At 41.2% G+C, this 72089-nt stretch overlaps 2 protein-coding genes across 2 annotated transcripts; one reads left to right on the forward strand and one right to left on the reverse strand.

The window, feature by feature from the left end:
* Window positions 1–25983: 25983 nt before the first annotated feature.
* Window positions 25984–35101, reverse strand: LOC147432786 (ubiquitin-ribosomal protein eL40 fusion protein). Its single transcript, XM_086492598.1, has 5 exons — window positions 34941–35101; window positions 26722–26808; window positions 26536–26638; window positions 26395–26461; window positions 25984–26319 (listed from the first exon to the last, which is right to left on the reverse strand). Exons 1-5 carry the CDS (start codon window positions 35041–35043, stop codon window positions 26293–26295), a joined length of 387 nt encoding a protein of 128 aa, XP_086348724.1. The 5' UTR covers window positions 35044–35101; the 3' UTR covers window positions 25984–26292.
* On the forward strand, window positions 30444–31544 carry LOC147432787 (uncharacterized). Its single transcript, XM_086492597.1, has one exon. It carries the CDS (start codon window positions 30444–30446, stop codon window positions 31542–31544), a length of 1101 nt encoding a protein of 366 aa, XP_086348723.1.
* Window positions 35102–72089: the final 36988 nt, after the last annotated feature.

The following is a 72089-nucleotide window of genomic DNA, read 5'->3' on the forward strand; positions in this document are numbered from 1 at the left end:
CCATTCAAGGTTTTTTATATAAGTGGTTCACTCCATGCATGAGATTAGGTCTCCGAGTTGGCCCGCCATGTACGTTAGATTCACTCAAGGGGAATCATGAAGTGTAGGAAATTTAAGAGAGGTTTTAAATTGTGTGAGAGTCCATCCCTCAACAACTTTTATAAAGGGGGAGAGACTATGAGATTGTATGTTTTGTGGGGAATGTTGGGATGTGGGGTAATTAATTAAGAACAAGGTTTTTGAAATTAGTTTCCTTTTTTCGAGATTACCCTACTGGCAAAAATGTAGAGCATGGAAATTGAGGAGATGGAAGAGACAAATGATGATAGATTGATGGGACTACTTTATCAAGTGATATCTATATCAAAGATATCTTCAATGTTCCCTTTCACTTAGCGAGCTTTCTTATAGCGTTCATTTTGGACCTTCAAAAGCTACAAAAGCTACATAGATAGTTGTAGAGGTTGAAGGGATAGCTTAGGAGTTTATTGAGGAAATGTAGAAAATGCAAAGCAAAGAAATTTTGGATGTGGTAGAGTTTAAAGCAAAGCATATCACAAAGATCAAGGAGTCCATTGATATCCCAAAGAATGAGCTTTCTCCTCTCCTATGCATAACAACTTCTCCTAAAGAATACATAATTTCTACAATTGAGTGATATAAAAAATCTCTTAGACATTTTGAAAGGGAAGCTTAATTGAAGATGATGAAAATCTTAAGGTAAACGTTTGGAATTATAGTGACATTATTGTATTGATAAGTTTTTGGCAACAAGAGAAAAGGGCTCAAGACCTTTGGGTCTCAAGAGGGACCAAAGTCTTAGACATCACATTTGGAAACTAAATAAGGAGACAATTTTCATGAAGCTCTCCTCATCACCTAATCTTTTATGCTTACGATAATGGCTCTATCAAGGGTGGTTGGCCCACATCCACTAAACCTAGGACTTGACAAAATAGTACTTGTTGAAAATTGGGAGTCCAATAGAGTATTTGAACTTGGTTTAAGATTAATGGGATCCTAAATTGCATACTATGGCACTATGGAAGGCTAAGTGCTTGCCTATGATGGTTGCTTGGTTATAGAAAGCAAGAGTATTTAGAGTGGAGGGGAAGAGTTGAATCAAGGGAAGCTAAGAGTAAAATGCAAGATGTTGGCTCAAGTAGTCAAAGTTGATTCTTGTAATGTTCCCCACTTTCTTCTTGCTTTGCATGACTTTACCATCTCCACACTGATCTCTTGATACATAGGCATCGTACCCACTTCTCCAAGTGCCACGGCATGCAAAAAGGTAGGTTCATTTTTTCCAAAACTTGGTAGACGAGGATCTCATGTTTTATGGTGGCAGAGATAGCACTCTAAGGAAAGTGTTATACAAAGAAGAAATAGGTTTTATTTTGAAGCATTTCCATGAATAAATAGGTCATCAAGATTTTGGTGTAAGCCATGCTATGAATGCCAAGTATTTGCAAATTGAAAACTTTTGAGGCTGAGCGTCAAAACACAATAATATCTTTTGATGCATTTGCAAAGTGGGGAGTGAATGTTGTAGTTGGATGCCAAGGACCAATAATGGCAAAAAGTGTATCCTTGTGGCTATGGACTATTTGACAAAAAGGGTGGAAACTAGAGCTATAAAAGATGTAACAACAAGAAGAGTGGCCTCTTTTTTGTATGAACAAGTGCGTTGTAGGTTTGGAGCTCCTATGATTATCATTTTTTATCGTGATCCATGTTTTAGAGAAAAAGTTTTCGGTGCTCTCATGGAGAAATTGAAAATTCAGCAGAGGCATTCTTCTCCTTACTATGCACAATGCAATGAAATGCCTGAAAACTGCAATGGTCAAAGTGTGAGGATGTTGTCAAAGTATACCAGAAAGAATCTCAAAGATAGAGACCTAGACTTGGAAAAGAGTTTGTGGGCTCATAGAACTTCATATAGACTGTCTACATAGTTCACACCACATGAGCTTGTTTATGGAAAAGAAGATCTCATGCCAATATAAGTGCAACTAGATGCATTGAAGTTGTTGTGGAATTCAAGGTGAACATAAAGACAAGCTCACTTTTCAAAAGAAGTTGAGGGACAAATGGTTGGGGCCCTATAGAGTGAAACATGTTTTTTCAAATGGCACATATGAGTTAGGAAAACTCTCTCGTGAATTTTTGTGCTACATAATCAATGGTTATAGATTGAAGAAAAATTTTACAAGGGATGTGGTTTCAGCTGCAATTAGTCTCTTGGTTGAGCGTAAATTCTCAACCTAAAGGGTGGGCAATGATGATAAGCTACTTTTGGCATGTACATAGTAGTGGATATTTGCATGGACATATGTACAAGTAAATGTAAACACATGCATTTGGAATCTTCTCCAATGTGATATTTGGTTTCAAATATGATGGACCATGTACACATTGTAAATAGTCAGGTTTGCGTCTAGTGTTTCTACCTCAAAATTAACTTACATATTACAAAGTTAAAGCTTGATGTTGATGGGATCTTATCCAACAGGGTAGAAATGAAGATGTACAAGCTTATATTGATCATTTTTGGAATGGTCTTTTTATTTTTAAGCCATCGAGCATTGCCATGTTCGGTCTTAACACTAGTAGGTTGTACATGAGATGCTCAAACACTGACAAAATCTATGCAAATTTGGATATCCTAGCCTCCCCTATTCTATTTGCATGCACTGCATCATTGGAACTACCCATCACGTATGGATGTGTCATCACCGACACTGGGATGGCAACATCCCTCTCGCCCATAGGTGGAACCATGTGTCATGGCATCAACTCATCAGCCTCCAACATGAGCAAATCAAAGAAATCCATGTCTATCATATTTGCCTGTGTTTCTAGGGAGAAGATCCACTCTACCTCTATCTACACATACTCTGACAACGCCTGATGTACCTTACTAGAGCACTACCACTCTACCTCTATCTCTACAAGGTCTATTGGCACGTCCCTCATAACCAAATGCTATGTCTTGTGAGCATGGTGGAGCTCACTCGTAAAGGAGAAACATCTCATCAATGTATGCCAGCAACAAAAATGAGACTATGTCATCTCGAATGTTGAATACATACATTAGGATATACCAAGCCATTGCGGGCTCCCTTGGCGAATCCACTCTCCTACTTAGCCCTAATCTTCTCTCCGCTATGAGCTAGCTAAAAGGGGGAGGGGGGTTTGATGTCCCCATGATCATCGCCACTGCTCTGTTACTAGTTGAAAGAGTGTGTGCACAGATGCGTGTGTGCATGGTGCGATGCAGGAGAGGGAAGAGGAGAGAAGAGTGAACAATTGTGTGGGTGGAGCAAACCTCCAAGGTACTGAGGAGCTCCTTATTTTTTTGGTATATGAAGAATAAGGAAAGAATGTACAGTGGGCGGGTGGCCAATCACCTGTTAGGAAATAAGACGTAGCTAAATAGATAATTGAGTAGATTACTTAATGGAGAGAGACGGATTTATATACACGAATTTATAGAGTAGAGAGAGAGAGAGAGAGTACACACGATATACGTGGTTCACCCAATGTGGGCTACGTCCACGGGAAAGCAGCCACTCAATGGCTTTAGTACTTCAAAACAAGAAGTAGTTTACAAAGGGATTATACCCTTAATGGAGCTCCCGCCTTGCTTCACTCTCACCACCTCACACTCACCTTGTTGCATCAACTTCACACTATGAAATGTGTGTAGAAATGGCCTCCTTTTATAGGCCAAAAGGGCTGCCCTCTCTTATGAGAGACAGCCATGTGTAGCCGCCCTTGTGCGAATAAGTCCAAATCGGACCCTCCAATCCGCCCATGTGTGGCCGCCCTTGAGAAGACAAGTCCGCTTTTGAATTCGGCCACCGGCTAGCGGCCATTGACTTCCGACCACCGGCCACCGGCCATTGACTTCCGACCACCAACCATTGGCCATTGACTACCGGCCACCGGCCAACCAACCAGTTGTTTTCCGACCACTTTCCGACCGCCATCCGGCCATAATATTCTGGCGAAAAAGAATATTCCGGCCAAAAAAAAGTCTCGGGGGCCTCCGCCCCCGAGGCCTTTAAAGTTGCCCCTGATTCTTGTCCGTGAAAATTTTGGTTTCCGGTGAGTGATTTTCCTTCACGCACGATGGCTTCTCCTCATAATGGGGGCCTTACAAATGTGCGCTTTTACCACAGAAAATTACAAGGGTAAATCAGGCTCCATACTTAACATCACTGGCCACGAGTAGAGGCATAACACCTTTACCTCAACAAGCATGTTAGCGGTAAAAAAATTAAAACGTGAATGCATATCAAGGTTAGCACGTCAAATTGGCACTAAAGTAACCATGTTTGAGCTTGATTCTCTATCCAAATCTATTAGTGTGGCTCTTAATGCCCATAAAAATAATGTGGACAACATCAACATACTAAATAGGGTACTACCATTAATCATAACAAAAAAATTGCTTCCTCTAACTTTGGTCCCCAAGTCAAACCTTTTCCAAGAGATGTAAGTTTGATAATTTTACGACAAGACCCTAGTCCTATGGCAACAATGACAACAACATACAACAACATTGTTGGAATTAGGGTTGCAGACAAACACTCACAGCTTGGAGAAGACGAAGGAAGCTCAAGGCACATAATAGAGAGTGTATTACTTAGTGTGCAATGGAAAGATAGATAGCCCTAGAGTGATGGGCGTATATACAATGCACGGGGGAAAAAAACCTCCTAAAGAGGGAAAAAATGCCCCGGCGGTCCTAGTGTGTTCACACACAGCACTACCACATGTATATGGTAACAAATCCCCCCATGGAGTGATGCGGTGAATGAGAGTTGGCACATGAGTAAAGGGAAGTGCCATGCCCTGAGGACAGGATCAGTCCACAAAGGGGAGTAAGCCCAAAGCTTTGCAGAAAGCTTCAAGCTTCTCACGAGACAATGCCTTTGTGAAAAGATCTGCAAGGTTGTCCTGTGTTGGCACATAAGCCAAGCTGATCTCTCCTGCTGAGAGCCTCTCCCTGACATAGTGGTAATGCACCTCAATGTGCTTTGTGCGAGCATGAAAAACTGGGTTCCTCGCAACTGCCAATGCGCTCTGACTGTCAATGTAGATAGTGTTGGCAGTGTCCTGTCCAACACCCAAATCAGCTGTGAAGACTGCCCTGTACTCAGCCTCACAACTCGAAGTGGCCACAATAGGTTGCTTCTTGCTCAACCATGATATACATGAACTGCCAAGCATGAAACAAAAAACACTTGTGGACACTCTCGTGTCAAAACAACCAGCCCAATCTGAGTCCGAAAAAGCATGTAAGTCTTGCGACAATGATCCCCCCTTAGGATAAAACAAGCCAAGATGTAAAGTGCCACTAAGGTAGCGGAAAATCCTCTTGACAGCCTGCTAATGCTTAGACCCTGGGCTATGCATAAATTAGCTGACCTATGAGACTACAAACTGAATATCCGGCCTCGTGTTGCATACATAAATGAGGCAGCCAACAGCAGTTTGGTAAAGAGTGACATCAGCAGGATCCCCAACATCATGTAGACTCAACTTCAAACCTGTTTCCATGGGAGTGGCAATAGGTTTGCAATCCTCAAGTCCAAACTTACATAGCAATGTCTCTATGTAACTTTTCTGACACAAGGCAATACCACCATCACACTGCTTAAACTGTATACCCAAGTAATGATGCAACAGCCCCAAATCTTTCATCTTGAAAGTAGCATTCAAATCAGCCTTAAATTCAGTAATATGTCTCTCATTTGGTCCAGTGATCAGCAAATCATCGACATAAAGAACCACAATGAGAAGTACATCACCCTCACGCTTTACATACAATGTGCTTTCTGTTGGACTGTTACGAAAGCCTTGTTTCACCAAATGAGTGTCAGCTTTCTCATACCAAGCACGAGGAGATTGCTTCAACCCATACAAAGCCTTGTTACATTTGCACACTTTGTCCTCTTGTCCTTTTATGACAAAACCGCGAGGCTGCGTTACATAAACTTCCTCAAATATGTCACCATTCAAGAAAGCAGTAACAATGTCTTATTGATGTACATCCCAACCAAAATGACCTCCCAATGCACATAGAAAACGCACAGTAGTCATATGCAAGTGGGAGAAAAAGTCTCTTCATAATCTATGCCTTTTTGATGTGCATAACCCTTTGCAACAAGTTGAGCCTTATGGCGATCGATCTCACCATCCGGCTTGCGTTTCAACTTGTAAACCCACTTCGTACCAATGGCCTTTTTGCCAAGAGGCAAATCACATAAATTCCATGTGTCATTTTCTATAAGTGCATCATATTCTGATTGCATGGTAGCCATCCAATTTTCTAAATTCTGTGCTTCATCAAAAGACAAAGGCTCCTCAACATCATGTAAACTAGACACAGCCAAAACATAACAATCTGATGCATAAGATGCATGGCGAGAGCCTGAACGAGTACGACTAGACAAAGGTGCATCCAATTTACTGTCACGCAAAGTGTGCACCAGCCATTTTGGCATACCTCTAGCTTGCTCATTTTCAGCCCTTTCCTCATCAAGTACATCATGTACATCTGCATCAGTAATAGGCTGATCTAAAGCATTTTCAGAAACCCCCATAGGCTGTACATTTGCCTCATTGGAACTTATATTTGTATTTCCACCACTGAAAAGAGGCAACAAAGTGTCATAAATGTCCTGTGAGCTTACATTACTGTCTCTAGTACATGACAGCAAGGGCTGAACAGAATCTTCCACAAGCACTACATCCCGAGAAACAAGAATACGTTTTGTTTGCGGATGATACAACCTGTAACCTTTGCTTTCAGCACTATAACCAACAAAAGTACATTTGACAGCCTTATCATCCAATTTTCTGCGTTGCACTTGTGGCACCAAAGCATATGCCAAACAGCCAAAAACATGCATGTGCTCAATAGAAGGTTTTCTATCATGCCATGCTTCATATGGAGTAATAGACTGCAAAGCTTTCGTAGGACACCTGTTAAGTACATAAGTGGCACACATGATGGCCTCAAGCCAAAAAGAATGCGGCAAAGCTTGACTTTTGACCATACATCGTGCCATTTCCGTAAGGGACCTATTTTTCCTCTCAGCAACACCATTTTGCTGAGGTGTATAAGGCACTGTACATTGGTGTTTTATCCCACGACTAGCGAGAAATGCATTAAATTCATGAGACATATACTCCCCCCCTCGATCGGAACGGAGGGTGCCCATAGTACATTTCGAGACATTTTCAGCCATAGCCAGAAATTGTTTGAAGCACATAAAAACTTCGGACTTCGCTTTAAGCGGAAATACCCATGCATGCCTGGAGTAATCATCAATGAAAGTCACGAAGTATAGGTAATTTCCCAAGGACGGAGTTTGCATGGGCCCACAAACATCAATATGCACAAGCTGCAACCTGCATGTGGCCCGAACTGAACCATCCTTTGGAAATTTAGAATGCTGCATCTTACCCAAAATACACCCTTCACAAACATGTTTGACAGGTGCTTCAAGAGGTGCCAAAGAAGCAACCATACCAGATTTCTGCAAACGCAGCAAACTGGCAAAATTCAGATGACCAAAACGTGCATGCCAAAGTTTTGCATCTGAAATAGCCCTTGAATCTGCAACAGCATTTGCAAAATTTTGTCCACACTTGTCATACAAAGTGAGCTTATACAGCCCACGGCACAAAAGCCCAGATGCAACAATTTCATCACCAAAACTGAGATCACGAATTGTACATCTGTCATCCACAAATTTGACTACAAGTCCAAGTCTAGCAAGTGCGGATACAGACAAGAGATTCTTCTTGATCCCAGGTACATAAAATGCATCAACAAGTGTGAAGGAACTGCTATTATAAGCAGTGAGCACAATCTTTCCAACTCCCATAACTGGATAAGAGGCGTTGTTGGCACAAGTGACTGAATTCCCATGAGGGACAGACTCGAGAGAGGTAAACAATTCACGATGTGAGGTAATGTGCTTTGTAGCACCCCTGTCGAAATGCCACACATGTGAATCTGCAACAACTGACAAGCATACATCATGGACAGCAGGATTGTAAGTGCACTCTGCGCTAAAAGCCCATTCTGCATCAACATCAACAACACAGTCTCCTTTCACAGAAGACTCAACAATGGCTGCATTTGTAGTGGAACCAGCATTTGCAGTGGAACCACCCTCTTTCTTCTTAGCCTCTTTGGCCTTCAACTTAGGACACGACTTGATCAAGTGATCATTGGCTTTACAATAATGGCAACGCATCTTCTTTTTGCCCTTATCACCAGAATTGCCAGACGAAGTGCTGCCAGCAGAAGCATTAGGAACATAATTTTTGCCACTCGCAGCAGAACCATAAGAAGTGGCTGCATTGCTGTTACCACCCTTTCTTTGAGAAGCAATAAAAGCCTGTTCAATTGCACGCTGTCTAGTCCTGTTTTTTCTGGAAAGGGACTCTTGCAACAGCAAGGTGCATAATGCATGAAACTTGACAACTTCAGGATTTCCTTCGGTCATAAGTCTCCAAGTACTAGCAAAAGTCTGGTAGGAATCTGGTAAGGCATCAAGAACAGTCTGCACAAGGGAACTGTCTGAAATGACTTCACCTGCAGAAATAAGCTGCTCATTAATATCCTTGACACTAGCAAGGAAAGTGTCCATATCATCTTCCTCATGCATAATCTTTGACTCCAGCTCTTTACGCAGCAAAGCAATTTTAGCCTCATTGCGACTTGCATAAAGACTTGCTAAAATATCCCAAGCCTGTTTTGCAGATTTTGCTGAACGGATGTGAGGAACAATGGTGCGCTTCACAGACAACGCAATCAATGCATGAGCCTGCGCATCCTTAACATCCCAACGAGCTTGTTCTGCCGTAGGCAAAACAACTCTAACAGCTGCAATCCTTGCAGCAAGACCTGCAACATCCTCAACATCGCCTACATCCTCAAAACCAGGACGTACATCAATGCCCTGCACAATGTTCCAGACACCTTTTGACACAAGAACATGTTGCATCATATAAGCCCACATAGGGTAGTTGTCCCCATCCAACCTGTCCTCAGCAGCAAACATGTTGAACACATATGTGTTGTTGTTGTGAGCCATGGTAAATGCTGCACCTGATGTGAAAACTGTCTGAAAATAGAAGAAATGGAGCGGGAACAACCTGTGCTATATAGAACAAACCGTAGAAGACTATAAGGCACCTGTTATGCAGAAAACGACACTGACAGAAATTCTGCACAAAATGACGAAATAGCCTGTGCAGTACTGCTTGTAGTGGAAACGGAGGCCAAAATGAGCCCAAATCAAAATTCTGAGCAGACCAAGCTCTTTGAGCTTACCCAAAATATTTGTCGACCTGCGAACGCTTGCCAAAGCTCACTGAAATCGGAGAAAGTGAGCAGGCGTGTGCTGGAGCAGCTGGCGACTAACCCCGGGAGGACGTGACCTGCTCTGATACCAATTGTTGGAATTAGGGTTGTAGAGAAACACACACAGCTTGGAGAAGACGAAGGAAGCTCAAGGCACACAATAGAGAGTGTATTACTTAGTGTGCAATGGAAAGATAGATAGCCCTAGAGTGATGGGCGTATATACAATGCACGGGGAAAAAAACCTCCTAAAGAGGGAAAAAATGCCCCGGCGGTCCTAGTGTGTTCACACACATCACTACCACATGTATATGGTAACAAACATGGCAACCTGAATCATAATGCAAATTAATAGTCTACTCAAGTTTCCATGGTTAAAAAAAGGTGAAGCATTTTGAATGCTTTCAATTTGTTCATTATGTAGAAAAGTGTTCACATAATGGTGGTAAAAGCAATGGCCAATCCAATGGAGCAAATTGCAACCACAACAAAAAACCCTTCAACAACAACTGCATAAATGATACAACAATCAATCTGATAGAAGATGTTCCTCCCAATGACAATGAGGTTGATGCAAACTACATTGAGGGCGGTGATCTTGAATATGATGCTAATGATAATCATTCTCTAGGTACCTCTATATCTCCTCACTGTTTTCTTTGAGTATACATCAAGACATTAAAATTCTAGTGGATGATGCAATTAGTAATCATCTCATTTTTTCACAATAAAGATAGTAGATCTCTCTTCTTGAACTATCTTCAATTCATAAAGTTAAGAATGTCTTATTAATCATCAATGCTTTAATTTGTAAAAAATCTGCATATTTTTAGTAGCACCATTGCACGGTATTGGCGTGATTTTGGGTATGCCTTTTAGTCATGATTTTAATCCACTGATTGATTACAAAGCATACACATTGACTCTCACACGTATTAAGGAATTTTTTTCTATTCAAGTAATACTTGAACATCAAAAACTTCTACTCCTTTCTCATAGAGAAGCAAAATGATATATAAGGAAATATGGCAAAACCTATCATGAAGTGTATGTAAAGTTTAATAGTCTAACTAACACTTTGTGGCACTCTCACATGATGCATTTCTCTTTCAATTAAAGGACTTTTTTATGCATGATTTTCCTATTAGAATTACACATTGTAGAGCACCTTATCAAGTAAACCCTAATACACACAAAGAAATACAAAACCCAATCAAAGACTTATTTAAATGAAGACTCATAAGACCTAATAATTCCCCATATGGAGCTCCAATACTTCTTGTGAAGAAGAAAAATGAAACCTTACTTATGTGTATATACTACATGGCTTTAAACAAGATCATTATTAAGAATAGTTTTCCTATTTCCAAAGTAGATGATCTATAGACAAGTTAAAAGGAGAAAATATTTCAAGTAAAATTAACCTTAAGTCTGGGTATTATCAACTTAAAATGTTTGAAGAAGATATCTACAAAATTGTATTGAAGACACAAATTGGGCACTATGAGTTTCTTGTTATGCCATTTGATCAATCTTACATGCATGACAAACATGATTGTTGACTTTTTTAGATGTGTATTTGACTTCCTTAAACAAATTTTGACATAATCTCGCTCTTTCAATCTGAAATTGAATATTTAGAATATATTGTTTTGGGAAAGTGAAATCATGTTGATCCAAATAAAATTGACACTAATCAATCATGGCATAGAACTAAAAAAAATTCATGAGCTACATTCATTTTAGGGGAAATTACCAAAATACCCCTCTAATTTGAGGAAATTCCCAAAATACCCCTCAAATTTCAAAGATTCCCAGAATGCCCCCGATATTTTGTCATAAATTCCCAAAATGTCCTTCAAATTTTCCAAGACTAAATTTCTCGAAAAATAAATTTTTCTGTAGGTCTTCACAAGAAGAGTGATTGTCTATCGTACAAGATGCTAAAACTACAATTTGAGTTGGTTACGTAGGCTTTGGAGATGAATTGCTTCATTATTTTTAGACATAATTGCCTTTTTTGCAATGGTAACTGGTGACAAATTACATGCTGAGCACTCAAAAACGGATCTCAATTGTCAAAAATGAATGAAGATTAGAAAATCTTGAGCATTCCAACCAAAATAGATACAAGGGTATTTTGGGAATTTTTGAAATTTGAGGGGTATTTTGGGAATTTCCTCAAATTAGAGGGGTATTTTGGTAATTTTCCCTTCATTTTATTGGTCTTTGTAGTTATCATAAAACTTTTGTTCATAATTTACTTAGAAATTTCATTCTTTGACTCTATTGTTGAAAAAAATCACTCGTTAAATATGGATTGATTTGCAAGAAAGGCCATTCGATACACTAAAAGAGGCTTCAATTAATGCCTATTTCAAATGTCGTTATCAATGCTGATGGAGCAAAAGACACTGTGTATACACTCACACGCCCTCACGCCTTAACACAACATATGAAACTCTCTTACTCCCTTCACCTTACTCAAAACCACTCAAGAGTTTAATGAAAAACCTCCCCTCACTCAACTTGAGCTCCAAAATTCTCGAACTACAAGTTCTTGCCTACCCACAGACTCTACAAATTGAGTCAAGTTGATCAAAGCTTGGCATCACAATCGATGGCCACCAAAAGACACAAAAAGGTCCATCAAAAACACAAAATCTTCAGCCACAAAAGGCCTCTCTCAAACCATTACAAAAGCTTCACCAAACTCCACTCTCTTGGATCCTTTGATGTAGCCTCAACTCTAATGGCATTGATACAGGGTCAGATAGTCTTACAAAAATCCGAACCTTCTTCCCTCAATTCCTCGCATACATACATCATGGAAACCTTAGAACTTCCAACTCTCCCAAGTGCAAAATTGAAGAGAAGAAATCCTCATTCACTCCTCCATGCAGCTGAAAATAGGATGTGAACAAGTCAAGATTACATAGGACCACCTATAAAACCTTGGGAGGATCACTTACATGAAATCATCTATATCACGTACATTCAAAGGGTACTTAAAAACCCCTTATACTTACATTCTTTGAAGTAATAAACTAACATATTTTCTTAAGAAAATTGTGGATTTTTTCCTCAAGATGCAATAAAAACCCCCCTCTATAAATCTAATCCTCTTAATTTTTACAATTTTTACCCAATATAAAACCCCTTATTTTGAACTCACATACTAAACCTACAATTTCAAAGTGCCTCCCAAGGTAGAAACCGTGCTTCCTCTTATCCACAGAGAGGTGAAAGTGTTGGTATTTGATCAAGTAAGCACACCCCTAGCTTGGACACTCATGACACCATGAGTGGTGGCAAAATAAACCTTTTCAAAACATTTTGATCCATTTTTTGACCTTTTTAGGATGTTTTGACCCTCAACGTGCATATTTTGTGGGGAAAATGACATATGAACTATGAATTTGTCCAAATTTTGTAGGCTTGATCCTTGATATTCAAAATTCATGGCCACATACCAAAATTCTAATTTTGACCACTTCTAAGATGATACGCTTATCACTGCATATTGGGCGTTGCACATAGACAATTATTACGTGTGTCAAACTTCTGGGGTGAGATGAGCATACCCACACTTCTAGCTTGTATTAGTTACATTTTTAAAAACTCAAAAACATACCCTAGAGTCAAAATAGCCACTTGGCCCACATCCGAGGCTTTGACACCATATCCAGGTATATGCATGTGTGCGAATGCATGCCAAGTGTATGGATGTCTATCATGGTGTTTGGTGGCATTCCACCATAATGCAACGCTACTATTGGTCAGATGATTGGATGTACACTTAACCATTTTGTGCTCAAGGAAGTCTTCATCATGAAAATAATGTTTAGTTGATTGGCTCATGCTAAAACTAGTTAGCATGGTGTTTGGTGGCATTCCACCATAGTGCAACGCTACTATTGGTGAGATGATTGGATGCACACTTAATCATTTTGTTCTCAAGAAATTCTTCATCATGAAAATAATGTTTAGTTGACTGACCCATGCTAAAATTATGCTAGCATCTTAAATTTTCATCAAAATCTTTAAAGATGAAAGCTTTTGTGATAATTTTGTTTTTCTTTGGAATGGACACACAATCCATGATGTAGTATGCAATTATTTATGCTCTAATTGTTGATGTCTCATGTGTTCATATTCAAATGATTGTTGCAAATTGTGAGAGGTTGAGGTAAATAAGCCATAAGTATATGCTTTTTTTGAATAAAATAATGAGAGTATGCAAGCACTCAAAATATTTAAAATAAAAATTTACTTAGCTATGCACATCATTGTCTGTCCACCAATGTGGTACCAAATCAAGGACGAGTTTGACCATTGACAAAACAGGAAATTCGTGTGTAAAATGCTTTGAATTCTTTTCCAAACTCCCTTGTTTCAATTCCAAATGATGAGGGTCTGCAATGTTAGAGAATCAATAATTAGGACGATCAAAAATGTTTTTTCAAATCGGTGTTGGAGTAGGTTTGGCATTAATTATTCTTATTTCCATTGAGCTTTTAATAAAAAGAAATTATATTTTTTAACGCTTGCATAAAACTTGTATTTTTTTATATATATAATGTCTTAAATTTTATAGATAATCGATTGAGAATGCGTGTGAAATATGTTTGAGTTTTGTATAGGGCCATGGCAAAGCTTTAAAGACTCCACACTCAAATGGGTTAAGTGTGGGAATAGAAGTTTAGAGCTTTTCCTTTCATTTCTGCACAAGACCCTAGTAAAGGGGTGCATTGGAAAAAGGCTTGTTGATTAGTGACACATGGCAAGAAGCTTTCTTTTTTATTGTTTTTCTAAGACCTTTTAAATAGATGGAATCTATGCAGATCCCATTTCAATCCTTTCACTATTCCTAGACAACCCCCCTCGAGGGGTCCTCTGTCTGTAGCCCCAACGCCTGAAAGTTTGTGCGGAGTACGTAGATCATGGTTTGGTTCCAGGTGACCATGATTTATCTCTCGCTCTCTCCCCCTCTTTCTATTGTTCTTCGTATGAGGGAGGCCTCGCGAATGCATGTTGTTTTGATGTGCACAATGAAAGAGAGGCATTGCCAAGAGAGAGAGAGAGAGAGAGAGAGAGAGAGAGAGAGAGAGAGAGAGAGAGAGATGCGATGCCCTTCTGCAGCCCGTCTCCCCTCCCCCTATGGGCCACTCCATGCCCATGCCTCTACCCTCCCTTATGCTTCACTTCTTGTGCATTGCGTCATTTGTTTTGCTGCCACCAAAGACACGTTACATAACTTGCTGGCAGAGCAGCAGGGCAAGAGAGAGAGAGAGAGAGAGAGAGAGAGAGAGAGAGAGATCTGAAGGGAAGAGGAAGAGACAAAGGCACAGAGAGAGAGAGAGAGAGAGAGAGAGAGAGAGAGAGAGAGAGAGAGAGAGATTTGCCTTTTCCCCATGGCATCCCTGCAAAAATTTTTAACTCAAAGAGAGCATTTTGTCATAGGCCATGACACACTTGTGTATGCGCGTTGTCAATTCAACTCTAGAGCATTTTTTTAAAAAGGCTATTCTCCTATCGTCCCTCGTGCGAGTGGATCTACCATCTAGCAACCCTATGTCACCCTTGCTCCTCTATAGCTCCTACTACAAGCCCACTTGCCGCCACTTCCTCTTGCCCTTTGCCATGTCGCCTCACACCCTCACATGTGCTTGCTATTTTTACCTCCTTGCCTTTGCTTTCCCATAAAGCTAAGATAGAATCACGCTAGATTCCTCTTAATGAGACCTTTTGGCACATCTAATGGTCACACCACAATCTTCTTCACCTTTTTTTTGCCTCAAATTGTTACAATGCTTCCATTTGTTTTTTCCATAATTATTTTTCATGCTTTTGATCTGTATTGTAATTTCATGCTTCCAATTATTTTTCCCTCATTATCTAAATAGTTCGGTGTTAAACTTGTCCTTGAGAAACATTCAAGAAACATAATATTTTATTGTGATAATAAATGTTATTAAATATTAGTGTGGCTTTCTCGTTTTCTCCCTCATGAAATTCCTCTCAATAGCCCATTATTTTAAGGCTTAAGAGATTTGACTATTGAAGCCCATTAGGTTTTAGGACTTTTCGAATGAAGGCAGGTGGACACATGTGAGCCATGCAAAGGATTAACAGCCATGCAAAGATGTGAAAGGTGAGGCTTACTTTGTTAATACAATGTGAAAAGCAATAGCAATGGTATTGAGCTCATCAACAGGAGCAAGAAAGTGATGCACAAGAAGTTTTGGAAAGTGATGCACCTTCAACGTAGGTTCTTGCGTTTGAGACTTGTTTCTTATTTGAAATATTTGGGACATAGTGGTGACTTTCGGATTTTATTATGGAGAATCTTCTCGGATTTCCACATCAATCACCTCAAACCAACTAGTAAAAGTTAAAGGAGGAAACATGTTTCGAACTCTAGCAGCCTGAGCAGGAGAGCACAATCGTACGAGGTAACCATCAAACCAGGGTGTCATCGGTGAAGCAATGCACCAATTTTAATATAGAAAAAGAAACCACCCCCAACCCTCGGCCAAGCTGCTCTCAGGTCATCATTTTCCTCAGCCTGCTCGCGCGTCCCCTCCTTCAACTGCGACGACACCAGATGCGTGGTGGCGATGCCCAGCACTTCATGGCCACGGTCCACGATCCTTGCCTTTCGAGTTTGCTTTCCCTTCAAAATCAAAGGGCATCATTTATGATTCCTGTCTAAAGCGATTTTCTGAAAATCGTAGGCACATACTCATCAAATTGGCTCTTCGAAATCTCTTGGAGGGTCGAAGCTCGACCATTAAACCTTCAAGAGCTCTAGAATTTTCTCCGACGAGCTTCAAAATTTCTCTCGTTTCTTCTTTCTTGAGCCGCTTCAAATCTCCCAAGCTCATTGATTTTCTTTGTCAAAGCTTCAGTTCTTACACTTCCCTTCTTAAGCAATAACCAACTTCCTCCGAAAACATTTTACAACTTGCCAATCTCGAATTTGCTCAATATTCTTCCATTTTCTCAAATTTGATTCTCTTCCCCTTTACAAATTCATCAAAATTTAGCAATTTTCACTTGAAACGTTGCCATGGTCGATAAGTGTAGTTTGAAGGAAAATTTATCAATTAGTGCCAATTGAAGCTCGAATTTCTTGAATCCTATCTTCACCAAATTAATCGTCGTTTTCAAGAATTGAAAACTCATTGTCGATTGCCTCAAGCCAAGGGTTTGATGTTACTAATGGGAAGCTGGAGAGTACGATTTCTAAAATCCTCAAGCTTTGCGCACGCGCACACACACACACACACACCCCAATCACATCTCTCCCTTTTCAAGCATATACACATAGGTAGACAAGGATAACATCATCTACATGTAAGAGCAAGATGTAGACAAGGTTGCAATATACACAGCATAGCATAAGAGAGGGAGAGAGAGACTCTGGTGAATCACTTAAAGTCCTAGCCCCCAAACTCCATGGCACACCTTTTGGGGCTAGGTATATGATTTATTTATTAGAATTAAATTGGTGCCAAAATTTACACTTGAGTTTATTTTTCGTGCTCACCACTTATTGCATGACCCATAATGAGGGTGGGTCTCATTATGGGTCATGCATGGCACACCTTTTGGAGGTGGGTATATGATTTATCTATTATAATTAAACTGGTACCAAAAATTAGAGGCTTCTCTTTACACTTAAGCTTATTTTTTGTTCTCGCCACTCATTGCATGACCCATAATGAGAGTGGGTCTCATTACCTATACACAAATGAGCGGTGTAGGCTTACTGGAAAATATCTAAAAATACTTATGCTTAAGAAAATGGAAGAGAAGGTTTATTGGTTTTATTGCTTGACTCCTCTCTTAGCTTGTAGTGTTTCAATCTACACAATACCAACTCACCATTACATCAAAAATTAAAAAAAGGCAGCAACCATTACACACCCATCTATCCCAATGTAATGCTAACCACATACAACAGAAGGGTACCCAAGATCAAAACACATCTAGTATAGGCCTAGACGATGGCATGGATTATACTTTAGGTTGTGTTGCAGTTAGGGTTGCAAGGATGCACACACAGCTTAGAGATGGAGAGGAAGCTCAAGGCACACAATAGGAGTGTATTACTTGGTGTGCAAACACAAGATAAGATAGCCCTAGAGTGATGGGTGCATATATAAAGCACAGGGAAAAAAACCTCCTAGTGAGGAAAAAAGTTGCCCTAACGATCCTATGTGTCACACACATCACTACCATGTACATGGTAACAAATCCCCCTTGAGAGTGGAGAGCTGGCACATACAGTATAGGGAAGTGCCATGTCCTATGGACATGATAAGTCCACAAAGGGAGCAAGCCCAAAGATTTGCAAAAATCTTCAAGCTTATCACAAGCCAATGCCTTTGTGAATAGATTTGCTAGGTTGTGTTGTGTTGGCACATAAGCTAAGTTAATCTCTCTAGATGAGAGTCTCTCCCAGACATAGTGATAATGCACCTCAATGTGCTTCATGCGAGCATGAAAGAGTAGGTTTTTCATATTCATCAATGTACTTTGATTGTCAGTGTAGATGAGAGTGCTAGAATCCAATCCAACTCCCAAATTAGCCATACACATTCAAACATAGTTGTGAAAGTTGCCTTGTACTCTGCCTCACAACTCAAGGTGGCCACAATAGGTTGCTTCTTGCTCAATCACGATATGCATGAATTGTTGGCATGAAACAAAAAACACTCGTGTGTCACAATAACCAATTCAAGTCTAGAAAAAGCATGTAAATCTAGCGGCAATGATTCCCCTTGGGATAAAACAACCTAAGATATATATTGCCACTTAAGTAGTGAAAGACCCTCTTAACTACCTACCAATGCTTAGACCTTAGGCTATGCATAAATCTACTCACTTGTGATACCTACAAATTGAATATTTGGCTTGGTAATGCATACATAAATGAGGCAGCCAATAGTTGTGTGGTAGAGGGTAACATATGCAGGATCTCAAGCATAATGTAGGCTTGACTTCAAACCTATCTCCATAGGAGTGGCAATTGGCTTGCAATCATCAAGTCCAAATATGCTTAGCAAAGTTTGCACATACTTTGTCTAAGATAACGCAATACCTTCATCACAATGCTTAAATTGAATGTCCAAATAATGATGCAAAAGCCCTAAATCTTATGTCTCAAATGTGGCATATTCAAATCAGCCTTAAATACAACATTATGTGTCTCATTCGGACTAGTGAGTAGTAAATTGTCCACATGTACACAACACTGATAAGACATTCAAATTAGCCTTAGATTCAACATTATGTGTCTCATTCAGACTAGTGACTAGTGAGTAGTAATACAGAACAATGATAAGAAATATATCATTCACACATTTTATATACAAAGTTCTCTCAATTGGACTCTTTTAAAAGCCACGTGCAGTCAAATGGTGAACCATTTTCTCATACCAGAAGAAGATTTCTTTAAACCATATAATGATTTACTACATATATACACTTTCTTTTCTTGTCCTTTCTTGATAAAATTATGAGACTGCATTACATACACTTTCTCATACAAGTCACTATTCAAGAGAGTTGATTTGATGTCCGCGACGAATGACGTACATCCACTCCAAAATAAGATGCCAATGCACAAATTCATCAAATAATAGTCATAAGGCAAGTGGGAGCAACAATTTCTCCACAACCAATGCCCTTTTGTTGAGCATGTCCTCTTGCAACAAGCCTTACCTTGTGTAGTGATCAAACTATCATTTGGATTATGTTTCATCTTGTAAATCCACTTTGTACCAATGACCTTCTTGCCAAAAGGCAAGTCACATAAAGACCAAGTAATGTTTCGCTTCATATTCATCTTATATAGCAGCCATCCAATGTTCTAAATTTTGTGCTTCATCAAATGTAAGAGGCTCCTCCTCATCACACATACTTGACATCACCAAAGCATAATAATCGGATGCACAAGAAGCCTGATGAGAACCCAAACAACAACAGCCAAACAAAAGTGCATCCAATTTATTGTCACGTAAAGTATACATCAGTCATTTTGGGATACCTCTAGCTTCCTCATTTTCAGCCGTGTTCTCATCAAGTGCATCATTTACATATGCATTAGAAATAGACCAATTTGTCACGTCACTTGAAACCTCAATATTTGCCTCATTTGGGCTTAGACTTGTATTCCTACCATTGAAAAGAGGTATCAAAATGTCATGTGAGCTTACAACTATTTCTTTAGTAACGACAACAAGGGCTAAATTGCACCATCCACAAATATAACATCTTCAAAATTCAAGATGCTTTTTTATTATGGATTATATAACCTATAAATCTTACTCTCAACACTATAACCAACAAATTTACCATCCAATTTCTTGTGTTGTTCTTGTGGCACTAGAGCATAAGCCAAGGAACCAAAAATACCCAAGTTACCAATAAATGGCTTCTTATCATGACATGCATTATATGGGATCATAGACTACAAAGCTTTAGTGGGACACTTGTTAAGTATGTATGCATTGTGCATGACAGACTCTATCCCGAAAGTATGTGGCAAAACATGGCTTTAAGCCACACACCATGTCATCCCCATAAGTAACTTGTTTTTCCTCTCATCAGCGCCATTTTGTTGAGGTGTATAAGGCACTATACATTGATGTTTTATCCCATGAATAGTAGAAATACATCAAAATCCCCCCTTGATCAGAATAGAGGGTGCCCACGGTACAATTGTATACATTTTTACTCAACAGTAAAAGATAATTGAAGCATACAAACACTTTAGACTTAGGCTCACTAGTTCCGTGACCTAAGAGGATATAAAAGTCTCCTTTTTAGGGTCTTAGGAAAAAAATTGATACTCTTGCTCAACAAGTCATTTTTTCTCATGTTGACTTGAGCTTGAAGGTGAAGGACAAATCTATGAGGAAAAAATAAGTAATGGGTTAAATTCCTTACCATTTGTGCATGGAGATCCTCAAAAGTGGATGTATTGGTGCATTCAACAAAAAGAGAAAAATGAAAAGGTCAATCCAGTCATCCTAATGACTATAGAAAATTTCCCAAATCATCAAAGATTTTTTCCTAGTAGCTTCAATGGGTTGTTTATCATAGTCTATAGTTTTGAAGGCACCACAATGTTTGTTTTGGAAATACAAGTAGCTAGAAACTACCAAATATTCTTTAATCTACCGACCTGTCATTGATGTTTTTGCACCTATCTTATAATTAGTGCTAAGAAGATTTTTTCATGATATGCACATTCTCTTTGGATTGTACAAACTTTTGTATATTCAAACTAGCCTTAGAATGAAGCATCGTAACTTTTACACCAAGTAATGCACCAAAGTCTAGGGTTCAATGCTCACTATGTGAATTCATGCATGGTTCTAGGACCAAGCACCATAGAATTGTATTTGTTCATGAAAAATTTAGGAATTCATTGTTGTATAATCAAGCATCCTACTCTGTTCTTTGAGCCAACCGTCATTGCTCAACTTTATGGCCCAAACATAATGAACAAATTCAAGCACGGTCTTGAAACCAAGAATCCTTGACATCTACTACTCTAGCATGATATTTGGACCATGCTCTCTATTTCAATAGTCCTTTGCCTCGTGTTTTCTTTATGCATTCAAGTATGGTTCTGCAACCAAGCATCCATGCTTAGTGTTGTGGGACCAAGCATCCAATCATGGTTTGAGGAGCAACGACACTGTTTTCATTCAATGATGGATGTGGGAGACAACGAGAAAGTATTTGCACAAAAAAAAATGTATTCAAAGTATTTTTATCCAATTTATTCAGAACTCATATTCTTTCCAATTATCCTATACATCATGACAAGAAGTAAATGTATAGAAGAGTCTTCATCTTCAAGATCAAAATGCGGCAAACCTAAACATCATTAAACAAGGATAAGACTCTTACCTACAAACAAGAAGACATATTTTTTTAGCTTTGAAAATGTATCACAAGTTAAGAGAGCATATGAGTTGTTATCCATGTCAAAACTTAAACATTACATTTAGCAATATAACTAGACAAAAAGTGATCTGAATCAGTAACAAATTTGAGCCAATAAACTTGAGTAAGAGGTCAAAGAAACCTAAACATAGCTTTGGAGTTCCAAGCCTTGCGTAGAAGCATATCTCACTCATAGTTAGTGCAAATTTTTAGATTTTCACCCAATCACAACAATCAAAAAAATATCATAAACCCTTTTTGGTTTTTAGGCTTGAAATCTCAAGGTAAGTACACAACGAGAATAGGCAAAGTATTTAGGCATGCCACCTAGGAAGTGTCAAAAACCCTTAGGTCATATTTTTAGTATTAAACAGGGCCCTCTTTTAGGGTCCAAAAATCTCCTAATACTGCCTTAGCAAGAGTTAAAAAGAAACACCATTATGAGGCAACAAAAATTTGTTAAAATTGAGAAATCTAAAAGCTTCAAAGACCAGTAGCATACCAAAACCTAGGGCTCAAAGTTGAATCAATAGTGTGTAAGAAAACTCATCCAGTCAAGGTCGTGAGATTTCTTAAGCATCATCAATTAACAAGTATTACAAGTAGAACCTTCAAACTACGGTAATATCAGCAAGTGAGTATTAGCAATGAAAGACCACCATATCTAGAGGTTGTAGGGCTCAATAAAACCATACAATGTTAAGCATACCAAATTGCATTAATCATTTCAGGTTCCGACTTTTAAAGTAAAATCTATGTATCTTTAAAAGCATAAGTAGAATGAGCAAATAAGAAACCTGTGAAGAGGAAGCACTCCCAACTAGATCCATTGCAGCAAGAGAGCCTCATAAGTGGTAGTTTGTAGAGTAATGTGTCAATTCTCTCTCTCTCTCTCTCTCTCTCTCTCTCTCTCTCTCTCTCTCTCTCTCTCTCTCTCTCTCTCTCTCTCTCTCTCTCTCTCTCTCTCTCTCTCTCTCTCTCTCTCTCACACACACACACACACACACACACATGCAGAACATATACACAACTAGTAAACCAAGACTAAGAGAGGGCAATAGAGACCCTCGCCTTTATATACATGCAAGGCTTGGGTCTAAGCTGGCAACCACATTCTCATCCATCATGGCCTTGATCAAGTCCAACCCTCTCCACAAAAAGAGGTAAGGAACAAAATTGGCATCCACCATCTCCCATGCAAGTCGTCTAGCATCCCTAGCAAAAGGGCCCAGCTATCAAAGGGCAGAAATAAAATAGAGCAACAAGAGAAGATCCGTGCCAAGGTGAAAAATAAACATGAGAAAGTAGGGCCATCATACCTTTCATGGTGGGCGAGAAAGATCATGCACAATACAATTAGAGCTTCAAGCAATGTGGGATGTAAGTAATGGTAAGCCATGTTTACATCCAGAGCTATATACACCATACACTAACAAGGGCAAGAGACATGATGCACATCCATGTCATGGTGAATCAAATACAAGCCAAATGGATGCAATAGGCCAATGGCTTTAAGCCATAAAACTTGAAGTTAAAACAAGGAAGCCAATAGACACCTTCAAGCAGAAGGTGGGAGGATGTATGTATCCTCGTTCCCAGTCCAAGAGTAATACGATGAGATTGGTGCAGTAAACCAAGGTAATGAAAGCACTATAGAGAGAAATTTCATTAGTGCATCAGAGGCAGGTAACATCTCGGTACAAGATTGAGCGAGAGAAGGCCAGTCGGTGCATCAGAAGGGCGAAAACCATGGTCAATAGCAGGACAAATGTGGACTCCTAAAGGATGGGCTGCAGATAGTGAGGTGCAGCATGATGTCACTGAAAAGGAACGGGGAGAGAAGAGAGATAAGGTAGAGTAGTGCCCCATTACAAGAGAGCAACCTTAACACGATTTTGTGGCAATTTTTTGGCCACATAGGACTAGTGTTTATGTGCCAAATCAATTTCATTCTTTGGCCACAAACAATGGAAAATTTTCTAATTTTAGATGCAACTATCAAGTTGAAGAATGAAAAAGATTGATTTGGTGGTATGAATTTCTCTTAGCTATATTCTTCAATAATTCATTCTTCAAATTTCTCTAAGACAATTGGCTCTTTTTTTTTGCTTCAATTTGTGTGAAGCAGAGGTTTCCTTATGTGCAAGCCTGACACCATAATTGGCAACCAAGGGTACGCATGGTTGTATCATGTGACCTTATAGCTTAAATTCCCATGTATGAAGGCAAATAAAAAAGCAAAGGGACCTCACATTGTTGTTTTTGGAAGCTCACAGGAATTTGCATTTCACTTGAAGTCTATGAAATTCATATCCCTTGAAAGATGATGTCGTTTGCTTACCTTTTCGATGGGAAGGTGAAGAAGTGGGTTAACTCTAATGAGGCCCGTCATAGTCTATCACACCGCTAGCAAGCTACTTTTGATTCATTATAGATTGAGGGATAGTGTGAAAGTCAACCACAACCAGAAGGTGGCAGTTGCTTGAGGGGCAACTCGGGAAAGTTGATTGGGGATGTTAAGATTAGGGCAACCCATGAAGGAGGTTTCTTCGGAAACCCAAAAGGTGAGTGGAGTTATTTTAAAGTAGATAAGGGGACTAATCAAATTGTACCAATTAGGGTTCAAAGCACAAGATCCAAGCTACCAAGGTGGGGTAAGAGTTAGGAAACTCCGGGTTAGGGCAGTATCAAGCTAAACTTCTAGCAAAAAAATCAAGGCAAATCACTTATGATCAGGTCTATCCGTAGTTAGTAAACCATAAAGGTGTTTAAAACCAGAATTCAACCTTACCTCATCTATGTGAACATAGTGTAGTCATTCAACAGCTTAAATTATTAAAAATGGTTCTTGAATCTATAGAGCTTCAAGGTAGTCCACTTTCCAAGGGTTACCTCTTTTTTAGTGTCAAAGATATGTAAAGCCAAGATTAGGAGCTAGGATGCGAATGTATGAGAAACCATATGAAGAAGAATTCTACTAAATCTTCCAAAGATTGTGAGATCCACAGTCATCATACATTGCAAAAAATAAGAAGAACAAAACAAAACATTCCCCCTATTTTTGCGGGCGCGGGGGGGGGGGGGGGGGGGGGGGGGGGGGGGGGGGGGGGTCTTTTCTCTTTAAAATTCGTTCCAAAAATAGGTTCAACAAAAAGCACCGTTGTTTGTGTGTGTGTGTGTGTGTGTGTGTGTGTGTGTGTGTGTGTGTGTGTGTGTGTGTGTAAAGAGAGAGAGAGAGAGAGAGAGAGAGAGAGAGAGCCCACACACTTGTTAGGAAGCCATGGATATACACATTGGTATGAAAGAAGAATCAAAAGCAAAGTTTAAACACACATTTCTAATTCCAACTATGACATTAACATAGTCATTGCCCAATCGACAATGCCTCTATGACGCATTGTATAGCAAACTACTTCCAATGTGGAGTCACATGGAATCATGCACTTGAACCTACGATCGAATTTCAAAATGTACAATCAGTTAAATGTACAATCAGTTGTGGCAACCAAGAGACCACTTTCAAAGCTAGAGGTAAATAGACCATGTCCATCTATAGATGTAGTAGTAATATATCAATTTCTTCCATCTTTGGGCCTAGTTTTTTCTCTAGACTGTTCTCTTTTCTCTCTCCCCTTTATTTCAGGCCATAACGAACAGCATCATGGGATATGCTCATGGATCCATGTCATATAATGTGAATCAAGATATCAATATTCGATGATGTGTTGTGCCCATATCTAAAGAACCGTCACTAAGTCAGAAACCCAAAGGTACAAGGTTGATATGATCTTTTGAACATTCTTGTTATGATGGAATAATTCTAAAGCAACATTTTTACCTCAATATTTGTAGTTATCACGAGTTGCAGAAGAGGAGGTGCCAAAGCCAAATATGTACATTTGTAGGTGGGTTGAGAGGTCATTATTAAGGAAAATATGATCTCGCTCCAAGCCACTAAGGATAACACTCTTCCTGATGAATGTAGTGCATCAGAGAAACCTGTAGGGCTCTACCACTGAAAGAGAAGAAGAATGTAAACTTTATGAGCATTGTAAGCACTTGGCTGATGCTCAATATATTCTCTTCTTGCACTAATTTCGCATGTTACATCAAGAGACCTTTAATTCTTGAAGGCATCGCCATAGATTGTCTTAATCGTGAGCACAACAAATTGTATTTTGTAATAAGATTCACCTAAGAGAATGCATAATTTGAGCAATAACTTCTCCAAATTTTGCCCATCATCCTCATCCGCACAGGGGATCAAAATCAAAAGACATCACAGGCCTGCTTAAAACCATAGAAGCTTCTACTAAGGTCACGCTTGTCATAGTAAAACCCTTTTGGTTGCGTGGTGTAAATATCCTTATGAAGAGAACACCATGTCAAAACATTCTTTTAGACATCTATTCATATAAGCAACATGTTCACTCTGGCAATGAGAGTAAGAAGTCATCTGGACCACAAGACAAAAGAAAGCAGACCCAGACCTTTGCTGCCAAATCCACATCCATTGCAAATGAGCAGATGTCAGATAATCAAAACAATTTTTAGTCAAACTTGAAAACCTGCATAAAGAAAGTGCAACTAGGATGGTTTTGAAACACATCAAATGAATCCAAAGAGGCAAGTAAGAAAATGCATAATAGTCATGTCAAAAGAGGTCTGATGCCCAGCAATCGAAAGCAGCAACAGGAGAAGAAGCAAGTATTACACAAAATAAAGTTGATATAAAACTTCTTGTTTCATTCTGCCAAACTCCTAGCTTACAAAACCTTGCCACCAATGAGGGGTAGAAAGAGTACAGTGATTGACACTGTTTCTGCATTCGGTGATCAGGCCACCTGGGACACGCTTTCACCCACTACAAGCTAAAAAAATCTCATTGAAAACAATATTCCAGAGCTCCCAACCAGCACACGCTAAATTTGAATCTATTTGATCTTCTTCTTGGGTCGAAGCTGAATAAAGAATGCACAATAACATCAGTACACCTAAATTTCTTACTTTCAAAGACAGCAGAAACAAACACTCACCTGGTTGCTGTGCCCACATTTTTTCTTTCTGCAGTTAACAGCTCGAGGATGAAGACGCGCATAGCACCTATATCAAAAGAGAATGGTTAAAATCCTGCATAGCTACAAGACTGGCAAAAAAATCCATTTTGGAGAACATACTTGCGGCAGATCATTTTCTCTTGATTGTATTTTCTTGCCAGTGCCATCAGGGATGGCTCAATAATCCCACCTCGTAACCTCAGAACCAAATGCAATGTGGACTCTGAAAGCACAAAAAATCACTCAGATATAAGCAAGCATGCTAAGTAAGAGAAGACAAATTGGACAGCAGACACTATATCAGACCTTTCTGGATGTTATAGTCTGCAAGGGTTCGCCCATCCTCCAGCTGCTTGCCAGCAAAAATCAATCTCTGCTGATCAGGAGGAATTCCTGTAACCATAAAACAGAACAGCATCATCTTGCACTCAAAATAATAGTATATGTACCTACATGAAGACCATATCATAAAACAGAACAGCATCATCTTGCACTCAAAATAATAGTATATGTACCTACATGAAGACCATACCGCAAGATACGGATCATAAAACGAAACAGCATCACCTTGAACTCAAAAGTAACATATATATTATATATATCTAGATGAATCGGTATAATCCCAAATTCACCTCTAAAGGAAAGCCCATGGTATAGACTCGTGGTTTTCACCGACAAGACATTATAACCATCAGCTCCATCATGCATAGAATTGACCAAATACTACGACATCCCCACCAACGTCGTCAATGCCCATTAGTGGGTGTAGAGCTAGGCACTACAACATGCTTCCACACACCTCTTACACAAAAGCATACATGAATACAAAGATCTGCGTACCGAGTTTCTGTCATAACGCAAAGCAACAGTGTCTCATTAGAATGTCATCAGGCAAACAACACGTTTCTTCCTGGAATGGAGAAGCTAGTGTATAGATGAACAAGAATTTTACAGAAGAATAAACAGGAACTATAACTATAAACAGTCCTTGATAATGGACTGCTCGACGAAAGTTCAAACAATAGCAGCAGTACAAGGGAATTCGCATCAGAGTAGCAAACCTTTAAATGATCATTACAAAATCAACCTTTAAATCAGGAGCAGGGACAATAGCAAGGCAACATCGGTGCACTATCCACACATCATGGTCTCTGCTACAGAGAGTAGCCTATGTAGACATAACATATAGGTAGATGCAACTAATAATATATGCTAATAAACCTAGCCTATATCGACAAAACATACATTGAAATGCAATTCATAAGCTAATAGGTCCAGTCCTTTTAAAACGACCAGCATATCAAAAGGAATCAGACTTCCTCAGGGCAAACATGAATACGCATCAACCTTAATTTTTCAGAATGCACAAAGCAGCAACACGAATCAAATCATCTACTGCAAAGGACAAATTTGGGTCAGAATATTGACGGAATACAAAACACCCGAGCACCAAAGAGCCCCCACACTGGCAGACAATAAGACAATCCAGTGGGGTCAATGGTTCCATGCGAACACGAGACTCGAGCGCATACTCTGTACAAAGGTTGTAATACATGTTGGCTGACGATAAATTTCGAGCGCTCAGCTGAGCTGGAGCTCGAACTCCTCCTACTACGCTCACTGGGAATCCATGCTAGCAAGTCGTCGTGGCCAACCAAGCTGTTCTTCCTCAGTGCCTAGAGGCTAGAGCCTATCTTCAGAAGCTTACAATTGTGCGAAAGCTTTCTTTCTACAATCTACTAAATGACTGCAGCCTGTCAACCTGCAGCCGTTCACACACTTTGCTAGTACCAAAAACTCTGTTTCTAACTATAGAGTATTAGAAAAGAAGGATGGGAAGAGTTATAAAGGTTTTTGGTTAAGATTCACAATGCTTGGAGATGGGAACGGGGAGGAGGAGGGGGAGGCGGAACGGGAACGGGGCCGGAATGGTCGACTATAGTAAGGCGTGAATTACCTCCATTCAGCTTAGTCCCAAATCAACTCTTAAACAACCCTAAATCTACCCCCAAACCTGCCCTCATATTGCCCCAAATATGTCCCCCAAATAGCCCCAATTTTGCCCCCTAATGCCGACTTTTTTGCCCTCAAATGCCGACTTTTGCCCGTTCCGTCGTTCACCTCACGTTCCGCCCCATTCCGGAACACCGTTCAAGTTATACCCCGTTTCGGAACGGTGTTTCGTTCTCGACTCCGTTTCGGGACGGGACTGGTCTGGAATGCAGTTTCGGAACGTTTGGGCTGCGTTCCGCCCGTTCCTTGTTACACTGACAAATTTACCTTTAAATTTAAAATTTGAAGGTGAGAAAACCTACATAATTTAAAGTTCAAATTTACTCAATTTACCTCTAAAATTTCTCATATGTAGGTTTGCTAAGTTTTTGGAAAAATGCTTGTTTTCGAGCACAAGAACCCACCCCAATCAACTTTCACCAAATGATAAAGGAAGAAACATAAGTCTGCAAAATGAGCATGAGCTCGAGTGGACCATGAGGCTAAATTTAAAACAGAGGCACAACACAAGAGCGATGGTGATGGTATATTTCAATTTTCCAGTGGAAGCTACCTTATGCCACACGAGCGATTACTACATCATCACTGCCCAACTGCGCACTATGGGCCGCAAAGGCTGAGGATAATTTTCAAGCACTACCTCCACCATGGTGGATGTAGTGCATTGCCAACGTGGCATCAGGGCCACCATGGCCATCCTCAAGCGGCAGTGGCACGAGAAGTTCGAGCGTCAACTCAACTCAATGCTCGAAAGTTATCATCAGTTGGGGTGTCTCCTACTCGGCGTGCTTAGTGGGTGGCGGGTCCCATACCTCCTATAAGGGCCATCCAGCACAAGACCGGCTGAAGTCCCGTCAACTTCTCAGTTGCGGGCTCCGCTTGAGTCGCGTTCCATCCCACCAACATTGCTCGTTTTGGATTTTCTCCCTCCCCCCATTTGCCGAATATCACCTTCCATGTTCCTTATACACATATACAAACCTTCCCGGCAAGCCCCCTTGTAGAGAGGATCCTCAAAAGCCACTTTATACCAAAACCAGTGTCTATACCGATCCCTCTTGTTTAAATCTCATTCCTTGTTGAAACAACTCCCCATTTAACACCTACCATGCGAAAGACTTCATTGAACTTGGCCACTTTGCCTCCATATGTTGTTTGTACAATTTCACCAATTCTCTTTTGACCTATTCACAATCCACAATTTGATTAGCAACACAAACTTGAAACCATTCTACCTTATACAATAGCTTGTTATGCGGGAGTGCAAATATCCCGTCTTTTGAACAATGCCAAGCTTTCCAATCAAGGCCTGCACGGGGAAACTATTCTTCCTTGTACAATAGCTTGTTATGCGGGAGTGCAAATATCCCGTCTTTTGACCAATGCCAAGCTTTCAAATCAAGGCTTGCCCCGCCTGCAAGCCTTGGAGATTTGTTGAAGACTTCTAACACTCTACTGACTAAAAAGCCTTTTGATGAGAGTCACACTATGCTACTCCACCAATTGGTTAACTTCAAGCAAAAGTTGTTTTATGTCCCAGAGGTGTGCCAACTTACTAACCACTTGGTTATCTGCCTTTCTAGCAACTTCTCTCCATTAGGAGTTTAAGGTTCCTCCTCCGGACTTGGAGAGCCATTGTGACCAACGCACAATGGAGCACTTGAAATACTCGACAATCTCTCCCCATTCGAGTGAATGCCGCTTTGTTGCACCTTGGTATCACGCTCCTAGGTTCAAAAACCTCCACCAGCTTGGAGTTGAGAGCTCTCATATTACGCTTCCCCTCGTTGGAAGAGAAGAAGGAATTCTTGAAGAAGAGGCCTACTCTCAAAAAGACAGGTATTTTCCTCCGGGATGACCTGACTCTCTCATAGCTCGCACATATGAGAGAGGTAATGCCAGAGATTACAGCGGCAAGGGAGAAGGGAAAGATGGCCTTCTATAGAGATGGACGGGTGGTGATTTTAGAGCGGCGCACTGCATGACGATGCGAGACTTATGGGACCACACTGAAGATGGCTACCTTGAATTGTAATGGGTCTATGAGGTTGGACGTGGGTGCATTTGAGGACAGTTTCAAGGACAAGGATATTGTATTCTTCTCAAAGACTCATCAAGCCCCTGGACAGGTGATGCCACATGTGGTGAGATACAGATGGGAGACAGCTCACAGGACAAAGGCGAGATCTGAGCATGGGAGTAGAGGTTCAGGAGGAGTAGCAGTGCTATTCAGAGAGGAACTACAACCATTACTGCATATTGTACAAAGAGATGATCATGCAAGATATATGTGGGGGAGACTGAGAGCTGACACAGGTCGATTCCTATATATTGCCATATGTTACTTTCCACCCAGTACATCAGTGTATGCTGCATCCAGAGGGCAGTCACCTTTCTCTATACTAGATGATGACATATGGGAGTTTTCTAGGGATGGTGATATCATTCTCCTAGGGGACTTTAATGCCCGAACGGGCAACTCGCAGACAGTCTTCTACGACACTTCGGATGAGATGCTTAGAGAGCTAGATGTGGGTGAGTTAGGACTTGACACATGCTCAGATGACAAAGAGCAGACGGAGTATGGAAGATACCTCATGGAAATGACGACTACACATGGATTAGCCATACTTAATGGCTTACAGCGATTTCCTGGAGCAGCCGGTTTCACATGCTTTCCACACATACATGGGGCTAGTACAGTGGATTATGTTATGACACAACCGAGCTTTGTCCCCTGCATTCAAGATTTCACAGTGGGAGCCAGGCCAGTGGGCATAGCAGTAGATCATACTCTCTTGACACTGTCCGTTAAATTTCAGTATAGTATAACCCAGACATCAGGAGGCAGATCACACACCCGCTATACATTTACACCAGAGACTGATTTCGTTTATACAGAGGAGATCTGGGACCGTCTATTGGAAGGCACAGCTGGCACAAATGGTAGAGGCCTCTCAGTGAAGGAGTGCACCACTCTACTGACTGAGACACTACATGGGGCTGCATTAGTGGCATACCCACACACTCAGCCGGGCAAGAGACGACATTCTGGGAGCATGCCCCAGAATAGTTGGTATGATGAGGAGTGCAGAGAGATGAGAGCCTGGATTTAGAGGGATCTTCTTTTAGGAGTCATCACTTACAGACAGTCTCGGAATGCTTTCCGACGCCTTGTGCGACGGAAGAAGCGAGCTTACCTAGCTCAGATGGAGCGAGACTTATATCAGATATTCTTGAGTAGGGACTCAGGAGAGGCATGGCGACTCTTCCATGAGCACTCCCCTCCCCCAGTGATTACTTCACCTGATGTGTGGGGCCAATATGCGACATCATTATATACGGTTCTTGGACAGGAACCCCTTCCAGACCCTACCAAGCCTTGCCCAGCTACAAGCACTTTCTTTACATCGGAGATGGTACAAAGGGCCATCGACAGGATGAGGATCGGGAAGGCATATGATCATGACGGTCTAGTAGCGGAGCACTTTATACATGCCAGGGATATGCTGATGGAGGTTCTTGCAGTGTTGTTCAATCGTGCCATGTGTGAGGGATTACCTGAGACTTGGAGGTTGTCTAATATTGTGCACATCTTCAAGGCTGGTGACCCTACAGAGCCTGGGAACTACCGCACTATTATGGTTGGACACACATTGGCACGGTTGTATGCATCTATTCTCGAGCAACACTTGAGTAATTGGGCAAAGGGCGAGGGTGTACGAGCAAAGGGCCAGGCCAGCTTCAGGAGGGGTTTCTCAACTCTTGATCATATTCTGACACTCAGGGCCATGATTGAGGAGGGCAGAGCATATGGGAGACGGATCTATTGTAGCTTTGTGGATTTTCGCAAAGCATTTGACATGGTACCAAGAGCTCGATTGATGCGCAGACTGCAGGAGATGGGGGTGCCCATAGAGGTGATTTGGGGGATTATGGCTTTGTACAGATCAATGATGGGACATGTACGCACTCGAGAAGGGGTGTCTGATTTAGTTCACTTTACTATTGGAGCGAAGCAAGGCTGCCCATTGTCTCCTACTCTATTTGGTATGTATGTTGATGAGGTGTCTGATTACATGGACAGAGAGGATGACAGGGGTGCCCAGCTGGCAGGGACGTGGATCCCATTGTTGCTATATGCTGATGGTATTGTGCTGATATCTGACTCACCAGAAGGTATGCGACGACATTTGGATGCACTACGTAGTTTTGCAGAGGATAGTGGATTGTGTGTAAACCTAGGTAAAACAAAGGTTATGGTGTTTAACACCACACCGCAATGGGTCAGGAGATCAGTACCTACTTTCAAATATGGTCAGGAGATTGTGGAGTATACAGATGCATACACTTACCTGGGGGTAGTCTTTACTGGGCCGAGATTTTCTATGAAGAGCAGCAGAGACTACACTAACTAGAGCTGGTGCGGCTCTGGGAGGAATGGAGAGGATGTGTTCGCAGGTTCAATTCCAGGAACCTAGGACAAAGTTATGGCTCTTTGATACTTTGGTTGCCTCTACTATGTTATATGGGGTGCAGGTTTGGGGACCTGCTATAGGCCAGGATGGTTGGAGGCGTATGGAGAAGCCCCTGGTATCTATGATCTCTCGACTGATTAGAGCCAAGGCTTCCGTACCGCATGATATCATTCGAGCGGAATTAGCTGCCCCCCTATGGAGATTGAGGCGCTTACCAGATCAGTCTCCTTTGTACACAGTCTGTGGGATACTACCAAAGACAGATATGCCAGGGTGGCTCTAGAGTCCTCCAGACAATTAGCTCTTAATGAGGATACATCATGCCGGTATCGACAGATGGCATCATGGTTTCAGACACATGGTTTCACCATGGACAGGTTGCCTCCTTTTCAATACTCTCTACAGGCACCCTTTAGGTCTCTGACGTGGGTAGAGATTAATAGACTCGTTCGTCAAGATCTGCTCCAGCTGAACACGAGGAGGACATGGATAGAGCCGATACAGGAGTTGGGCACAAAGATGGCTTTCTATAGAGAGCATCTTCTCCACCTCACAGGGGATGGGTTTGTGATTCGACCTAGCTATATGGACACGCATCTTTCTCATGGTTTGCATTGTGCCATTGGCCAGATACGTACGTCCTCACATCAGCTCGAGATTGAGATTGGCAAATTCAGAGGGACACCAACAGATAGCAGGATATGCCGCTTGTGCCATCTAGAGCCAGAGACAGAGGTACATTACATATGTCATTGCACAGTGTACTATGAGATACGAGGGCGTTTTCATTGTCTATTCAGAGAAGGTTTTGGACCTCTATCTAGGGTCATGAGTTATGAGGATCAGAGAAGTCTTGGGCTATATCTACTTGAGTTACACAGGCATAGAGAAACTTTACTGAGGAGAGCTGAAGAGAGACAGATCACAAATTTCTTTACACTAGATAATGTACACCCAGAAGAACAGACAGAGGAGCAACCAACAGTGGAGAGGTCTGCCCGCACTTCTGGCATTCTCATAGACCGAGCATTGGAGCTAGGGAGATCTAGACGACCCCGAGGAGAAGAAGAGCTACACAGTTTCGAAGGAGGCTACAGCAAAGGATTCGAGCCATACTTTTTCGTCATCCAGAGTGCAAATGAAGATGGATCTCTACTTCACTCCCATTTTGTCTACACATTGTACTGCTTAGTTCACACATTTCACGCCTTTCACCTTTCACACCTATCAACTTAGCTTAGGACTCCGCACTATTTTGTTATCCTAGTTCAATTTATTTGGTTAATTTGACTTTGTATCAAATACACCGCAATGTAACTTTCTAGTCTCATAGGTCACTTTGGCCTTTTGAAGACATTAATATAACATTTCATTTCATTTCTAAACTCTAATTGAAGAGGCAAGTAAACCTACAAAAATTGTAACCTACAATAATTGTCAATTTACCGTAACCTACAATAGCTGTCAATTTACCTGCAATATTTTGTGAATGGAGGATTTTCAAGTTTTTTTTGAGGCTTGAGCCTTGCGATCGTAGACTCTCTCTCTCTCTCTCTCTCTCTCTCTCTCTCTCTCTCTCTGTGTGTGTGTGTGTATATATATATATATACACACACACACACACGAACTTGCTTGTTTTAGAGGACAATTGTGGTAGTTACTTAATGGACGACTCACGCTCGACTCCCCGTCGCCAGCGTGGAAAAGATGCCAGTATGGCATGGGGACTTCGAGTGCCAGCTCAGCTGATCGCTCAAAATTTATCATCAGCCATACATGTTGCTAAGCTTCAGACTCCAGCTGTGCACACGGCACTTCAAATGCACCATCTAATCCATTCTAGGGTTCGTACACAAGGAGCTACGTCACCACTAGTGCAATTAAACCCTAAATGTTCCAAAGAATGATGGTTGAGTCCGATATCATGTCACTTCAGCATACCAGCAGCAGCATCATACCCATCTCTAAAGCCCGGCTCTCTCTCTCTCTCTCTCTCTCTCTCTCTCTCTCTCTCTCTCCACACACTAAACACACCTTCTTTGTCCTGGATCTTGGTCTTGACATTGTCGATGGTATCGCTGCTCTCGACTTCGAGCGTGATGGTCTTGCCCGTCAGTGTCTTCACGAAAATCTGCATCTTCGTACGCTCTTCAGTCACTCTACGATAAACGAGAGCTACAGCCCTAGCCCTTAAAGTGAACCTTTCTATTTATTTTTATTTTATTTTATTTTAAAGAGTACAAGAGCTTTGAAACACACGCACACATCCTGTGTACATCGACTTCACAGGTAGGGAGAGAGGCATCCCATCTCACACACACACACACACACACCCGCATATAAGAACAGTCCCTAAGGACTTAGATCATGTCTTCAGGTCGACAGTTCACATAAAACCGATCGTCAAAATGCAGACATGTCGCCTTGGAAAAAACTGGCAAATTTGGGAGGGTAAGCGTCCCAACTATTCGATAAATAAAATATCGCTAAATTCCAATCTAACCCCGTTTCCCATTGGTTTGGCAAAATGTTTTCGGTTAGCAATGTGAGTTGGTTAGCCTACCACAGTATTAGGCAAAGCCTGGAAAGAGAGTGTGAGGGGCTTCGTCCCTGCACATCCTCAAACGACCTCCCCCTTGTCTCAATTTCTATGAGCTCTTGTGGTTGCTCGATAGTTTTCATAAAAAAGGCAAGCGAGACTCCCGCCGCCTATGGCATCAAGAGGAGAAAATTTCGTCCAAGTCTAGAGATGTCTATTCACGTCTTAAGTCACCTTCTCAATTCCTTTTTGTGTTGCAACCCTTTTGTCAATGATTCATATGTACTAATTCTTAAAGGTACCACGTTATTAGAGTGAGTTTATCTCTCTTTTAGTTTTATGAAGAGTGATCTAGAGCTTCTCTCTCTCTCTCTCTCTCTCTCTCTCTCTCTCTCTCTCTCTCTCTCTCTCTCTCTCAGAAGAGGAAACTAAAATAGTGTTTCTATCACCGAAGTATGGTAAATTGGTTACCCATATTGCCTCTTGATTAACGACCTCATAATAAAGTCATTTGCTCATGCCAACTTCTTACATTAGACCATGTGCCTTCGAGGTGCAAGCATCAGTGATTCCATTTGAAGAGAAGCTCTTGCTTGGCCTTCTTTTGCCCATATCTTTCTGAGCACATCTTAAAAGATGATATCCTAAGCACAAAGATTATAAAGAACTCGTCCTGCTTTCCTGAGTACACTGTGAAGAGTGTGTACACGGATGCGTGCGTGCTTGACATGTTGTGAAAGGAAGGAAAACGCACAGAGTCTTGGGTGGAGCTCTCACTGAGGATTTGAATACCTCACTACTCCTTATTGATCTATATTACCAATGAATATTTCAAAAGTTTAAGCATTTGTGTGTGGTACCTTTATATCTTAAGATGTGCTTCACTGCTTCCCATTGTTTTTTATCAAGATTTCCATAAATTTGCTAACCAATCCCACTACAAATGCAACATCTGGTCTGATGGCTACCATGGTGTACATGAGACTGCCAACTACTAAAGAATATGGCACCTTGGCCATTTCCACTTTCTCAACATCAAACTTAGGCACATCATTCTTGCTAAGTTTTTCATATGCTTGCATTGGGGTACTCAATGTAGCCTAGCATCCCTACATATTAAAACATTGCAAGACTTTGTGGTTATACGTTTCATGAGACAACTCCAGTACTCCACGTTTTCTATCCCTCTTGATACGCAAACCAAGAAAATATGTTGCATCATCCAAATCCTTCATAGCAAATTGTGTGCTAATTGACTTTTCAAGATGGCAGTCTCGTCGTTAGACTTCCCGACAATGAGCATATCCAGATGATAAACTATCAAGATGATAAGTGAACCATTGGTCAACTTCTAGGTATAGCAGAAGTGATATTCCTGGCTTGTTTCATACCCTTGGGACTACATGTACTTGTCAAAATTCATGTACCACTGCCTTATTTGAGGACATATAATGTCTTATGCAATCTATACACCAGTTCTACCCTCGTAGGCTTCTCAAGTTCGAAATTCAAAACCCTTCTGGTTGTTTCATGTATACATCTTCTCCTAGAGATCCGTGAAGGAAGATTGTCTTCACATCCATCAGTACAAGTTCCATGTCCTTAGTGGCTATTAATCCAACCGCAAGATGCAACAATAGACATCTTGACCACCGCAAAAAAAATCTCGTCGAAATCCACTATAAGGCCAAGGGTCTAGTCTAAAAACCAAGCTTGGGGGTTGCCTATAGGAGGGGCAAGAGGCTGGGGGAGGAGGATGTTTTCAAAGCCCCAAGTCTCAAAGTGTTATTTTTGGAAAGCAAAGGGCTTGGTCTCGTTTTGGGGCTTGCATGTGCATGCTAGCCATGGAGAAGACGAAGGAGAACTCGATGGAAAGCATTGTGGTATTGGTAGCTTGTGGGAGGGAGAGGTCGAAGTCGATCAATGTAGAATTGCGTGGGGGGTCCCTCTCTGTGTTTGCGTTGTCCTGTGGAGAAAAAAACATTCCTGGCATCTTCTCTGTCGGCCTCTGGTTAGGGCGCCGCGAATGCATCTCTCTCTTCTTGTGATGCTGAGGTGTTGTTGCCGTCAACCACCATCGCTTGTTGAGAGCTTTGAAATTACACTAAGGGGTCCCAAGGGTTGGGCACCTTGACCTTTTTAACATTAAGGGAGCATCACATCGAACATGATTCCTTGCGTACAAAAGCTTCTTCACCTGCAAAGTATCAACCATCACAGCAGTAAAGTGAATACGACTTCTGTAATTTTTGCAAATCCTTCAGCAAAGCCTGCAAATTCTGGTGAGTTCCTCTCGAAATTTTGAGTTCCTCTCAAAAGAAATTCAAGTGTTTATTAAAAATATCCTCGTCGTCTTCGTGATGTTTAGTTACATTGCAAAGTGTCCACCAATTTCCACTCCTTATTTGGCAAGGTTCAGAAGTTGGTGGCTTTCAAAAGTCATACTTGAAGTTAATAGCAAATTCGGTAAGTTTTTTGACAAACAATGACTTTCGGCATTCAAAATCGACATCGTCAAATCACTTTGAATTCATGACTTTGATCTAGCAAGGCTAATCAATTTGTCTGTTGCGGTTGTTAGTTTTGCCAGGTAGTTTTTGAAACTAGGTATTCATCTTTTCTTCCTTGCACATCATGTTTACGCCATGGATTTAGATTACGACATGCATCATAGTTTTGAAATTGAAAACCCTGCACCAATTTTGCCTCCTATTGCCCCACGGTTGGCCACTCTCACAAAGGGTGTCAGTGTGGCAATTGGCCTGAAAAATAGAATAGAACCACTTGTTATGCAAGAATTTTGGGCGTGCAAACACGCATGTCTATTTTAGAGTCTAATTTTGCACAGTAGAATGAGAATGTGAGCAAAATGTCTGATATACTTGTGCAACTCATGCAACATCCAGCCAAGGGCCCATTTAATGAGAAGATAGGGGTTTCTTCTGGCCTCGTGCGTGGAAGAAACACCCCTAGTATGCAAGAGCAAGGCTCTAATCTGGAGATTTGCTCCTTCTCTCTCAAAAAGAGGTGGATAACTTGTTAAAAAATACCAAGCCATTGTTTTTTTGAGGGCAGGAAAAGGAGTGCAACAAGGATACTGTGAACATATTCCTAAGAAAATGGGATGGTATTCACGATCTTAGAGCACCTCATATGTCGTCAAGGCACTGCAAACAAGTATAACACTACAAGGTAAGGCTTATAAATGGTGCATGTCACTCAAGGAGAAGGGTATTGTACCACATACACGGGTGGCCTTTGAGAATGTGTTCATAAAAGAATTTCTGCCCACCAATGAAGCGGATAGAAATTGTATTGCATGGGACAAGTGCTCTATGCATCAGCATAAGACACTATTGAAGATATATTGCACCATCATGATGTGATTCTCAAGCAAAAGGGTCTAGATGCCTTCCAGTAGGTGCGTGGGGTCATCTGTGGGTTAGCACTAGAGCTTAAGAAACACGTTAAAACACAGGACCCTAAGACACTTGAAGAAGCTATAGTGCAAGCGCATATACATAGTGATCCCGATGAAAAAGCATTGCATAACACACATGTCTGACACTTCACATGCAAATGCACAGGCATCTCATGGACATAATTAGAGAAAATTTGTAGTAGGTGCATCTGATGCATCCAAAAAGCCCAAGGTGCCTAGGGGTCATTTGTCTAGTGAAGAGTTTGAGAAAGCAAAGAAGAAAAATCTATGTTTTAACTTTTAGAAAGCGTCCAAAGAAGTTGGTGTGCGAAAGGCACGGTAAGGGAGCTAGTGGTATTGAGCGGACACGGCGAAAAGGATTGTCCCAAGGGAGAAATTTTTGCCCAAGGTAAAGAGAAAGCGGTGCACATGGTTCAATTGCTTTCCCTCGAGTCCTCTTCTTGCTTTTCCAATGTGGAAGTAGCACACATCGAAGCGGCCCATTTGGATTGTATTGAGGCCTCCATGTGGCAATCGACCTTTGGTCCACATAAGCTTGTGTGCATGCATGGGTTTATCCTCGAAGGGTTCACTATATGTAAACCATCTATACAACGTGCGTTCAAAGGGTATTTAAAAAACCCCTTATCTGTGAATCTTGAACTAGTAAAACAACCCCTCTTTCTTTATGAACTTACGGGTTTTTTTCCAAAGTGCAATAAAAAAATCCCTTATTTAAATATATTTATGTAAATTTACCCAAAATTTTAGAATTTAAAAACCCCTCTTGTTGAACTCTCATGGTATACTTACATACCTAGAGGTCGACCCCCCGAGGGTTTATCCAATGTCACAAGGTGATAATCTTGGTAGACGACAATGCTTCGCACAATTTCATTAATTATAAGTTAGTAAAACAACTCAATTTGCCCCAAACCCCTAGTTCCCATTGCTCTACAGGTTAGCTATGATTAACGACCATGATGTCAAGGTGTGGGATACACAAGTAAAGGATGTACTGCTGGAGATTCAAGGGTATCATAAGCCCTTGAATTGTTCAAGTCATGAATATGGATTGGGTAGATGTGGTACTAAGTCAAGAGTGGTTATACAGGTTTGGGTCCTCATTAAAGCGTAGCTATGAGCATAATATTTTCATGTTTGAATACAATGGTGCACACGTATTGCTATTGGGGGAAAAGGATATTCCTTCCTTGCCACTTATTTATACAGTTGTGAACTTATGAAGCTCTCTTCTCAAGATAAAATAGAAGAACTCTTTTTTGTTGGAATTAGGGTTGCAGAGAAACGCACAGCTTGGAGAAGACGAAGGAAGCTCAAGGCACACAATAGAGGGTGTGTTTCTTAGTGTGCAATGGAAAGATAGATAGCCCTAGAGTGATGGGCGTATATACAATGCACGGGGGATAAAACCTCCTAAAGAGGGGGAAAATGCCCCGGCGGTCCTAGTGTGTTCACAAACATCACTACCACATGTATATGGTAACAAATCCCCCCTGGAGTGATGCGGTGAACAAGAGCTGGCACATAAGTAAAGGGAAGTGCCATGCCCTGAGGACATGATCAGTCCACAAAGGGGAGTAATCCCAAATCTTTGCGGAAGCTTCGAGCTTCTCACGAGACAATGCCTTTGTGAAAAGATCTGCAAGGTTGTCTTGTGTTGGCACATAAGCCAAGCTGATCTCTCCTGTTGAGAGTCTCTCCCTGACATAGTGGTAATGCACCTCAATGTGCTTTGTGCGAGCATGAAAAACTGGGTTCCTCGCAACTGCCAATGCACTCTGACTGTCAGTGTAGATAGTGTTGGCAGTGTCCTGTCCAACACCCAAATCAACCATAAAGCGTATGAGCCATACACACTCAACCGTAGCTGTGAAGACTGCCCTGTACTCAGCCTCACAACTTGAAGTGGCCACAGTAGGTTGCTTCTTGCTCAACCATGATATACATGAACTGCCAAGCATGAAACAAAAACCTCATGTGGACACTCTCGTGTCAAAACAACCAGCCCAATTTGAGTCCAAAAAATCATGTAAGTCTGGCAGCAATGATCCCCCCTTGGGATAAAACAAGCCAAGATGTAAAGTGCCACTAAGGTAGCGAAAAATCCTCTTGGCAGCCTGCCAATGCTTAGACCCTGGGCTATGCAAAAATTTGTTGACTTGTGAGACTACAAACTGAATATCTGGCCTCGTGTTGCATACATAAATAAGGCATCCAACAGCAGTTTGGTAAAGAGTGACATCTGCAGGATCACAAGCATCATGTAGACTCAATTTCAAACCTGTTTCCATGGGAGTGGCAATAGGTTTGCAATCCTCAAGTCCAAACTTACATAGCAATGTCTCTATGTAACTTTTTTGACACAAGGCAATACCACCATCACACTGCTTAAACTGTATGCCCAAGTAATGATGCAACACTCCCAGATCTTTCATCTTGAAAGTAGCATTCAAATCAGCCTTAAATTGAGCAATATGTCTCTCATTTGATCTAGTGATTAGCAAATCATCGACATAAAGAACCACAATGAGAAGTACATCACCCTCACGCTTTACATACAATGTGCTTTCTGTTGGACTGTTACAAAAGCCTTGTTTGACCAAATGAGTGTCAGCTTTCTCATACCAAGCACGAGGAGATTGCTTCAATCCATACAAAGCCTTGTTACATTTGCACACTTTGTCCTCTTGTCCTTTCTTGACAAAACCACGAGGCTGCGTTACCTAAACTTCCTCAAATATGTCACCATTCAAGAAAGCAGTAACAATGTCTAATTGATGTACATCCCAACCAAAATGAGTTGCCAATGCACATAGAAAACGCACAGTAGTCATACGACAAGTGCGAGCAAAAGTCTCTTCATAATCTATGCCTTTTTGATGTGCATTACCCTTTGCAACAAGTCAAGCCTTATGGCGATCGATCTCACCATCCGGCTTGCGTTGGGCATATACAGCACTGTACATTGGTGTTTTATCCCACGACTAGCCAGAAATGCATTAAAAAATCATGAGACGTATACTCCCCCCCTCGATTAGAATGGAGGGTGCCCATAGTACATTTCGATACATTTTCAGTCATAGCCAAAAATTGTTTGAAGCACATAAACACTTCGGACTTCGTTGTAAGCTAAAATACCCATGCATGCCTGGAGTAATCATCAATGAAAGTCATGAAGTACAGGTAATTGCCCAAGGATGGAGTTTGCATGGGCCCACAAACATCACTATGCACAAGCTGCAACCTGCATGTGGCCTTAACTGAACCATCCTTTGGAAACTTAGAACGCTGCATTTTACCCAAAATACAGCCTTCACAAACATGTTTGATAGTGCTTAAAGAGGCGGCAAAGAAGCAACCATATCAGATTTTTGCAAACGGAGCAAACTGACAAAATTCAGATGCCCAAAACGTGCATGCCAAAGTTTTGCATCTGAAATAGCCCTTGAATCTGCAACTGCATTTGCAAAATTTTGTCCACACTCGTCATACAAAGTGAGCTTATACAGCCCACGGCACAAAAGCCCAGATGCAACAATTTCATCACCAAAACTGAGATCATGAACTGTACAGTTGTCATCCACGAATTTGACTACAAGTCCAAGTCTAGCAAGTGCAGATATAGACAAAAGATTATTCTTGATCCCAGGTACATAAAGTGCATCAACAAGTGTGAAAGAACTGCCATTTGTAGCAGTAAGCACAATCTTTCCAACCCCCTGAACCGGCTAAGAGGCATTGTTTGGCACAAGTGACTGAATTCCCATGAGGGACAGACTCAAGAGAGGTGAACAACTCACGATGTGAGGTAATGTGCTTTGTAGCACCGCTGTCGAAATACCACACATGTGAATCTGCAGCAACTGACAAGCATGCATCATGGACAACAGGATTGTAAGTGCACTCTGCACTAAAAGCCCATTGTGCATCAACATCAGCATCACAACCTCCTTTTACAGAAGACTCAACAATGGTTGCATTTGTAGTGGAACCAACATTTGGAATGGACCCACCCTCTTTCTTCTTATCCTCTTTGGCCTTCAACTTAGGACACTGCTTGATCAAATGATCATTAGCTCTACAATAATGGCAATGCATCTTCTTTTTGCCCTTATCACCAGAATTTTCAGATGAATTGTCGCCAACAATGGCATTAGGAACAAAAGTTTTGCCACTCGTAGCAGCAAAACCATAAGAAGTGGCTGCATTGCTGTTACCACCCTTTCTTTGAGAAGCAATAAAAGCCTCTTCAACTACACATTGCCTAGTCCTATTTTTTCTGGAAAGTGACTCTTGCAACAACAATGTCCATAATGCATCAAACTTGACAACTTCAAGATTTCCTTTGGTCATTAGTCTCCAAGTACTAGCAAAAGTCTGATATGAATCTCGTAAGGCATCAAGAATAGTCTACATAAGGGAACTGTCTGAAATGGCCACCTTCAGAAATAAGTTGCTCATTGATATCCTTGACACCAGCAAGGAAAGTGTCCATCTCATCTTCCTCATGCATAATCTTCGATTCCAGCTCTTTACGCAGCAAAGCAATTTTAGCCTCATTGCGGCTTGCATAAAGACCTGCTAGAATATCCCAAGCCTGTTTTGCAAATTTTGTTGAAGGAATGTGAGAAACAATGGTGCGCTTCATAGACAACGCAATCAATGCATGAGCCTGCGCATCCTTTACATCCCAACGAGATTGTTCTACCGTAGGCAAAACAACTCTAATAGCAGCAATTCTCACAGTAAGACCTGCAACATCCTCTACATTGCCTGCATCCTCAGAACCAGGACATACATGAATGCCTTGCACACTATTCCAGACGCCCTTTGACACGGGAACATGTTGCATCATGTAAGCCCACATAGGTTAATTGTCCCCATCCAATCTGTCCTCAGCAGCAAACATCTTGAACACATCTGTGTTGTTGTGAGCCATGGTAAATGTTGCACCTGATGTGAAAACTGCCCGAAAGGAGGAGAAACGAAGAGGGAATAATACGTGCTATATAGCACAAACCATAGAGGACTATTAGGACCTGTTATGCAAAAAACGGCACTGACAAAAAATTTGTACAAAATGACAAAATAGCCTGTGCAGTACTGCCTGTAGTGAAAACGAAGGCCGAAATGAGCCTGAATAAAAAATATGAGCAGTCTGAGCTCTACGAGTTTCCCAAAAAATTTGTCAACCCGGGAACGCTCGCCAAAGCTCACAAAAATCGAAGAAAGTGAGCAGGTGTGTGCTATAGCTGTTGGCAACTGAGCCCGGGAGGACGCAGCCTGCTCTGATACAAATTATTGGAATTAGGGTTACAGAGAAACGCACACAGCTTAGAGAAGATGAAGGAAGCTTAAGGCACACAATAGAGACTGTGTTTCTTAGTGTGCAATGGAAAGATAGATAGCCCTAAAGTGATGGGTGTATATACAATGCACCTGGGAAAAAACCTCGTAAAGAGGGGAAAAATGCCCCGACGGTCCTAGTGTGTTCACAAACATCACTACCACATGTATATGGTAACATTTTTTTTGTTACTCATTGTGTCATTTTTTGTTAAATGTTGATAGTGGTTTAATAAATGACAATTTATTAATGCCGCATTCTTCTCTATCTTCTCTTCCACCTTTGGATACTTCTCTATCACCAGAAACGCAAATGTTGCTAGTAAATTAAATGAATTATGAAGAGAATACAAGGATGTGTTTCTAGACGATTTACCACTATGGTTACCACCGACACGTTCTATGCAACACAGCATAGATGTGGTTGCACGTAGTAAGCCTGTTAGTAGACCACCCTACAAAACTAGTCATTTTGAGGCTATTAAGATGGAACGTCAGCTTGTTGACCACCTCAATAGAGATTCCATTCAACCCAAATCTTCACAATGGGCCTCTCCCATTTTGCTGGTTAAGAAAAGGGATGGTATTATGCGCATGTTCGTAGATTATGGTTGCCTAAACACGAGTACTATTAAGAACAAGTATATGTTGCCTCAAGTGGATGAGATATTTGATAAACTCACCCATGATCGTATATTTACAAAGATCGATTTGTGGTGAAGGTATAATCAAGTACGCATTAGGCTTGTTGATATACCCAAAACTACTTTCCAAACAAGGTTTGGACGCTATGAGTTTTTAGTTATGTCCTTCGGGTTTACCAATGCACCAACTACTTTCATGATGCCTATGGACAACGTCTTGAAACCGTATCTAGGCAAGTGTGTTATTTTTTTTCTCAATGACATCCTTGTGTATAGTGCCTCTAAGGAAGAGTACTTACAACATTTGAAGCAAGTGTTTGAATTACTATAGCAAAACAAGTTATATGCCAAGGAATCCAAGTGTGATTTTCTCAAAGATGAGATTCACTATTTGGGGCATGTAATTTTAGATGCCGATCTTCATATGGGTAAATCCAAAGTGGATGTCATTCATAGATGGCCTTCCCCAAAAATCTTGAAGAGCTTTAGATTTTCTTGGGATTTGGAGGTTTTAATTGATGATTCGTTCAAAACTATGTGCGTATCGCTATTCCTAAGACCAATAGAAAGCCAAGGGAAAAACCTTTGAGTGGGGAGAAGCTCAACAACAAAGTTTCAATGATCTCAAGGTAGCATTAGCTACACCTCCTATTTTAGTTGTTGTAGACCCTATGAAACTGTTTGTGCTAGAACGGATGATAGTAACCGTGCTATTGGAATAGCCCTTCTACAAAAGGGACGGACAATTGCATTTGAAAGCAAGAAACACGATTCTACACAACAAAATTACTCACCTTATAAACGAGAAATCTATGTAATATTTTCTACTTTGAAAACATGGCGACATTATTTGTATGGGGCTCAATTCAAGATTGTGTTTGACCATGACAATATAAAATGGTTTACAAGCAAACTAATTTGAAGGGTCAAAAGGCTAGGTGGGTTGAGCTTCTTCAAGAGTATGATGCAAAGCTTCAATATTGTAAAGGACGATACATGTGGTAGTTATGCTCTTAGCCGTATGCCTCTTAGATCAGCTCTATTCTCTTTATAGAGATTCGAAGTGAGTTTTTGAAATCTTTAAAGGGAAAATATGAGCATGTGAAACATACTCCAAAGTGTGAAGTCATGTGCATATAAGGGATCCTTCTCACTCCAATGTTAGTAGTGTATCTTTTTCCTCCACACTTGGTTTTTCTCTTTTGAGTGAAGAATTGCAAACATGGAAGAATTTTTTCATAGATAATGGATATCTACTCCACAAGGGGAGAGTTTGTGTACCAATGGATACAGACATTTGGTGCCAAATTCTTTATAAAAGTCATGACAGTCCTAGTGCGGGACAACTAGGGATGAGAAAACTTATGCACTTGTACGATGACAGTTTTAATAGTCGGTTTTATACGGATATGTTCAAAATTATGTCTTGCATTGCCAAAAATGTCGTCAATAAAGCAGATTTCTTGAAAGTAGGAGGTCTCTTCAATCCTTTGGAGATTCTCAATGGTAAATGGAGAAGTATCTCTATGGATTTTGTTGTGGGTTTACCAACCATTGTACGAGGTAATGACTTGGTATGGGTGGTAATAGATTGGATGACTGAACTTTGCAAATTTATTCCAATGTCCACGATGAAAAACTCCAAAGTTAGAAAAGTTATTTGTTGACAATCTATATAGACTATAAATTGCCCAACAATATTATGAGCGATCGTGATCTTAAGTTTAACAATCATTTATAGAGGGATGTGTTTAATTGATTGGGCACACAACTCAACATTAGTATTATAGTTCATCGAGAAATGGATGGTCATACTGAATGTGTTAATCAAGTGCTAGAGGATAACCTAAGAGAATACGTTAGCAAAAAGCAATCAGATTGGGAGAATCATCTCCCTATTCTAGAGTTTGCTTATAAATAGTGCAAATCATGTGATGACTAGTTTTAGTCCTTTCATGCTTATGTATGGTTTTCACTAGTTATGGTGGTGTTGAAACTGAGAAACTTTAGCAGGTCAAGGAGAGTCATGTCTTTGAGCGAGCTTTTTTTTTTTTTTGAGGACCGTTGTCCCTACATCCCCTTCCTCCTCTCGCTGCCCATGTGCTTGTTGGAATTAGGGTTGCAGAGAAACACACACATCTTGGAGAAGACGAAGGAAGCTCAAGGCACACAATAGAGAGTGTTTCTTAGTGTGTAATGGAAAGATAGATAGCCCTAGAGTGATGGGCGTATATACAATGCACGGGGGAAAAAACCTCCTAAAGAGGGAAAAAATGCCCCGGCGGTCCTAGTGCGTTCACACACATCACTACCACATGTATATGGTAACAAATCCCCCCTGGAGTGATGCGGTGAACGAGAGCTGGCACATGAGTAAACGGAAGTGCCATGCTTTGAGGACATGATCAGTCCACAAAGGGGAGTAAGCCCAAAGCTTTGCGGAAAGCTTCAAGCTTCTCACGAGATAATGCCTTTGTGAAAAGATCTGCAAGGTTGTCCTGTGTTGGCACATAAGCCAAGCTGATCTCTCCTGCTGAGAGCCTCTCCCTGACATAATGGTAATGCACCTCAATGTGCTTTGTGCGAGCATGAAAAACTAGGTTCCTCGCAACTGCCAATGTGCTCTGACTGTCAGTGTACATAGTGTTGGCAGTGTCCTGTCCAACACCCAAACCACTCATAAGGCGTCTGAGCCATACACACTCAACCGTAGCTGTGAAGACTGCCCTGTACTCAGCCTCACAACTCGAAGTGGCCACAGTAGGTTGCTTCTTGCTCAACCATGATATACATAAACTGCCAAGCATGAAACAAAAACCACTTGTGGACACTCGCGTGTCAAAACAACCAGCCCAATTTGAGTCCAAAAAAGCATGTAGGTCTGGCGGCAATGATCCCCCCTTGGGATTAAAAAAAGCCAAGATGTAAAGTGCCACTAAGGTAGTGGAAAATCCTCTTGACAGCTTGCCAATGCTTAGACCCTGGGCTATGCATAAATCTGCTGACCTGTGAGACTGCAAACTGAATATCCGGCCTCGTGTTGCATACATAAAGGAGGCGGCCAACAGCAGTTTGGTAAAGAGTGACATCAGCAGGATCACCAACATCATGTAGACTCAACTTGAAACCTGTTTCCATAGGAGTGGCAATAGGTTTGCAATCCTCAAGTCCAAACTTACATAGCAATGTCTCTATGTAACTTTTCTGACACAAGGCAATACCACCATCACACTGCTTAAACTGTATACCCACGTAATGATGCAACAGCCCCAAATCTTTCATCTTGAAAGTAGCATTCAAATCAGCCTTAAATTCAGCAATATATCTCTTATTTGGTCCAGTGATCAACAAATCATCGACATAAAGAACCACAATGAAAAGTACATCATCCTCACGCTTTACATACAATGTGCTTTCTGTTGGACTGTTACCAAAGGCTTGTTTAACCAGATGAGTGTCACCTTTCTCATACCAAGCACGAGGAGATTGCTTCAACCCATACAAAGCCTTCTTACATGTGCACACTTTGTCCTCTTGTCCTTTTATGACAAAACCGCGAGGCTGCGTTACATAAACTTCCTCAAATATGTCACCATTCAAGAAAGCAGTAACAATGTCTGATTGATGTACATCCCAACCAAAATGAGCTGCCAATGCACAAAGAAAACACACAGTAGTCATACGACAAGTGGGAGCAAAAGTCTCTTCATAATCTATGCCTTTTTGTTGTGCATAACCCTTTGCAACAAGTCGAGCCTTATGCCGATCGATCTAACCATCCGGCTTGCGTTTCAACTTGTAAACCCACTTCGTACCAATGGCCTTTTTGCCAGGAGGCAAATCACATAAAGTCCATGTGTCATTTTCTATAAGTGCATTATATTCTGATTGCATGGCAGCCATCCAATTTTCTGAATTCTGTGCTTCATCAAAAGAAAGAGGCTCCTCAACATCATGTAAACTAGACACAGCCAAAGCATAACAATCTGATGTATAAGATGCATGGCGAGAGCCTGAACGAGTACGGCTAGACAAAGGTGCATCCAATTTACTGTCACGCAAAGTGTGCACCAGCCATTTTGGCATACCTCTAGCCTGCTCATTTTCAGCCCTTTCCTCATCAAGTACATCATGTACATCTGCATCAGTAATAGGTTGATCTAAAAAAATTTCAAAAACCCCCCATAGGCTGTACATTTGCCTCATTGGAACTTACATTCGTATTTCCACCACTGAAAAGAGGCAACAAAGTGTCATAAATGTCCTGTGAGCTTACATTACTGTCTCTAGTACATGACAGCAAGGGCTGAACAGAATCTTCCACAAACACTACATCTCGAGAAACCACAATACGTTTTGTTTGCGGATGATACAACCTGTAACCTTTGCTTTTAGCATTATAACCAACAAAAATACATTTGACAGCCTTATCATCCAATTTTTTGCGCTGCACTTGTGGCACCAAAGCATATGCCAAATAGCCAAAAACACGCATGTGCTTAATAGAAGGCTTTCTATCATGCCATGCTTCATATGCAGTAATAGACTGCAAAGCTTTAGTAGGACACCTGTTAAGTACATAAGTGGCACACATGATGGCCTCAAGCCAAAAAGAATGCGGCAAAGCTTCACTTCTGACCATACATCGTGCCATTTCTGTCATTGACTTGTTTTTCCTCTCAGCAACACCATTTTGCTGAGATGTATAAGGCATTGTACATTGGTGTTTTATCCCACGACTAGCCAGAAATGCATTAAATTCATGAGACATATACTCCCCCCCTCGATCGGAATGGAGGGTGCCCATAGTACATTTCGAGACATTTTCAGCAATAGCCAGAAATTGTTTGAAGCACATAAACACTTCGGACTTCGCTTTAAGCGGAAATACCCATGCATGCCTGGAGTAATCATCAACGAAAGTCACGAAGTACAGGTAATTGCCCAAGGATGGAGTTTGCATGGGCCCACAAACATCACTATGCACAAGCTGCAACCTCCATGTGGCCCGAACTGAACCATCCTTTGAAAACTTAGAACGGTGCATCTTACCCAAAATACAGCCTTCACAAACATGTTTGACAGGTGCTTCAAGAGGCGGCAAAGAAGCAACCATATCAGATTTCTGCAAACGCAGCAAACTGGCAAAAATCAGATGACCAAAACGTGCATGCCAAAGTTTTGCATCTGAAATAGCCCTTGAATCTGCAACAACATTTGCAAAATTTTGTCCACACTTGTCATACAAAGTGAGCTTATACAGCCCACGGCACAAAAGGCCAGATGCAACAATTTCATCACCATAACTGAGATCATGAATTGTACATCTGTCATCCACAAATTTGACTACAAGTCCAAGTCTAGCAAGTGTGGATACAGACAAGAGATTCTTCTTGATCCCAGGTACATAAAGTGCATCAACAAGTGTGAAGGAGCTGCCATTAGCAGCAGTGAGCACAATCTTTCCAACTCCCTGAATTGGATAAGAGGCGTTGTTGGCACAAGTGACTAAATTCCCATGAGAGACAGATTCGAAAGAGGTAAACAATTTACAATGTGAGGTAATGTGCTTTGTAGCACCACTGTCGAAATACCACACATGTGAATCTACAGCAACTGACAAGCATGCATCATGGACAACAGGATTGTAAGTGCACTCTGCACTAAAAGCCCATTCTGCATCAACATCAGCATTACAGTCTCCTTTTACAGAAGACTCAACAATGGTTGCATTTGTAGTGGAACCAGCATTTGCAGTGGAACCACCCTCTTTCTTCTTAGCCTCTTTGGCCTTCAACTTAGGACACGACTTGATCAAGTGATCATTGGCTTTTCAATAATGGCAACGCATCTTCTTTTTGCCCTTATCACCAGAATTGCCAGACAAAGTGTTGCCAGCAGAAGCATTAGGAACATAATTTCTGCCACTCGCAGCAGAACGATAAGAAGTGGATGCATTGCTGTTACCACCCTTTCTTTGAGAAGCAATAAAAGCCTGTTCAACTGCACGCTGCCTAGTCCTGTTTTTTCTGGAAAGTGACTCTTGCAACAGCAATGTGCATAATGCATCAAACTTGACAACTTCAGGATTTCCTTGGGTCATAAGTCTCCAAGTACTAGCAAATGTCTGGTAAGAATCTGGTAAGGCATCAAGAACAGTCTGCACTAGGGAATTGTTTGAAATGACTTCACCTGCAGAAATGAGTTGCTCATTGATATCCTTGACACTAGCAAGGAAAGTGTCCATATCATCTTCCTCATGCATAATCTTCGACTCCAGCTCTTTACGCAGCAAAGCAATTTTAGCCTCATTGCGGCTTGCATAAAGACCTGCTAGAATATGCCAAGCCTGTTTTGCAGATTTTGTTGAATGGATGTGAGGAACAATGGTGCGCTTCATAGACAACGCAATCAATGCATGAGCCTGCGCATCCTTAACATCCCAACGAGCTTGTTCTATCGTAGGCAAAACAACTCTAACAGCTGCAATCCTTGCAGCAAGACTTGCAACATCCTCAACATCGCCTACATCCTCAGAACCAGGACGTATATCAATGCCCTGCACAATGTTCCAGACGCCCTTTGACACAAGAACATGTTGCATCATATAAGCCCACATAGGGTAGTTGTCCCCATCCAACCTGTCCTCAGCAGCAAACATCTTGAACACATATGTGTTGTTGTTGTCAGCCATGGTAAATGCTGCACCTAATGTGAAAACTGCCCGAAAATAGGAGAAACGGAGCGGGAACAACCTATGCTATATAGCACTAACCGTAGAAGATTGTAAGGCACCTGTTATGCAAAAAACGGCACTGACAGAAATTTTGCACAAAATGACAAAATAGCATGTGCAGTACTGCCTGTAGTGGAAACGGAGGCCGAAATGAGCCCAAATCAAAATTATGAGCAGACCAAGCTCTGCGAGATTTTCCATAATATCTGTCAACCTGCGAACGCTTGCCAAAGCTCAATGAAATCGGAGAAAGTGAGCAGGCGTGTGCTGGAGCAGCTGGCGACTAAGCCCGGGAGGACGTGACCTGCTCTGATACCAATTGTTGGAATTAGGGTTGCAGAGAAACACACACAGCTTGGAGAAGACGAAGGAAGCTCAAGGCACACTATTGAGAGTGTTTCTTAGTGTGTAATGGAAAGATAGATAGCCCTAGAGTGATGGGCGTATATACAATGCACGTGAGAAAAAACCTCCTAAAGTGGGAAAAAATGCCCCGGCGGTCCTAGTGTGTTCACACACATCACTACCACATGTATATGGTAACAGTGCTTCCTCCTCTTCCCTTGATCCTCCTCCTTAGCCTCCTCCCTCTCCTCCACCTCCTCTTTCTATCTACTCCTATAACTGCCTTCCCTTCCTCCATCTTGTCCTCTAGCAACCACCCTTCCTTCCTCTAGGTCCTCCACTCCCTTCTTCCAATCTCTTTTCCTATCACTTTATACCCTATCCCGTCCCCCCCCTCCGTCCCCACCCCCTTCTCTCTCTCTCTCTCTCTCTCTCTCTCTCTCTCTCTCTCTCTCTCTCTCTCTCTCTCTCTCTCTCTCTCTCACACACACACACACACACACACACACACACTTTGACATAGATAGATTACCCCCTTTCCAAGTCTTCATTGGATGCACCCTCCTTGTCTCTCACATAGACCGAGATCACTCAACTCATCATACAGGACTTGATTCAATTAGACACTAGGAGGACATGGATACAGCCTATGCTTGTGCTGGGCACGAAGATGGCTTTCTACAGAGAGCATCTCCTTGAGCTTATAGAGGATGGTTTTATGAAGACTTGCCTACATGAACACTCATCTATCCCATGGATTACGATGCAATATTGGACAGATGCGCACATCATCACATCAGTTAGAGATTGTGACTGGAAGATTTAGAGGAGTACGATCAGAGGCTAGGGTTGAGAGAGACCGAGATGTGGCACAGAGAGAGAGAGAGAGAGAGAGAGAGAGAGAGAGAGAGAGAGAGAGAGAGAGAGAGAGAGAGAGAGAGAGAGGGAGGGAGAGGGAGAGGGAAGATATGGAGGGAGGGAAAGACAGTGAGATAGGGGGGCGGGGGGAGGGGAGTGCCTACATGAACACTCATCTATCCCATGGATTACAATGTGTTATTAGATAGATGCGAACATCATCACATCAATTAGAGATTCAGGCTGGAGAGATTGAGGCTGGCAGAAAGGAGTACTAATAGAGGCTAGGGTTGAGAGAGAGCAAGGTCTGGTGGAGAGACAGAGAGAGAGAGAGAGAGAGAGAGAGAGAGAGAGAGAGAGAGAGAGAGAGGGGATGCTTGATGATCTTAGGCACACTATAGTGTTTTTCAATGGTTCCTAGATAATCAAAAAAGGAAACTTGGTCATGCTCAAGGCCAACTGTGTAGCTCACTATATTCCTTATATGTCTCTTCCAGGAAGGAGAAATCTCTCTATGGAGTCGAGCTACCTTCTACTGAGTTATGGTATAGCCGGCTTGGTCATATGAGAAGGGAATGAAGCAGTCATAACATTTTGGCTATATCCCTGTGAAACTATTCTGATTTTGGTTTATGTAAGCATTGCATATACAGTAAACAAACTAGGCATAGCCGGCTTGGTCATATGAGAAGGGAATGACGCAGTCATCACATTTTGGCTATATCGTTGTGTTAAACTATTCTGATTTTGGTTTATGTGCGCATTGCATATACGAGAAACAGACTAGGCTTACCACTTTTGCCATTGGATAGAGAATTAGGAAATCCTCTAGGTTTGGTTCATAGCGATCTATGTAGGCCTATGCTACATAAGTCTCTTGGGGGGACATTATATGTCCTCACATTCATAGATGACTCTACTCAAAAGGTGTGGGTTTACCTCTTGGAGAGAAAAGACAAAGTCTTTAGTTTCTTCCAAAAGTTCCTAGCTATGGTGAAGGACCAGTCAGACGAGAAGTTGAATGCTTTACACACCGACAATGGGGAAGAGTATGTCTCCACTGAATTCAAGATTTTTTGTAGCAAAAGAGGAATTCAACGATAGTTTACTACGTCATACAAACCTACCTAGAATGGCGTTATTGAGTGCATGAATAAGACTATTCAAAAGAGGGTTGAAGGAGAGGAGCCGAGAGCACAACGGAAGCGGAAGAAGAATACGCACACACTCACCACCATAGCCAATCACACAGGTAAAAGGGGGAGAGCCGACACACATTGTGTGCCCCCTTTCTTTCTTCTCTATCTTATGCACTAAGGCACAATACACATTGTACTTAGTGGCTCACACAAGTGTATAGCTATACACTTAGGGTTAGTAAGAGTTAGTGATGGGCTGTCGGCCACATGACCATTTAACCTAACATTCTTCCACTTGATGGCCAATGTGGGAGACCATAAGAATGGAAGAGAATCACTCTTCACCCAATGCCCATCACCTCACGACAGTGTTGAAACTAATGGCTAGAGAGACTTTTAGTGAGTGCATCCGCTGTGTTCTCTGATGTAGGAATCTTCACTAAATCAAGGCTCTTGTTTGCCAGGCATTCACGAGACTGAAATGATAACACACATCGATGTGTTCCGTTCTGGAATGAAATACTGGATTGTTAGCCAAGGCAATAGCACTCTGACTGTCACAATGAAGAATTGGTGTACACTGCTTCAATCCAAAATCTTTCACTAGGCGAGCAAGCCAAATAGCTTCTTTGCATGCCTCACTCAATGCAACATACTTTGCCTCTGTGGTAGAAATGGACGTATAGTCTTGAAGAATGAATCTCCAAGAAATAGCAGAACCAGCAAATGTGTAAATCCAACCTGTTGTTGATTTACGACTGTCAACACAGCCAGCATAATCACTGTCTACAAATCCCTGAATGGATGACTCTCCACGACCATAGCATAAATGTCTATCTACAATGCCACTCAAGTATCTGAGAATCAACTTGACAACATCCCAATGCTTTTTACTAGGGTTAGACATAAATCTGCTGACAACTCCCATTGCATGTGCATTGTCAAGTCTTATAGCCACCATGGCATACATGAGACTACCACAAGCTGAAGCATAAGGAACCTTAGCCAATGCAGCTTTTTCCTCAGTAGATTCGGGACAATCGTTCTTGCTAAGTTTCAAATATGCAGGCAATGGAGTACTCAAAGCCTTCCCCTTCTGCATGTTGAAACAATCAAGAACCTTGTGTGCATACTCTTTTTGAGAAAGGTACAACAACCTCTTCTTACGGTCACGAGTAATGCGCATACCCAAAATGTGATTGGCTTCACCCAAATCTTTCATGTCAATATGACTTTTCAGTTAGGTTTTCAAGTCAGCAATGTCCTTCTTGGAATGACCAACAATAAGCATGTCATCGACATTAAGGATAAACATAATAAGGTGTCCATTGGGTTGTCCTTTCACATAAAGACATGGATCCTCATTATTGCGCTTATAGCTTAGGGAACGCATAAATGCATCAAATTGTTGATACCATTGCCTGGATGATTGCTTCAAGCCATAGAGACTTTTCAGAAGCTTACAAACCAAATGTTCCTTCCCCTTTAGCACAAACCCTTCAAGTTGCTGCATATAAATCTCTTCCTCGAGATCACCATGTAAGGAAGTTGTTATGCCATCCATTTGATCAAGCTCCATATCTTTAGTGGCAACCAAAGCAAGCAACATTCTTAGTGTGGTCATCTTGACCACTGGAGCAAAGATTTCTTGGAATTCGACACCATATTCTTGCTTGAAACCTTTGGCTACTAAACAAGCTTTATAATTGTCAATCTTCTTCTTGTAAACCGATTTACAAGACAATAATTTCCTACCTTTTGGCAATGGAACAAGTTCCCATGTTTTGTTCTTTGCAATACTGGACAACCCTCTCTTCATAGCATGTTCCCACTGAACCTTATTATTGGCTAGCATAGCCTCTTTGTAACAAGAAGGCTCACCACTATCTGTCAGCAAAACAAAATTCACGCCTGGAACAAAACATTTTGGCGGATGTGAGACTCTTTGAGATCTCTGCAGCTGATCAAAACTCGTTCTAGCCTATGTAGTAATTGGCTCGGGAGTTGTCTGGACAGGAGGTGATACATCGAAAAACGTCACTTTTAGGAATTCAACCTCTTTCATTGACTGTCTATGCATCTTAGTCTCATTAAAGACAACATCACTCTTACGAATCACTGATCGACTTTTCGAATCCCATAAACGATAGCCAAATTGACCATCTACACCATAGCCAATGAAGATGCATTTCTTGGACTTAGGATCTAGCTTAGCACGCAACTCCTTGGGTACATGTGCATAAGCTTCACATCCAAATGTGCAGAGTTTTTCATAAGACAATTTATGTCCTAACCATAACTCCAAAGGTACACGAAACTGTAATGAAGCATGTGGTGATCTATTGATCAAGTACATGGCTGTATATAATGCTTCAGCCCAAAACGCTTGCGGTAAATTTGCATGTGATAGCATAGACATGAGCCGCTCTTGGATGGTCCTATTCATTTACTCCGCAGCACCATTTTGTGCAGGGGTATAAGGAGCTGTAAAATCATGCTTAATTCCCCTACTTGAAGGAGTCTGTAAACTCTTTGGAGACATATTCTCCACCATTGTCTAAGCGCAAAACTTTCAACTTCTGTTCAGACGGAGTTTCAACACTAGATAAGAACTTCTTGAAGCAAGAAAAGGTCTCATCTTTAGACTTCTTGGCATAGACCCAAACATGCCGTGTTGCATCGTCAATGAATGTAACATAATAGGACGCACCACCATGGGATTTAGAAGGCATAGATCCACATAAATTATTGTGCACAAGCTCTAAGGGTTTTCTTTCTTTGTCAAAAGAATGTGTACGACATGTCCGTGTTTGCTTTCCATATTAACAGTGCTCACAAAAGGGAAAATAAAAAAATGACACAGACGGTAAAAGTAGCCCAAACAAGAGAGTGTCTCCATTCCCTTCTTTGACATATGTCCTAACCGGCTATGCCACAAAGCAACGGTTGGCAGCTCGGTTACAGAAAGAACACTATTTTTATCAGATACATAAAGAGGATAAAGTGAACCAACTTTAGAACCATGGGCTATAATAAGATGACCCTTCGCAACACGCCAAGAGTGCTGATGAAAAGTGACTTTGTAACCCAAGTCATCAAGACATCCAACAAAAAATAGATTGCATGTCAAGGCTGGAACATGATGCACATTATGGATGATAAACTTCACCCCATTTGCCATAACCATGGCAATATCACCTATGCCAACAATGTCACAAGAGTAATTGTCACCAAGTGTAATAGAGCCAATGGCTTCCTCATATGTAGTAAACCAATGCCTATGAGGTGTGACATGCAACAAAGCACCCGAATCAAGAATCCATGTATGGGATACTTCACCACTAACAAGGAGTTCAACTGGCATAGAACTCTACAAAGATAGAGTTTCATGTGCATCATAAAAGACATCATTATTTTCAGTCAACATATTAATGTCTTGCGCATCACTGTCATTCTGAACTATGTTCAGCTCTTCAATCTTAAACGAACTATTTGGTTTCTCCTCTTTATCATCACGATCGTTGCTTTTACCTTTGCCTTCTCTTTGTCACGCTTCCAAGCATAAAATCCTTCTTTATGTGACCAAACTTATCACAATAATGGCATTGAACATTGCGGCGACCACGAGACTTTGATCTACCCTTTGATGCATCTCTATTGTCCTCTTTCTTGGACTCACATTGCAAAGAACGACCATTATGTTGCTTATCATCCCTTTGCACATAATGAGTTTCCCCATTATGCGAGCTAGTCATGGTCTTCCGACGCATCTCCTCTGACAAAAGTGCACTAGTAACATCATCGTACTTTAGCATACCATTAGAAGCAGAGTTACTAACAATTGTGCAAAAGATATCCCAAGAGGGTGGCAACGAACAAAGCAAAAAAGATTGCTTTCATGTCATCATCAATGGCCATGCGATGTGCACGAATCTTGGCAAAAAGAGAATCAAAATCAATATGGCTGACAATGCTAGTTGACTCCTTCATACAAAGGTTGAAAAGTTTCGCATCACGAAACCTTATTGCTAGCCGTATCCTTTTCGTAAGTGTCGTATAATTTCTGCCATAAAGTATGAGCAGTCTCGTATTCTAACACTGAAAAGTACGCTGACTCACCAAGGTGTAGTCTAATCGTAGACCTGCATAGCTCATCAAGCTCCTCCCACTGAAACTGAGTCATGTGCATATCTTTAGTTCTAGCCGCATACGCAATAGGCAACTTTTGTTTCTTTTGGACAAGCACATCATGCATTTGGTTCTTCCAAATCTAAAAATTAGTGCCATCAATCTTCTTCATATCATAAATGTCACGGTCTTTGCTAGTAGACATGGTGACAAAACTACCAAAAGATTCTGGGAAAATTTCGATAGAGTCTCCTTTGTATTTGGGACTATGTCAACCAAAATACAAGACAAAATGACCAAGTATATCACTCACAAAGCATAAAAGAGGGCAATGCCTCTCAAAAGCACATTGTATAGAGATCAACTAAGGTGCATAAACTATTAAACTGACCATAGACCACCAACTCGGCAACAAAAGCACCTATACCACTCTATACATGTCATATGGTGAGGCCTCATAAGGGATGCTCAAGCTACATGTATCACCGAAGGTAATCACACGGGTTGAAGGGGAGAGCCGACACACGCTGTGTGCCCCCTTTCTTTCTTCTCTATCTTATACACTAAGGCACAATACACATTATAATAATTGTTAGTGGCTCACACAAGTGTATAGTTGTACACTTAGGGTTAGTAGGAGTTAGTGATGGGCGGTCGGCCACATGGCCATTTAACCTAACAAGGGTCACTTCCATGCTATCAATGGAATATTTACCTGAAGAGTTTTGGGGAGAGGCTGTTATGATAGCAATGCATATAATCAATAGGTCGCCTACTACACCATTGATCTACAAGACTCCACAGGAGATGTGGACAAGCAAGAGGCCCAATGAGGACATATTATGTGTGTTTGGGTGTGAGGCATTCTCACATGTGCATAAAGAGCTTAGAAAGAAGCTGGACCCCAAGGCACACAAATGCATTTTCATTGGCTATGGTGCAGATGGAGAGATGGGTTATCACCTCTGGCACCGGAATCTCAGAGAGCTATTTGCAGCTCACAATTGATCTTTAACAAATCAAAGATACACAGATAGCCTATGAAAGAGCTTGAATGTTACAAAGTAAGATTTGAGGATGTATCCAGTCCAATTACGCAAACAAATCAAACTACTAGCGATGTACGTACCACTAATAGTGCTTCAAAGAGAGCTAGTGATTTGAGATAGTAGAGTCCAACAGTCAGGCAATGAGGAGAACTAGATGTGTATCTTGTGCTCCTAACTAAGCGGTTTTAGGTAGGAGAGCCAAGTGGCTATTGAAATGGAAGATACAACTAAGTGGGAGTAGGCAATGCAATCTGATTGTAACTCGATCATGGCAAATGAAACTTGAGAACAAACAAAGTTGCCAAAGGGAAAACAAGCCATGCCTTACAAATGGGTGTACAAGAAGAAGTACACGACAAAGGATTCCAAGCCTAAGTACGAGGCTAGATTGGTTGTTAAGGATTTCAAACAAAAGAAAGGTGTGCATGTGAGGCCTCGGGCTTTGGAAACCTCCTCTTCTCCCATCCTATTGCCCCTTTTATAGGCAACTCTCGAGCTTGGTCTTGAGACTAGACCCTTGGTCTTATATTACTAATGCTTGACGATGCACATGATGACGAGTACGTAAATCATGATAGTGTAGAATGCACTTGGGTTCATATGGTTGGGTTGGAGGTTCAATGAAAGCAACCAAAATCCATTGGTCAATGACAATATTGTCCCCATGCAAGTGTTTGTGTAAATGAATTACATAAAAAAACGGATAATTACGAGATTGTCTAAGTAAAGAGAGTTTGTAAGCCATATCTCCAACTCGCTTGAGTATCTTAAAAGGCCCATAATATCTTAGAGATAATTTAGGTATTGGTCAAGTTTTTTAAACTTTTTGAATGTTTTTGCACACGTAAAAATGCATCTTGCCTTGCCATGAAGGTTACTTGTTGATGTTTCTCATTAGCCCTTGCTTTGGGGAAGAAAGAGGAACCATTCACCTTGCAGGATGGTTATCTTCTCCATGGCAATAGGCTATGTGTTACCCACTCCCTTTCATGAGAAAGTCATGTATGAATCGCACGCTACTCCCTATGCGGGACATAGAGTCATTCAACCTACTCTTTGAGGAGTAGAGACGTACTTATATTGGCCTATCATGAAAGTGGACATACAAGAGTATGTTTCAAAATGTGTGGTATGCCAAAAGGCTAAGTATGATAGAGGGAAGAAACTTGGATTACTATAGCCATTGCCAATCCCTAATTCACCATGGGAGAGTATATCCAGGGATTTTATCTTTGGATTACCCAAGTCTATCCATGGGAATACGAGAATATGGACAATAGTCAACAGGTTTAGCAAGCAAGCACACTTTATTCCTATCAAAAAGACTAGTAAGGCACACCAAATGGCAACCCTCTTCATATCTCATATTTTCAAACACCATGGATTACCAACATCCATCATGTCAGATAGAGATCTTAGAATGACTAGTAATTTCTGGAAAAGTCTCTTTAAAAATCTAGGTACAAGATTGAATTTCTCTTCGGCCTATCACCCACAAACGGATGGCCAAAGTGAGATAGCCAATCTTACAATACTCAATCTACTAAAGACTTATGTTACAAAAGTAGATCAACTCTCACAATGGGAGAAGTACTTACCCCTTTTAGAGTATGCGTACAATAATATTGTCCATACTACTATAAGAAAAGCACCTTTAGAGATCATAGAGGGAAGACCTAAAAGTCCCTTGCTACTTAAAGTACATGGGAAGATCTTCACTATTGTGATGAGTATAGCCGTGACCTACAAGAATCTTTTCAAAAGGTTAAGGAGGCTATATCCATCTCTCAACAAAGGCAAAAAGTTGTTGTTGACAAGCACAGAAGGGCCTTAACATTCAAAGAAAATGACTGGTTTTTACTTAATTTTCCCAAGGCTTGATTGAGGCAAACGACGGGCAAAAATCCTATGGGCCATCAAAAGTATTATGCTAAATTAGCAAAAGATACTATGATCCTTTTCAAATTTTGAAGCCAATCAATGACATGTCTTATCAACTCAAGTTGCCCAACCATTGGCTCATCACAATGCTTTTCATGTGAGCCTACTTAAGCCCTACAAAGGAGAGCCACCAAGAGAACCAATTATTGAAGACCCTTCAGAAATCTAAGACCAAGAAGAGGTGCTACAACCTGAAGCTATCCTTCGGCATGAAGACAGGGTACTACAACATGGTAAGATTATCCGACGGTATCTTATTAAGTTCAAAATTTATCCTTTTGAAGATGCTAGATGGATGTAAGGAATACAGCTAAAGGATAGTATGAACCTTGTCGATTCTTACAATGCTACAATAGAGTAAGCAAATGTAAATACTTTCTAAATGAACAATGTATTTGTCTTATAAGACTAATCCTTTTTCGTGCACAAATTTAAATAGTATGCATGCTTAAAATCATGTTTGTGATGACAACGTCACTCAAACACCAGGTAGAATTTGTCACTTACTTTGGGAGTATGACATGGACCAAAGAGCAGACATGCTTGCGGCAGCTACGTCTCCCAAGCACCAAATGAACTAGTCATCCATTTTGGAATGATGTCGTAGGGTGAAAAGGGATCTTCTATCCGCTAAGAAACGTAGACTAATGACTAAGACTTTATCTCTTCTACCTCATAGTTGAGGAGGACTATGATTTCAAGAGAGAGGTAACGTCATAAAATTTAATGTCTAACCAACCCAAATGATTTTCTCATATTAAAATGATCATTTAATGTGGGAGAATAAACGGGAACAAGGGTTAGAATATAGACACGTGCTTATGGATCTATCTCAACACGGTGTCGAGGAAAATGGGTTTGCAAGTGAGCCGGGTTAGCACCGGGCTACTTGTTGTGGGAAATAAGAGAGACAAGATGCACAACACAAAGCAAAAAACACTGACAACGCCGTAAATGCTTACAGTTGACAACCTGAATGCTTTCAGCTGCTAATAATTAGCCAAAGTGGAATTCGATTAAAAATGTTTGTCGTTAATAGCATTGATAGAGTTAAGAGAGTTTAATGCTCTCAAATTAGACCAAGACTGTAATTTTTCCACTTATGCCTGCCACCATTAGAGCCTTTTGAAACTAATTAGGAAGGAGGAAGTATCTGGAAAAATTTTCCTTGCCTGGTGCCGTTGTATTTCCCAAATACGGTAGAGAGAGGTTATCCTCTCTCCTTCTTGCCTTACTGCTCCTTTGCTTGCTTCCAAATTACAATTCCTGCCGTTAGCACTACTACGAGAGAAAATATCGAGCTTATGGAGCTTAATCCTCAGAAATTTGGCCAAGAGTACGATCTCCTGCTTATGCCTTCAATTAGACCTTTAAACTGGCTATAAGGATGTCTGTTGCCATCGATTCTCTAATCTCCTTCCCTTCGAATCTTCTTATCCCGCTTCAATCTCCTCGATCCTCCTTGCCTAGTCGAGAGAGCAAAAGAGATTGGCTCAGTCCTCCCTTGCGGTGCCCTTATTAACCTTCTTATGATCGTCGAGGTTGAGAGAGAGATAGAGAGAGAGACCACCTTATCTCTTTCCTTCATTAAGAGAGAGAAAGAGAGAGACCACGAGAGAGAGAGAGAGAGAGAGAGAGAGAGAGAGCATTGAGCTCCTCTTCCCCGAGATTGCCCTTGCCTTTCTTCTTTTCCTTCCCTTCCTTGCCGAGATCCTTTCCTTGCGAGCTCTGACTTGTTACCTTGCCGATCTCCCTTCTTTACGTTCCTTTCTCGTGTCGCCTTGCCGAGCTCCGACTTCACTACCTTCATTTCTCGCATTGCCTTGCCGAGCTCTGACTCCTTCGCTACCTTCCTTTCTTCGGTCGCCTTGCGGAGCTCCAACTCCTTCGATAAGCCTTCTCTTTTTCTCCACTCAATTCCTTCTCTCTCCTTTGTTACCTTACCTTCCCCTCTTCCACACCTCTTGCCCGCTTTTTAAAATCCCCCTCTTCCCCCTAAGCAACGACGGCACCGTCGTTACTAGGTGGGAAGGCCTTATTGCTGATGTGGCAGTGTTGGATGCCGAGTGCCCGAAAACCTCCATGACTAATGTCAAACTGGGGCACCATGGCATGCCAAGAAATTTCCTCCTCTTGCGCATCACCGTCTGAGGCCTGTAGCGGCCGTTACATCTCCACTCTCCCTCCCTGCGCTCTGCTAGTCTCCTGCACGCCATGCCTTCACTTTTTTCCTTTCCCTTCACACTTCAACCATGTTTTAATTAAATGGGTGGCCATTTCATGGGCGGCCATTGCCCCAAACCCCCTTGTGCGGCCATATTTTGATTGGATTGGTGGTCATTCGTGTTTTGGGCGGCCAGAGTGCCTCATCGGGCGGGCGGCCCACATTTGGTATACATATCAGTCAAAATTAACCAAGGAACCGAAAGCCCTTTGCATTTGTGTAGAATCGCCTAGAGCTCTTGTCGAGCAATCTTATCATGAGTTTTGTTGTCCGTTTCAATTTCTCGGATAATGCACTTGCCTTCATGATGCAAGTATAAGTGATTGCATTTTAGGAATGGCCTTCCCTTCGCACACGATGAAAATAGCCCAGACCTCCTTGCTGGAGCCGTGTTGGGCTTTCCGCGCATGCAATGTGCCATAAGAGGCACCATTTTGAATTCTTATTGCCACTACCATCTGTGGCCCACTAATTGAGGCTGCCAAATGTACCAAAAGCCATCTAGTACCTCATCATTAGTCGTTGTCATCGACTTCCAACATTAATATATTTTAGCTCCGGACTCCGATTGGCAAGCTGTAAATTCCTAGAGACTTCTCAAGACGCGTAGAATGCATACAAACCCTGCTGAGGATGTAAAATTGCCAGATGGCACACCAATCAAGCGGACCAGACTGGTACGAAATCGACCCCCGATGAATCTTTAACGGCCAATATCTTGGCAATTGGAACTCCGATCATTGACCTAAAAAGATCGACGCGCTCCACAAAGTGAGCACTTCAAGTGCATGCATTCATTTAATTTTTGTTTCCTCAGTTGCTGTAGGTGCCCAATCCGGTACGGATCTGCAATTGACTCAAACTTCAAACTGCCATAACTTTTTCACCGTAGCTTCAATCGATGAGCCGTAAAGACAAGCCGGGTCAGGACACAGACAAGGCCGGACTAGACAAGGATATTGTGATTCCCATTTACCAGTCATCTCGGATGACTGTCTATAAACGCGAGGAAAACACACTTCAGTACGGTCAGTTATCCAAGGGGATAGGCAGATTACAAAGAGTAATCTTATGCTGAAGGATATGCAAAGTGCGTACGTTAGCACCAATCATTTATTGCTCTACTTGGAGTTTGCTTACCATAAGTTAAAGCATGTTTGCGATTAGGTATAGTCTCTCCATGTATAAATCAAGTTCTCAACCTTGAACACTAGTGATGGTGGGGTTGTTTACTGTTGAAATTGGAAAACAAGTCAAGGACTTAAACTTGGCTGATGAGTATGTTAGCAAGTTACTTTCATGGAAAGTGAAAAGAGGTACTCTTTAGGGTACATCTTTGTGTGATAACTCGTTTTGAATACTCATGTGTGTTCTAAATGGAGTCTACACACAACGATAGATAGGAATCAATAACACAAGCTGGTTGCAAATGGACAACAATGTGGAAAATCAAGATGTTACTCTTGGTTTCATTGAACCTCCTGCGGAACCATGTTCCGGTCAACCAAACAGTTGGATCCATGAAGGATGCCACTTAGGAAAACATTCGTGTTCTTAAGAAGAAGTTCCCCACTTTTGTTTTCGAGGTCGAAAACTCTTCTTTAAGGGGGGAGTAGTGTCAAGACACCGGCAAGGCCGGACTAGACAAGGGTAGGGCCAGGTTAGGCGGTGTGGAACGGGGAGTCCAACTAGGGCAAAGGGCCAGGGGCTTGCCTATATAATGGGTGGTTGGGTGGTGGACTCTCAGGCTCTAGCTTCCCTTGTCTTACAATTTTATCAAGTCCTCTCTCTCAAAAGGGAAAGGAGGACACTTGTCCAAGGACTACCTCTAATCAATTTCTCTAATTCTCTCTCTTGCAAAGTATTGTTCATGCCAAGTTAATTAAGTATAATGGTTATGTTGCTATCTCTAATCAAATTCACCCTCTATTTTTTCAAAGTAGTCTCGTAAAAATGCTCAGTACAAGTTTTCTTAATTCCGCTATTCTCAATGTTCATAGGCAATTCCAATTACACTGGTATCAGAGCAATTGGTTTCTCTTTTCTTGCTTAAAAAGAAAGGTCCTTAAGTTGTTCATAAAAGGTTGGACCTGCTCATTGCAAGAGGGTAAGTGGGACATGATCTATTACCCTGGTTGTAAAGGACTTAGTTCGAGGTACACCGTTGGGAACTATAGACTTAATAATGGAGTCTCTCGGGGCTTGCCTTTGGCTTAACCATTATTGAGCTACTAGCAAGCTCAACAGGAACCATAATCAATCGGGCAATGTTAGACCCTCTCCAGTATTCTTTTCAATCAACAGTCTCTAAACCACGGGTGTGGCTGCTTGAGAGCTAATTTTTAAAGATAAAGAAGAGTAGCAACTAAGGTTTTTTAGGGTACCAAATCACAAAGTAGCATATACATAAGTTTAATTAGCATGGCTGACAAAAATCAAGACAGTAGAATGAATATTGACAACTTTGATTTTGCACATGAAGGTAGAAGTACTACCCCAGTAGAAGTACTTACCCCTTGTAGAGTATGCGTACAATAATATTGTCCATACTACTACGGGAAAGGCACCATTTGAGATCATAGAGGGAAGACCAAAAAGTCCCTTGCTACTCAAAGTACATGGGAAGATCTTTGCTGCCAATGGGTATAGCCGTGACCTACAAGAATCTTTCCAAAAGATTAAGGAGGTTATATCCATCTCTCAACAAAGGCAAAAAGTTGTTGTGCTGATAAGCACAGAAGGGCCTTAATGTTCGGAGAAAATGATTGGGTCTTACTCAAGTTTCCCAAGGCTCAATTGAGGCAAACGACGGGCAAAAACCCTATGGGCCATCAAAAGTATTATGCTAAACTAGCAAAAAGATACTATGGTCCATTTCAAATCTTGAAGCCAATCAATGACATGGCTTATTAACTCAAGTTGCCCAACCATTGGATCATACACAATTCTTTTCATGTGAGCCTACTCAAGGCTTACAAAGGAGAGCCACCAACAAACCCAATTATTGAAGACCCCCTAGAAATCAAAGATCAGTACAACCCGAAGCTATCCTTCAACATGAGGACAAGGTACTACGACATTGTAAGATTATCCGACAGTATCTTATTAAGCTCAAAAATTATCCTTTTGAAGATGCTAAATGGATGCAAGGAATACAACTAAACGATGGTATGAACCTTGTCAATGCTTACAATGCTACATTAGAGTAAGCAAATGTAAATTTTCTTTTAAATGATCAATGTTTTTTCCTTATGAGACTAATTCTCTTTTTAGTGTGCACAAATTTAAGTAGTATGCATGCTTAGAATCATGTTTGTGTTGACGACGTCTCTCAAACATTAAGTGGAAATTGTCACTCTACCTTGGAACTATGATATGGACTAAAGAGCAGATATACTTGCAACAGCTAAGTCTCCCAAGCCCCAAATGGATTAGTCATCCATCTTGGAATGATGTTGTAGGGTAAAAAGGGATCATTTAACTGCTAAGAAACATAGACTAATGACTAAGGCTTTATCTCCTCTACCTCATATTCAAGGACTACTATGATTTCAAGAGAGAGGTAATGTCATAAAATTTAATATCTAACTAACCCAATGATTTTCTCATATTTAAATGATGATCTAATGTGGCAGAATAAACAGAAACAAGAGCTAGAATATAGACATGTGCTTATGGATCTATCTCAACATGGGATCAAATTCAATGGGTCCAAATGAGAGATGGTTTGTCAAAGAGAAATGCTAGCTAATGGAGCTTGAAAGACCTTAAGGTTAGCTTCATTAAAGACCTCCAAAGGTCAGTGCGAAAAGTCCTTAGACCTAGGACCTTAGGCAAGCTAGGGTTGTGCTTGAGGTGGGAACCCAGCCCAAGCTTGAGGTGTTGTCGTACATGTTGACTAAGGTGCTTGAGGTGCTTGTCGTACTTCATGACTAAGGTGCTTGAGGTGTTTGTCGTGTTTCATGACTAAGGTGCTTGAGGTGTTTGTCGTGCTTCATGGCTAAGGTGCTTGAGGTGCTTCATGACTAAGGTGCTTAAGGAGCTTAAGGTGTTCCAAAAAGTCAATCATATCCCTACACAAGAGGGGGCGAGCCCTACAAGTAGGGGCATGAGAGAGAACGCGCACACACACACACTCACTCAATGCAAGCCAAGTCTAAAGAGGCAACAAGGACACATATCAAGTTCCTCTCCATTTTGCCCTCATAAGGTGCCTAAAGCCTATTGGTTGGCCTATAAAGGGGTCCAATAATCTTTTAGCTAATTAAATTAATTGTTTAAGCATTTATCAAGTCCTCTCTCTCAAAAGGGAAAGGAGGACACTTGTCCAAGGACTACCTCTAATCAAGTTCTCTAATTCTCTCTCTTGCAAAGTATTGTTCATGCCAAGTTAATTAAGTATAATGGTTATGTTGCTACCTCTAATCAAGTTCACCCTCTATTTTCTCAAAGTAGTCTCATAAAAATGCTCACTACAAGTATTCTTAATTCCGTTATTCTCAATGTTCATAGGCCATTCCTATTACACTTCTATAGGGTATTTCTTTTCCCATGTGGAAGGGTAGTGGTTAGTTATGGGTATTATTAAAGTGAGTGTGTATGTGGAGAAGTAAAGGCACTCACATTGCCCTCTCCCCTTCTTTTTGTTTTTTGGACTGTGTCATATATAGCTTATGTGTATATGTGGGAGGCCTTACATAGGGGGGGGGGGGGGGGGGGGGGGGGGGGGGGGGGGGTTGCTAAGAAGTCTATCCGATGTAAGAGGTGCTTCCCTTGGATTAAAGAGAGAGAGAGAGAGAGAGAGAGAGAGAGAGATAGAGAGAGAGAGACCCACCTCCACCCACGCTAGAAGGAATGTTTAATCCCTCTTTAGGGAACGCTAAGCCCCCCAAGGGGTCCTAGTTCCCTCCAACTTTTAGGTGTTCCAAGACATCACTTAGTAGGCTTGTATGGGAGGAAGCTGCATATCCCTAAAAATGGTTTCTAATTAGCCTCCAGAGCTTTGCTTTTTCAAACCCGTTATGGAAAAAATCTTGGAAAGGTTCTCGGATGTCCCGTGGAGCATTTAATGGATAGGTGTTGCAAAAGAGGATTGGTTTTAGCTGTGAAATTATGACCTTATGAGCCCAATCTAAAGGCCAATTACTAGATCGTTGAATATATTTGATGGGTTGGCAAGGGAGGTTTTTCTCCTTTCTGTTGAGATGCTTAATGAGTTTCAATCGATAATTGAAGATTGAGGAATTTTACATTTGTGGTAATCTCGCTTTCAATGGAGAGGCAATCAGGATAGATAGTTTGGTTGTTAATGAAGTATAGGGGGTCCATTGAGTCAATAATGAGAATGTCATCAAAGTACCGAATAGGTGACCCCAACTTCTTAAGGGTGGGAGATGGGTTGGGAGATTTAAGGATCCTCACAAAGAAGTCAAATATTCCAACGAGTGTAAGTAGAGATTGCACCACGGGGGAGCAAGCAAGCCCCATGGAGATCCCATTTTTGTGGCGATATACCAATCCTTGGTTTTGTATGTACATGTTATTGATGGGCCAAGAATTGATCTCCAATATTTGGTGTAAGGTGAATGATAATCCCGATTTATATGGGTGTGAAGACCATGTTCCTTCTGTGCACTGGGTGGGGAATCTTTTGAAAGAGATGTACGGTTGTTGAGCCAAAAAAGCAGCTTGTATGAGTTTAGTAATGTGGTGGATTAATCCATGTTCCCCGAGGTGGGGGATATTTTCGTAGCACCTCTTCATGTCCTCTGAATAGAGGGTGGTAGCATGCTTTGGTAGATTCAAGGTACATTCATAAATCGAGTCCATAATCCACCATGATTGGATGTGGAGATTATGGCATAATAAGGCTTTTTGGTTTAAAATTTTAGCCCTTTGTTTGAGATGTGCTATACATGTTTTTAAGAAGCATGCCATATCATAAAATATAATATCTAACTTTACCAAATGATTTTCTCATATTAAACTGATCATTTAATATGGGAAGATAAAAGGGGAACAAGAGTTAGGATATAGATATGTGCTTCTAGACCTATCTCAACAGGGGACCAAAAGGAGAAATGGTTGCATCACAATAGGGGTCCAAAAGGAGACGGTCTACCAAAGAGCAATGTGCAATAAGTGCTTCTAGATTTACCTCAGCAAGGGACCAAGAGGAGAGATAATTACATCTCAATAGAGGTCCAAAAGGAGGTAGTCTATCAAAGAGCAACGTGCATCTAATGGAGCTTAAAAGACCTTAGGATTAGCTTCATTAAAGACCTCCAAAGGTTAGTGTTAAAAAGTCCTTTGACCTTATGCAAGCTAGGGCTGACCTTGAGGTGGGAATCCTACCCAAGCATGAGGTGCTTGCCGTGCTTGCTAACTGAAGTGCTTAAAGTGTTTGTGGGAACCTTGCCTAAGCTTGAGGTGCTTCTCATGCTTAAATGACTAAGGTTCTTGAAGTGTTCAATTCAAGCATGATCTCTCAAGAGGCATAAACAATAATCATGTTTAAATGACTAAGGTGCTTGAAATGTTCAATTCAAACATGATATATTAAGAAGCATGAAATAAACATGTCAAGATCCTCCCCATGTAGCCCTCATGATGTGCTTGAATCCTATTGGTGGATAGGCTTTAAAGGGGTCCATTAAATGCATTAAATGAGAATTTAGATGCATTAAAAATAAATAATTAAGTTCTTTCTCTCAAAGAGGAAAAAGAGGACACATGTCCAAATGATATAGTTAAATAATAAGAGAGAGAGAGAGAGAGAGAGAGAGAGAGAGAGAGAGAGAGGTGGACCAAGCATAGTATACCCCCTCTCATGCTTGGTCCACCTCTCTCTCTCTCTCTCTCTCTCTCTCTCTCTCTCTCATTGTGTGAAGTGGAAAGTGCAAGAGCTCCATCTCCTTCTCCAAGCTTGTTGAGAAGTTGAGATGAGAGCCTACACCAACACTCTTGGCTATGGAATGTAATGAAAATGGCCTATGAACTTTGAAAATAGAGGAATTAAGAGAATTAGAGTGAACATTTTTGTGATATTACTTTGAGAACATAGGGGGTGAACTTAATTGATGGTAGCAACATAAACATAGTACTTTATTAACTTGGCATGAACAATACTTTTGCAAGAGAGAGTATTAGAGAACATGAAAATAGTTGAGGACCGGATTTACTTGGAGCCGTCCCCCCTCCAAAAGACGTAAATGTATTATAGATTCTCCCATCAAAAGTGACTTGGTACAATACAATCTTTGTGTTCCATGTGACCTAGGTGATGCAATGACGATGGAAAACTTCATGCATCACGAGCATAACATAAAATTTGAAAAAACATTAACTATCCCAAGCCTCGGTTCTAAGACCTCAAATACCTTCGAAGGTGGAAAGAGGTAGCGGGGAATGAGGTAGGGAAGAGGAAGAAGAATCATTCATAGGAGAAAGAAATAGTTCCTCACTTATCATCACTCTTCTTGTTTAGCATAGCATAATAGCATAGTAATGAAGATGAAGAAGATGGAAAGCTTAAGCATTGAAGCATGGCTCATAGTTGGATTTGCATTCCAATTCCAAGAGTGTTGGTGAAGGCTCTCAACTTCTCAACAAGCTTGGAGAAGGAGATGGAGCTCTTGCACTTTGCACTTCACATAATAAGAGAGAGAGAGTGTGTCTGTGTGGGGGGGTGAGAGTATACCCTCTCCCATGCTTGGTCCACCTCTCTCTCTCTCTCTCTCTCTCTCTCTCTCTCTCTCTCTTTCTTTTGTATTACTTAATTTTATCGTTTGGACATGTGTCCTCTTTTTCCTCTTTGAGAGAAAGAACTTAATTATTTATTTTTATGCATCTAAATTCTCATTGGACCCCTTTAAAGCATATTCAATAGGATTCAAGCACATCATGAGGGACACATGAGGAGGATCTTGACATGCTTCTTTTATGCTTCTTAAGATATCATGTTTGAATTGAACACTTCAAGAACTTAGTCATTTAAGCATGAAAATCATTTATGCCTCTTAAGAGATCATGTTTGAATTTAACACTTCAAGAACCTTAGTCATTTAAGAATGAGAAGCACCTCAAGCTTGGGCAAGGTTCCCACAAAAACTTTAAGCACCTTAGTTAGCAAGCTGACAAGCACCTCATGCTTGGGTAGGATTCCTACCTCAAGGTCTTGCCTAAGGTCAAAGAAATTTTTAAAACTAACTTTGGAGGTCTTTAATGAAGCTACCCCTAAGGTCTTTAAGCTCCATTAGGTAGCATTGCTCTTTAATAGACCATCTGTCATTTGGACCCCTTTAACCTTGGCCCCGTTGTCGTGCCGCTCCGCTTCCATGATGGGAAAAAGAGCAAAGAACTGCAAGCTAAGCTTCTTCAAATCCTGCATATTTATTGAGCAGTGATCAGGGCTTGTTAACATGCCAAGTTTTATTATTAATGTATGTCAGATGTGGCTTTAAAGGGCCAATGGATGCCTTGATGATGCTAAAAAGAAGTATGCTTAAGGTGAGAATAGATGGGAGTTTATGATCTACAACTGTAGTGCTTGAAGTGTTCTACTTGCATGTCTTTATGGCTCGTCGATTGGAGCTACGGTGAAAACATTATGGCATTTTGAAATTTGAGTCAATTGCAGATCTGTACTAGATTGGGCACCTACAGCTAAGGGGATAGAAATGAAATGAATGCATGGGCCTGAAGTGCTCACTTTGTGGAGCGCGTCGATCTTTTTAGATCAATGATCGAAGTTCCGGTTGCCAAGATATTGGCCATTAAAGATTCATCGG

Source organism: Adiantum capillus-veneris, chromosome 20 (assembly GCF_014529385.1).
Source record: "Adiantum capillus-veneris isolate H3 chromosome 20, ASM1452938v2, whole genome shotgun sequence".
In the NCBI taxonomy this organism is placed as follows: Eukaryota; Viridiplantae; Streptophyta; class Polypodiopsida; order Polypodiales; family Pteridaceae; genus Adiantum; species Adiantum capillus-veneris.

Coding starts and splice junctions, on each gene's coding strand:
- LOC147432787 (XM_086492597.1), top strand. CDS start 30,444: ATGGCTACCTTGAATTGTAATGGGTCTATGAGGTTGGACGTGGGTGCA.
- LOC147432786 (XM_086492598.1), bottom strand. CDS start 35,043: ATGCAGATTTTCGTGAAGACACTGACGGGCAAGACCATCACGCTCGAA. Junction 26,639..26,721: donor AGACTATAACATCCAGAAAG/GTCTGATATAGT, acceptor TTGTGCTTTCAG/AGTCCACATTGCATTTGGTT. Junction 26,462..26,535: donor GAGAAAATGATCTGCCGCAA/GTATGTTCTCCA, acceptor CTTTTGATATAG/GTGCTATGCGCGTCTTCATC.